This window comes from Mytilus trossulus, chromosome 3, assembly GCF_036588685.1.
Source record: "Mytilus trossulus isolate FHL-02 chromosome 3, PNRI_Mtr1.1.1.hap1, whole genome shotgun sequence".
Taxonomy (NCBI): domain Eukaryota; kingdom Metazoa; phylum Mollusca; class Bivalvia; order Mytilida; family Mytilidae; genus Mytilus; species Mytilus trossulus.
The window spans coordinates 83,073,952-83,146,040 of NC_086375.1; the positions used below are offsets into that span (position 1 = coordinate 83,073,952).

The 72,089-nt window shown below is 32.0% G+C and overlaps 4 protein-coding genes and 1 long non-coding RNA gene across 9 annotated transcripts in view; 2 read left to right on the forward strand and 3 right to left on the reverse strand.

Moving 5' to 3' along the window:
• The first annotated feature begins 13,516 nt into the window (after positions 1–13,516).
• On the forward strand, positions 13,517–24,906 carry LOC134712649 (probable caffeoyl-CoA O-methyltransferase 1). 2 transcript variants are annotated; one of them, XM_063574390.1, is made up of 7 exons: positions 13,517–13,659; positions 18,597–18,723; positions 19,580–19,736; positions 21,878–22,087; positions 22,354–22,454; positions 23,501–23,650; positions 24,641–24,906. In XM_063574390.1, the coding sequence occupies exons 2-7, from the start codon at positions 18,598–18,600 to the stop codon at positions 24,701–24,703; spliced, it is 807 nt and encodes a 268-aa protein (XP_063430460.1). In that variant the 5' UTR covers positions 13,517–13,659; position 18,597; the 3' UTR covers positions 24,704–24,906. The 2 variants fall into 2 exon arrangements, with proteins under 2 accessions (XP_063430460.1, XP_063430461.1); XM_063574391.1 differs by lacking the exon at positions 13,517–13,659 and adding an exon at positions 14,150–14,313.
• Positions 24,907–25,614: 708 nt separating this feature from the next.
• LOC134712648 (O-methyltransferase MdmC-like) lies at positions 25,615–31,413 on the reverse strand. Its single transcript, XM_063574389.1, has 6 exons — positions 31,261–31,413; positions 30,574–30,730; positions 29,925–30,134; positions 27,402–27,502; positions 27,005–27,154; positions 25,615–25,906 (listed from the first exon to the last, which is right to left on the reverse strand). Exons 1-6 carry the CDS (start codon positions 31,381–31,383, stop codon positions 25,838–25,840), a joined length of 810 nt encoding a protein of 269 aa, XP_063430459.1. The 5' UTR covers positions 31,384–31,413; the 3' UTR covers positions 25,615–25,837.
• Positions 31,414–39,875: 8,462 nt separating this feature from the next.
• Positions 39,876–50,949, forward strand: LOC134712650 (O-methyltransferase MdmC-like). 4 transcript variants are annotated; one of them, XM_063574393.1, is made up of 8 exons: positions 40,044–40,059; positions 43,071–43,181; positions 43,566–43,706; positions 44,505–44,661; positions 45,860–46,069; positions 46,689–46,789; positions 48,069–48,218; positions 48,822–50,949. In XM_063574393.1, exons 3-8 carry the CDS (start codon positions 43,581–43,583, stop codon positions 48,879–48,881), a joined length of 804 nt encoding a protein of 267 aa, XP_063430463.1. In that variant the 5' UTR covers positions 40,044–40,059; positions 43,071–43,181; positions 43,566–43,580; the 3' UTR covers positions 48,882–50,949. The 4 variants fall into 4 exon arrangements, with proteins under 4 accessions (XP_063430462.1, XP_063430463.1, XP_063430465.1 ...); XM_063574394.1 differs by lacking the exon at positions 40,044–40,059 and adding an exon at positions 41,847–41,926; XM_063574392.1 differs by lacking the exon at positions 43,071–43,181 and having other exon boundaries at positions 39,876–40,059.
• Positions 50,950–68,659: 17,710 nt separating this feature from the next.
• On the reverse strand, positions 68,660–70,824 carry LOC134709780 (uncharacterized). The gene is made up of 2 exons (XR_010106040.1): positions 70,711–70,824; positions 68,660–69,022 (listed from the first exon to the last, which is right to left on the reverse strand). It is a non-coding gene; the product is annotated as an uncharacterized LOC134709780 (long non-coding RNA).
• A 441-nt stretch (positions 70,825–71,265) lies between these two features.
• Positions 71,266–72,089, reverse strand: part of LOC134711086 (atrial natriuretic peptide receptor 1-like) — a 43,060-nt gene continuing 42,236 nt past the window's right edge. Inside the window, exons 23-24 of the mRNA XM_063571519.1 lie at positions 71,906–71,997; positions 71,266–71,478 (exon numbers count right to left, since the gene is read on the reverse strand). Of these exons, the coding sequence (XP_063427589.1) occupies positions 71,266–71,478; positions 71,906–71,997 (305 nt within the window). The remainder of the gene's footprint in view (positions 71,479–71,905; positions 71,998–72,089) is intronic.

Consider the following 72,089-nt stretch of genomic DNA (forward strand, 5'->3'; position numbering starts at 1 on the left):
TACAATGGCACGCCCATGACAAAATAATGAGATAGTGAAAACCACACTAATCCAATGGTATTCACCCCATCGGTGTGTAAAATATGATGCATTACATAAACGTAATATGGGGACGAAGTCCCCAATTACGGTAGAAAAATCAATTAAAAAAAAAAAAAAAAAAAAATCGGGAAAATTTTCCCGAAATTTTTCATTCTACTAATGAACTCAAAATCGTTAACTTTTTTTTCAGATCTACTTCCTGTTCCGGTTTTCCCCGCATTTGCGCAGATATCTGTCCTGTTTGCATGAGACTTTGAAAAAAAATTAAAATTATATTTATCAGTCTAGTAAAATACAAGATTGGATCTCAATACAAATTCAATTTTAACAATTGTTTGATATGAAAAAACGGTTACCTGATGAAAGCGTTTTTTTTTGTTTACATCGAATATGACGTCATAACGTAAAGAACGTCACAGCTAGAACCAAAATCGGGAACGTTACGTACGGTATTTCGGTTTCTTTCATCAACATGATTGAATTAAAAAAAATAATACATACAGACTTCGTCCCCATTCACAGGTTATGCCTGCCTCATATTAGAGGTTTCTCAACATCTTACGAACGAACGAAAATCGCCCTAACTTGACATAACTTGCCGTAACGAGAAAAGAGGGAGCAGTAATTTATCTTACAATTTTGGATTATCGACTGTGCTCTTCTTCCCTTTGAAATGTCTTTTACATAGAAAATATGCATGCTTGATTTTATAAAACCATTTTGAATCAAATACATATTATATTTATTTGATATTATATAATATACTGAGTGCCAATGAAAACGCAACACTTTTGTTTTTCAAAAAATCATTTTTATTTTATTTATATTAGAACTTTGTATGGTTGGTTGAAAATGACTTTTAAGACAATTGTTGACAACTTTACAGTTGAGTGATTTTTGGAACATAGGCGAAGTAAAGGTTTTTTTTAACGGACTTTAACAGAGTTCACCACTTTTCAACATACGCAACATTTTAACGATTTTGTTATTTAAAGCTGGGCAAATGTCATGAATTTTCCCGCCCTTATTTTTGAGAAACTGCAATAAACATCTGTGTAAATGCCAGGACTTTTTGACAACCAGAGACATGCAGTTTTGGGCATGATTCAATGAAGTCTTTCACAGCATACAATTACGAGAAGACTGAAGTTGTAGCCTCTACAATAACCCAAAATCATCAACAAATTTAACAAAAATGGATCATTTAATGATAAGCGATATCCCGGGGTAAAAAAAGCAAGAAACGCTCAGCCAGACCGATACATTGAATCTTTAACATATCCGATATCGACTCTAATGGCTGTCAACAGGTCACAATAGTTCGATGGTAGTCACGGTAGAACCTTTGGAGCAATTTCAGTAAAGCACCATTTGCGCAGTAAATGTTAAACAGCACCAAAGTCTTTCCATAGTGACACCTAAACGGCTGTATTGCGTAAAAATCGAATTATGTAGACCACAAATCATTCATGATGTACCAAAAACCGTCGGTGGGGGTTACATAGACATTTGGCACACACCTTGACCAAAATCATGCTTTTCGCCGGATTTTGGTCCGATCGAGGAAATTTTGCAATAGCTTTGACATGGTTAAGACAATGAAAACCCCCACCAATATCATACAGTCAGCTTGAGTTTGCTTTGTGGAACAAGTGGAATAACATTCCTCGGAATCTCATTAAACGTCCGGGATGATCAATTTCACGGCGCTGTCGAGATTGTGCTGCACCACGGGGTTTTTAACATTTTGTGTTAGGACTGTGAGTAAATGATTCGACATTTGATGTTTCGTTCACCTATTGTACCCGAAAGATGACAATGAAACATTTTTGTTTGATATCAATCTATTGTTGACATTGTTAATTTTCAAGAACAATTTTTTTGGAAAGATAATCATTTCTAATATTAATTTTATTTTTGAAAAACCAAGTGTTGCGTTTTCATTGGCACTCAGTATATATAATATACAATTTACTGTTCAATCAACACAGTTGAAAGTCTTATTGATCTATAAATTTAAGTGAATGATATTTAATCAAAGGACAGTAATCGTACAAGAAATTTTAATAAACATGATGACAACATCACTATTTAGTATATGTGAAAAAGGTAAATAACGATTCATGTATATGGATCTAAAGGGTTAGATTTTTTTTATCTTAGCTAGAACATGATTAACAGTAAAAAAAAATCGTGGACACGAGGTAAAATAAATCTACTAGGAGTGAACGCCTTTCGATTTAAATTTGAAAAGAAAATACACCAATAAGTTCCGGGATAACTTCTTTGCCCCAACCACTAAAATCAAAATGATCTCTTTTTATTGATATATTGTTATAAATTGGTAGACTTAACAAGAAAAATAAAGGAAAATATTGAAATACATATTTTAACTTATATATTGTGGTTTTTTTTGTTATCATGGCCTTTCTTATTCTATGTGTGTATGTTTCCTCTATATTATAATTATGAGTATGTACATATTTTTTTCTTGTTTATTGTTTCCGTTAAGCTTCTATGAAATACTGGGCATATTTCCTCTGTTATTCATATTTCTCATTTTTCATTTTAGTTAGGGGTGTAATATATAAAAATAGATATTTTGATAACTATGTGACTACCAGTTGTGTTAGGGCTGTAGCACTCATACTTTCAACAAGAACACACAAAACTCTATTTCTAACAACAGTTCGAGTGCACCTTTGAATTGTTTAACTGATTCCCACTAAATATTAGAAATAAAAAACCTATGTTACGACATATCTATTCAAGATACTCTCCGATACGAAATAATGAAACTCATAGTAACTCAAACCGATTGGATCCATAGAAGGGACGTTTGGATATATGAAACATATTAAAGTTGTGTTACATGTATCTCGCTCACTTATCAATCCTTTACCAAACGCTAATTTCGCAATGAAATTAATTGAATGTTTGCCACTGAACGTTAAACACCAAACAATCAATCAACCAATTGCAAACTAGATGTGTTGAATTTTTTAATCAAGGACATTATAAAAAAAACTTTTTTGAATGGATAAGGGAGATAAATCGAAACCATATATACGACATGTCAACAAACGGAACTCAACGTAAGAAAACGAAACAGTCAACAACAGAAAATAAACCTATTAGAGGTTTCTCAACATCTTACGAACGGACGAAACTCTACGAACGTATCGTTATGGAGCAGTAATTTTGTTATAATAGAAATCCATAATAAATGTCTACCGATACTGCAGTGTGTTTAAAAGACAACAGTAAACAACTTAATATCCTGTTTTGCAACTTTGCATTTTATTGTTGTCATTAAACATCCGTGTTCCAATTTATTTTCTGTTGTTGACTGTTTCGTTTTCTTACGTTGAGTTCCGTTTGTTGACATGTCGATTTATTTCCCTTATCCATTCAAAAAGATTTTTTTTAAAAATGTCCTTAATTAAAAAATTCAACACATCTAGTTTGCAATTGGTTGATTGATTGTTTGGTGTTTAACGTTCAGTGGCAAATATTCCATTCATTTCATTGCGAAATTAGCGTTTGGTAAAGGATTGATAAGTGATCGAGATAACACAACTTCAATATGTTTCATATATCCACACGTCCCTTCTATGGATCCAATCGGTTTGAGTTACTATGAGTTTCATTATTTCGTATCGGACAGTATCTTGAATAGATAAGTCGTAACATAGGTTTTTTATTTCTAATATTCATTGGGAATCAGTTAAAGAAATTCAAAGTTGCACTCGATCTATCGTTAGAAATAGAGTTTTACTACACCCCTAACTAAAAAGAAAAATTAGAAATATGAAAAATAGAGGAAATATGCACAGTATGCCATAAAAGCTTAACGGAAACAATATTAACACAAGAAAAAAATATGTATATACTCATAATTATACTATAGAGGAAACATACACACATAGAATAAGAAAGGTCATGATAACAAAAAAATAAAAACAATATATAAGTTAAAATATGTTTTTCAATATTTTCCTTTATTTTTCTTGTTAAGTGTACCAATTTATAACAATATATCAATAAGAAGAGATCATTTGGATTTTAGTGGTTGGGGCAAAGAAGTTATCCCGTAACGTATTGGGATGTTTTCTTTCAAATTTAAATCGAAAGGCGTTCACTCCTATATTTATTTTACCTCGTGTCCACGAAAGAATTTCTACCGTTAATCAGCTTTTAGCTAAGATAAAAAAAAATCTTATCCCTTTCGATCCATATACATGCATCTATATTTACCTTTTTCTCATATACTAAATAGTGATGTTGTCATCATGTTTATTAAAATTTCTTGTACGATTACTGTCTTTAAATTAAATATTCTTCACTTTAATTAATAGATCAATAAGACTTCCAACTGTGTTGATTGAACAGTAAATTGTATATTATATATCATATAATATCAAATAAATATTATGTATTTGATTCAAAATGGTTTTATAAAATCAAGCATGCATATTTTCTATGTAAAAGACATTTCAAAGGAAAGAAGAGCACAGTCGATAATCCAAAATTATAAGATAAATTACGAAATAATGAAACTCATAGTAACTCAAACCGATTGGATCCATAGAAGGGACGTTTGGATATATGAAACATATTAAAGTTGTGTTACATGTATCTCGCTCACTTATCAATCCTTTACCAAACGCTAATTTCGCAATGAAATTAATTGAATGTTTGCCACTGAACGTTAAACACCAAACAATCAATCAACCAATTGCAAACCAGATGTGTTGAATTTTTTAATCAAGGACATTATAAAAAAAACTTTTTTGAATGGATAAGGGAGATAAATCGAAACCATATATACGACATGTCAACAAACGGAACTCAACGTAAGAAAACGAAACAGTCAAAATAAACCTATTAGAGGTTTCTCAACATCTTACGAACGGACGAAACTCTACGAACGTATCGTTATGGAGCAGTAATTTTGTTATAATAGAAATCCATAATAAATGTCTACCGATACTGCAGTGTGTTTAAAAGACAACAGTAAACAACTTAATATCCTGTTTTGCAACTTTGCATTTTATTGTTGTCATTAAACATCCGTGTTCCAATTTATTTTCTGTTGTTGACTGTTTCGTTTTCTTACGTTGAGTTCCGTTTGTTGACATGTCGATTTATTTCCCTTATCCTTTCAAAAAGATTTTTTTTTTAAATGTCCTTAATTAAAAAATTCAACACATCTAGTTTGCAATTGGTTGATTGATTGTTTGGTGTTTAACGTTCAGTGGCAAATATTCCATTCATTTCATTGCGAAATTAGCGTTTGGTAAAGGATTGATAAGTGATCGAGATAACACAACTTTAATATGTTTCATATATCCACACGTCCCTTCTATGGGTCCAATCGGTTTGAGTTACTATGAGTTTCATTATTTCGTATCGGACAGTATCTTGAATAGATAAGTCGTAACATAGGTTTTTTATTTCTAATATTTATTGGGAATCAGTTAAAGAAATTCAAAGTTGCACTCGATCTATCGTTAGAAATAGAGTTTTACTACACCCCTAACTAAAAAGAAAAATTAGAAATATGAAAAATAGAGGAAATATGCACAGTATGCCATAAAAGCTTAACGGAAACAATATTAACACAAGAAAAAAATATGTATATACTCATAATTATACTATAGAGGAAACATACACACATAGAATAAGAAAGGTCATGATAACAAAAAAATAAAAACAATATATAAGTTAAAATATGTTTTTCAATATTTTCCTTTATTTTTCTTGTTAAGTGTACCAATTTATAACAATGTATCAATAAGAAGCGATCATTTGGATTTTAGTGGTTGGGGCAAAAAAGTTATCCCGTAACTTATTGGGATGTTTTCTTTCAAATTTAAATCGAAAGGCGTTCACTCCTATATTTATTTTACCTCGTGTCCACGAAAGAATTTCTACCGTTAATCAGCTTTTAGCTAAGATAAAAAAAAATCTTATCCCTTTCGATCCATATACATGCATCTATATTTACCTTTTTCTCATATACTAAATAGTGATGTTGTCATCATGTTTATTAAAATTTCTTGTACGATTACTGTCTTTAAATTAAATATTCTTCACTTTAATTAATAGATCAATAAGACTTCCAACTGTGTTGATTGAACAGTAAATTGTATATTATATATCATATAATATCAAATAAATATTATGTATTTGATTCAAAATGATTTTATAAAATCAAGCATGCATATTTTCTATGTAAAAGACATTTAAAAGGAAAGAAGAGCACAGTCGATAATCCAAAATTATAAGATAAATTACTGCTCCCTGTTTTCTCGTTACGGCAAGTTACGTCAAGTTAGGGCGATTTTCGTTCGTTCGTAAGATGTTGAGAAACCTCTATTATGAGACGGGAATTACCTGTGAATGGGGACGAAATTTTTAAATCAACAATGTTAAAAAGAAAAACGGAAATACCGTAACGTTTCCGACTTTGGTTCTATTGTTAGGGATTTTAGTTGTGACGTTTTTTAAGTTATGACGTCATATTCAATGTAAACAAAGAAACGCTGGCATTAGGTAACGTTGTTTTAATATGGGGACGAAGTCCCCAATTACGGTAGAAAAATTAAAAAAAAAAAAAATCGGGAAAATTTCCCGAATTTTTCATTCTACTAATGAACTCAAAATCGTTAACCTTTTTTTTTCAGATCTACTTCCTGTTCCGGTTTTCCCCGCATTTGCGCAGATATCTGTCTTGTTTGCATGAGACTTTGACTTTTTTGAGGAAATAAATTTAGACTTGTACAAACCTGGTGCAAATATGGTGGGATTTAGGGTAAATGCCAATAGAATACTTCCATGGATAAAAGCTTTATCCTTACATTATTATGAGGGTTATGGGAAGAACGAGTAATATATGATTGTATGGAATGATGAACAAAAAGATTGGACCAAAAATAAAAGTTGGAAAAAACATTTGTATTGGTGAAGCAACCAAGGTTATCCCCGTATATACAAAAATTAAAAAAAAAAAAATCGGGAAAATTTCCCGAATTTTTCATTCTACTAATGAACTCAAAATCGTTAACTTTTTTTTTCAGATCTACTTCCAGTTCCGGTTTTCCCCGCATTTGCGCAGATATCTGTCTTGTTTGCATGAGACTTTGACTTTTTTTTTATATTCATCAGTCTAGTAAAATATAAGATTGGATCTCAATACAAATTCAATTTTAATAATTGTTTGATATGAAAAAAACGTTACCTGATGAAAGTTTACATCGAATATGACGTCATAACTTAGAGAACGTCACAGCTAATTCCCTAACAACAGAACCAAAATCGGGAACGTTACACACGGTATTTCGGTTTCTTTTATCAACATGTTTGAATTAAAAAAAATAATACATACAGACTTCGTCCCCATTCACAGGTTATGCCTGCCTCATATTAACTAACTTTTTTTTTTAAATGAATTAGTATTAGTTCCTTTCTTAGACTGATAATTATACATTTTATTCAAAGTCTCATGTTAACAAGACCGGAAACGGAAGTAGATTTCTGCGCCGATCCGGAAATTCAAAAACGCGACAAAAAAAAATTGAACGATTTTGAGTTCGTTAGTACAATGAAAAATTCGGGAAATTTTCCCGATTTTTTTAAATTTTTTTTTTATTGAATTTTCTACTGTAATAGGGGACTTTGTCCCCATAATAACAAAATTTTCTCAGGATTGAAATTTAATATCAACAATGTCTGCACTAGATAACCCAAGCTGTGAAGAAGTTATTCCACCTCAGTCTACGGCCGATAATCACAAATATGATCTTTCATGGGCAAGTTTTTCAGCCGAATATCCTAAAGATTGTATCCCATACAAACTTACCACACCCACAGGTCTCAAAGCAAAAGACCTTAAATTTGAGGAAATAAATTTAGACTTGTACAAACCTGGTGCAAATATGGTGGGATTTAGGGTAAATGCCAATAGAATACTTCCATGGATAAAAGCTTTATCCTTACATTATTATGAGGGTTATGGGAAGAATGAGTAATATATGATTGTATGGAATGATGAACAAAAAGATTGGACCAAAAATAAAAGTTGGAAAAAACATTTGTATTGGTGAAGCAACCAAGGTTATCCCCGTATATACAAATTGGCATTTCACATCTATACAGGGGTTGTACAAATTCAAGGAAACAGATATGACCTTTTCTACAACAGAGACTTTCCAGCACTTAAATTGATGGTATCAAAGATAGTTGATTACAACAACTTAACCACACTTTCAATGACCGATACCAAACCAAACAAACAATGTCAAGAACAACAATCAAGAAACAGCCAAGAAAGCTAGTTATTATGTAAATCAAGAAACACAGGTTAAGACAATCAAAGATCAAGATGAAACACCTGTAAAATCTACTGGGGAAAGTATTACTGATATGAACAACAATAAACAAGACTTTTGATGTCAAGTTATTCCAACCAATACGGTAGTTGCATATCTTCAACAAGACTCAGGTGTTGAGAAATTTATGAGCCAGCTAGACACACAATTTACGCATGTTCTTGAAAAGGTTTCTCACAACAAAACGAAAATAGTAGTAAGATGAATAACATAATAACTAGAAAGATTGAAACATCAAATGACAGATTTTCACAACTTGTGTGTCACTCTGAATAGGCAAGTAGAAGAATAAGATGGAGAAATACTAAGCTTAAAGTTACACGAGAGCAGGGCTGACAGTTCTGGACAACCGTTTCAAGAGGTACATGGCAAATGAAATAGAAATGTCACAGAACAGAAAGATTTTGAAGAGAATTTAAAGCTAAATGTTCCACCTGTAATAATTATTGGGATATCAAACATCAAAAATATTGATACAAAAAAACTTTCAACCAAATTTACAGCCGAAAAATTAACTGCATATACGTTGCAAGAAACAGAAACTATCGTTTCAGAGCTCGAGTTGACAACAAAACCAGATGCTTTTTTACTACACTCTGTGACGAATGACATTAAAACACACAGCCCACAAGATTGTGTTGATAAAATGGATGATATAATACAAGTCCTTAAGGGGAAATTTGCTTGTACAAAAATCATCGTTTCATTGTCTACTCCTAGATTAGAAAATAGTACAATAAGCAACAAGGCTTTTCCACTAAGTGCAATTTTAAAGGAACATTTGCAAAATGATGATATAAAAAAGAAGATGTGGTATGATTGCCAATGAGACAACTATCCACAAAAGACCAAAATGACACAGACATAAACAACTATAGGTCACCGTACGGCCTTCAACAATGAGCAAAGCTCATACCGCATAGTCAGCTATAAAAGGCCCCGATAAGACAATGTAAATAAAGTATACCACTGTTCAAAACTCACAAATCCATGGACAAAAAACAAAATCGGGGTAACAAACTAAAACCGAGGGAAACGCATTAAATTTAAGAGGAGAACAACGACACAACACTGAAATGTAACACTCATAGAAACGGACCAAGCATCAGACAAAATCCCTCGAGAATAACAAACATAACATCAAAACCAAATACATAAATTCGGGATAAACAAGTACCGTGACACGTCTTATCGCAATGTGAATTTACACTAAAAAAATAAGAGAAAACAAACGACGCAACGTAAAAATGTAACACACACAGAAACGAACAATAATATAACAATGGCCATCTTCCTGACTTGGTAAAGGACATTTTTTAAAGGAAAAAATGGTGGGTTGAACCTGGTTTTGTGGCATACCATAAAACAATTCAAACGAGAAAACTAACGGCCTAATTCATGTAAAAAAATGAACGAAAATCAAATATGTAACACATAAACAAACGACAACCGCTGAATTTACAGGCTCCAGACTTGGGACAGGCACATACATAAATAATGTGGCGGGGTTAAAATGTGTGCGGGATCCCAACCAGTACAACATAATAGTTATCAAAGGTACCAGGATTATAATTTAGTACGCCAGACGCGCGTTTCGTCTACATAAGTCTCATCAGTGACGCTCATATCAAAATATTCATAAAGCCAAACAAGTACAAAGTCGAAGAGCATTGAGGATCCAAAAGTCCAAAAAGTAGTGCCAAATACGGCTAAGGTAATCTATGCCTGGGATAAGAAAATCCTTAGTTTTTCGAAAATTCAAAGTTTTGTAACAGGAAATTTATTAAAATGACCACATTATTGATATTCATGTCAACACCGAAGTGTTGACTACTGGGCTGGTGATACCCTCGGGGACGAAACGTCCACCAGAAGTGGCATCGACACAGTGGTGTAAATAGTTATCAAAGGTACGAGGATTATAATTTAGTATTATAACATAAGAAAGAACTATAAAAATCAGTTGAAAAGGCTTAACTCATCAGATGGACAAACATATCTACCTACATTTGTGATAACAGCAATTTAGCTTACAAGGGCGGCTCTAAAAAGATATGTTGGAGATGATGGTGTACACTTAACCACACATGGTGTTTCTCTTTTTGAATCGAATTTGAGAGATACCATTGATGAGGTATTGGACCTTCCGAAACGCATAACACTTAGCAAACGCAACAATTCAAATTACATGTATAGAAGTAGAGATGAATACTCAGGTTATAGAGGTATAGGTAAATACTCAGGTTATAGAGGTATAGTTGAATAAAAACCCAAAGCCTAATTTATCTGGTTACATGAACTAAGCCAAAGTGTGGTATACAATATGTAGAACAAACAGGACGGGAGTTTTTTAAACGAACACAGGAACATCTATGCCGCTTCCGAAAACCTAAGAAATTCAAAAGCATAATTTATAAACATTTAGGTAAACACAACCACAATATTGAATTTATTAGATTTTAACCGATCCCCTATGTCTAAATAACAATATACTTGGACAAGGGAACATATCTACTAATTCCTCTATTGATATCATGAATATTATTGATAAAAAAAAACCAACGAAATAATAGCTCTCATGGGAAACGTATCAATCGAAATCAACGAGATTTTAACGTATTACTGGTAAATTATTAAACCAGTGATATCGTAACCATAAACTACTTAAAAGCTTTACTAATTTTTCCATAGATATAAAGATTTGGTTTTGAAGTTTGGTTGTACCTGTAGAAAACTTATTTCAAACGGGATAGCACATCCTCATTTTTACGGAAATGTTGTTAACCGTGCCTGGAAATTTAGAAATGATCCATGTAAACTTGTTGCTCCTTTAAATAAACTTATTCTAAAAGGCTACCTATTCAACACTGTAATAAGATCATTGAATATTGTTTTTATTGGTATAAATATTGATTTTGTTATCAGTAGATTAAAAGCTAACTAAATATTACTAGTATATACATATACATTTTTATGGATCTACAATCTGTCGATACCTGTAACTTGGCATTGCACAAGGTCATGTTTTTCTCTTGCTCTTAATGACGTCTTTACATTAAATCCATTGTAAGTTGGATGTGTACGGATTGATAGTTTAGTCTGTGAGGCATGCTTTTTTTTTAGTTGTTAGTGGCTTTGAACTAGCTGTCAGATAACTGCGGGTACTCCTAGATCTGTTCATTGTGTCTTTTTGTGTCGGGATGTATAAGTACCCGGCCACGTCCACTAGTATGTTTTGTCTATCTGATGAGTTTAGCCTTTTTCAACTTATTTTTATAGTTCGTTTTTATGTTGTACTGTTATACCACTGTCCCAGGTTAGGGGAGGGTTGGGATCCCGCTAACATGTTTAACCCCGCCACATTATTTATGTATGTGCCTGTTCCAAGTCAGGAGCCTGTAATTCAGTGTTTGTCGTTTGTTTATGTGTTACATATTTGTTTTTCGTTCATTTTTTTTTACATAAATAAGGCCGTTAGTTTTCTCGTTTGAATTGGTTTACATTGTCTTATCGCGGATTTTTATAGCTGACTATGCGTAATTGGCTTTGCTCATTGTTGGAGGCCATACGGTGACCTATAGTTGTTAATGTTTGTGTCATTTTGGTCTTTTGTGGATAGTTGTCTATATATTGCAATCATACCACATCTTCTTTTTTATGAATACTCAGGTTACAGAGGTAGAGGTGAATACTCAGGTTATAGAGGTAGAGGTGTATACTCAGGTTAAAGAGGTAGAGGTAAATACTCAGGTTATAGAGGTAGAGGTGTATACTCAGGTTATAGAGGTAGAAGTGTATACTCAGGTTATAGAGGTAGAGGTAAATACTCAGGTTATAGAGGTAGAGGTGTATACTCAGGTTATAGAGGTAGAGGTGTATACTCAGGTTATAGAGGTAGAGGTGTATACTCAGATTATAGAGGTAGAGGTGTATACGCAGGTTATAGAGGTAGAGGTGTATACTCAGGTTATAGAGGTAGAGGTGTATACTCAGGTTACAGAGGTAGAAGTGTATACTCAGGTTATAGAGGTAGAGGTGTATACTCGGGTTATAGAGGAAGAGGTGTATACTCAGGTTATAGAGATGAATACGACATTGTGCAAGATATTAGAAATAGTTATGATAAGAAAGTAGATACTAGAGGTAAACAATTAACAGAATTGTGTATTTCAACTAATAAAGGCAACAGTATTATACCGCTGTTCAAAACTCATAAATTCATAGACTAAAAACAAAATCGGGGTAACAAACTAAAACTGAGGGAATCTTTAATGAGTGTCTTGAATGGAAGAATGTTTGATGACTTGTTTGGTAAATTGACTTGCCATAAGCTAGTCGGGTCTAGCGTAGTTGATTATGTAGTAGTATCAAAATATTATTAATGTCAAATATAATTAGTTTTGAGGTTTCAGATTTTTAACCAACTTTTTCTGATTGTCATTGTAATCTTTCTTTCAATATTATGGCAACTTATATTAAGAATTCGTCAAAATGTTATATTAAATTTGACTGATTTAACAGGAGGATACATTTAGAGTAACTCCTCACCAATAAAATGCTCTATGTCACCCACTTTGCAAGGCTAAAATAGATGATTTTCTAAAGCAAGATTTTAATTCAGAAAAAGCAGCTACCCAATTTGCTGTTTTACTAAAATTAGCTGCTTTAAAAGCTTGTATTTTCGCAGGAACTATGTACACTTACAAACGAATAGATCCTGTTCAACTAGAATATAGGGAAATTTAGTTCCAGTGTCCAGACTCTAAACCGTTTTTTGATGGTTTATCTCACGGGACTTTATATTGAACACTTTTCTTTATCAAACACAAAAAAAACACCTGAATATATGAAATGTATAGTCATAAAGCAGTCTACCGAAATCAGAACAGGCAAATTTCGCAATTCATTTAGAACTCAGGGTCTTTCAACGTATAAAAATTGGCACGCACAAAAGAAATGTATATCTCCTAAAAAAAACGATTTGGCCTTTCCAATGTTCTGCTTTTTTTACCCAAATATAATTTATAGGCAGAGCAATATTTTGAATGGATGATACTACAAATTAAAAAAAATCATTTTACAACATATATATACTGATATAAGCTAGCAAAGATATTGTGGTCTACTTGTGATTGTCTTTTTGTCACAATTCAAAGAGTCATAATTTAGGACGTTCTATCATAACAAGACGCCACACGTACAGTACACGCATACATCGTAACATGTAAGTGTATACATTTAATTTCATTTAAGCGTAATGTTATTTAAGATAGGTTTTTTTAATCTTTTTAATGTTAATCATCTATTTAAGTCAGATACATACAAATAATTATTTCAAAATAGATGGTGCATCCATTCTACTGTAGGGGCCATTCTAAATATCATCATTGTTATTGATATATTTCTTTTGACCCAGTTTTATTTGAAATGCTATATTTAAAGTACTGTCAATACTGTATTATTGACATTTTTGCGATAATTGTTATGTTTGTATTATTCGCTTGCCCCGGGTGTGTTAGTCTGTATCATGTGGTAGGATTATAAAACCAGTGGCGGATCCAGGAATTTTTGGGGGCCCACTGACTGATCTAAGAGGTGCCCACTCCAGTCACGCTTCAGTGATTCCCTATATAAGCAACCAAATTTTTCCCCAAAAAGGGGGGGGGGGTCCAGGCCCCCTGCCCCCCCCCCCCCTAAATCCGCCTCTGAAAACGGCAACTTTCTAGCATTGACTATTAAAATAGCGTAGTTGCAAGTATAACTATAAGACAACGAACTACATTCGACACGATTGATCGGCGAGAAAAATGATCGGATCTTATGTTCAAAACAATAATCGGCGGCAACAATAGAAACACTGGTGTATTACTTTGTACAGGTAGGTAAATAATGTTGCTTTTCCTCTTACTCCCTTACTGATAATAGTGCTTTATACGTTTGCTTGTACATCACTATTAGTTCTACCACGTCACATATACATGTGCTTGTCCACTGTTTGGAACATCGTCCTTTCGCTGGTGGTTGTTTGATGTCAATTTGGTGTTGATGGAACGTCTTTGATTGAAAGTTTTATATAATATTCACAATTTATATTTAACTTCTTCTTAATGTTAACAACAGTCAGATTGCGCTTTCATGATGATTTAAAAATCTCGATCGGCTTGAAACTGAATAGAACCATCTCATAGTACAAACCAAATTAACCAGTTAAGATCCAATGTAATAATGCTCCGACCATTCATAATGGAGAATACTGTTGATTCATAATTGTTTGAAAATAGAAAAATTGTTTCCAAAGTACATTGAAAATAAAAGTGTTTCCTCTATAGAAAATATGAAAAGAAACACCATTCTTTGAGCTTCTTTTTAGTATTTTGTTCCTTTAAAATAAAACAAAGTTGGGTAAAATGATGATTGTCCCGACAGTGGTCCTCGGATCCCTTAAAAAGATGAATGGTCGTTGCCTAACTGATAGACAAATTTAACAAATTACGTTTATTTGTACCCGTACGTGTTGAATGAAAGGTTTAACACTAATATTCATGTTTTATGCTTTTAAATGTATGTTCATAATACCTGTAACGTGTCATACAAGCTTAGAGTATACTACTTCAACCTTCGTAAACGACGATGACATATTATTTTTCACATGCTTATTACTGCATGTTGATTATAAAGGATTGTTCTGTAAGCTAATAAACATCCGAACGAACAAGACGATATGGTTATCCAAGTTAGATATCAAATCAAACGAAATAACAGATAGCAGGTAAAACGTCCTATGTCTTACCAGACTACAATGTGATAACGGTCATTCACGTAGTCCGAAGTCTAATCTGATGACAATATGTGTACAGTTACATGTAGTCATATATCGCGATAAGTCTAACTTGACGAAAATATGTTACAGTTAATAATATGTCAATTTTATGTAAAAAAAGTTGTTTATAATATTGTATTTTGAGCTCCGACGGAATCAATTGGTGAGTTGATGGACACAAATACCCATTTACTGGCAACGCTAATGGGTTTCAAGTAAACTTAACTTTTAAACATCGAAACACCAAAAACATTACAGTTATTTCTTATAATTTAGTTCTAAATACCATTCAAAACCGGTGGAAAACATATGAACTGATAAACAAAACAACGTCAGCCAAGCAGAAGACGCGTTACATCCACAATTAAATTATATGCTAGTAGTGAGTCAAGACCTTTATGAAAATGGAAGAGATAATGATAATGGTTAGTCACCTAAACATAAGTATAACCTGACGATTATATTCTAACGGTTAGTCAAGTCGTCCTCTGTCTAACTCAAAGAGAATAATATGCTAAAGGTTAGTCACGTAAACATAAGTATAAGCTGACGATTATATACTAACGGTTAGTCAAGTCGTCATATGTCTACCTTGAAGAGATTGTGATAATGGTTAGTCACGTACACATAAGTATAACCTGACGATTATATACTAACGATAAGTTTAATACATCGTCCCACATTCTATCATTACAACAATATGATAACTGTAAGTGCCATAATCCGAAGTCTGGCCTGACGACAATACATATGCTAACAGTTAGTCTCATAATCCGAAGTCTGGCCTGACGACAATACATATGCTAACAGTTAGTCTCATAATCCGAAGTCTGGCCTGACGACAATACATATGCTAACAGTTAGTCTCATAATCCGAAGTCTGGCCTGACGACAATACATATGCTAACAGTTAGTCTCATAATCCGAAGTCTGGCCTGACGGCAATACATATGCTAACAGTTAGTCCCATAATCCGAAGTCTGGCCTGACGACAATACATATGCTAACAGTTAGTCTCATAATCCGAAGTCTGGCCTGACGACAATACTTATGCTAACATTTAGTCTCATAGTCCGAAGTCTGGCCTGACAACAAATTACTCATGCTCACAGTTAGTCTCATAGTCTGAAGTCTAACATAATGACATTATGCTATCTATTAGTCAAGTCTAACCTGATAACTTTTTGCTTAAAGTAAGTCATGTCGACCAAAGCCTAAATTGACAACAATATGCTTAAGGTAAGTCACGTCGTTCTTAGTCTACCCTGACAACAATATGCTTACGGTTAGTCAGGTATTCCGAAGTCTAACCTAATAACAATATGCCAACGGTTAGTCTCGTCGTCCGAAGTCTAACCAGGTGACTTTATGCTTACGGTTAGTCACGTGGTCCTTAGTCTAAACTAATGAGAATAGTCTTCCGGTTAGTCACATCGTCCTAAGTCTTACCTTATGACAATATGTTTACGGTTTGTCACTTATTCCTTAGTCTAACCTAATGACAATGCGCTAATGATTAGTCACGTCGTCTTTAGCCGAGCTAATGACAATATGCTTATGGTTAGTCACGTCGTCTTAAGTCTAACCTAATGACAATATGCTTACGGTTAGTCGAATAGTCCAATGTTTAAATTTTGAGCATTTTCAAAACTTTGAACGGACGTCCAACGGATAAAATATCCGTTGAACGTCCGTTAGTCGTCCGTTTTGTACAGTACTCGTCCGTTTCGTTTCCGTTTTGTATCCGTTACGTGTCCGTTATACATCCGTTGGAGGTCTGAAAGATATATTCACCAACGGACTTCTACCGGACGTTTAACGGTAAAACGAATGTTGAACGAATGAGAAACGGACTTCTACCGGATGTATAACGGATAAAACGGATGATGAATGGATCTGTAACGGATAAATGCCAATTGATTATTCGCGTCAGAAATGCCAATTATTGGTATGTCTGATTTCTTAAGGTTCATGAATTCTTATAATCATAATCGACCTTAGAGTATAGGCACGTCTTCACAATCAAGCAGTTCTTTTTCAGGCCAGACACTGCCCTTTGGCGGAATTTTGAAGAACAAACCAAAACTAGTTACACAGAAACATTTTGAATATTTATGCAATTTACATGTATTATTATTGTCGCCTTTGATTTTTCCGTATATCTTGTTCCTCCGTTTTATCTGGTACACTTCCGTTATGTGTCCGTTTTATACGTTACTCGTCCTCGACATCCGTTCTGTCCGGTACATGTCCGTTTCTCGTACGTTGCATATCCGTTGTGTGTCCGTTATGCATCCGTTACACGTCCGTTTTATTCGGTCAGCACATCAACGGACTTCCAAAGGATAACAATTTTGTCAACGGACAACTTTTATTTTCATCCGCTAGGCGTCCGTTCGTGCTATCCGGTAAGGTGTGACCGAGGCTTTAAAGGTGAGTCACGTCGTCATATGCGTAACTTGACAACAATATGCTTACGGTTAGCATGGCTAGTCACGTCATTTTAATTATAAACTGATGCCAATATCATAAATATGATAACGGTTAGCCACTTCGCTCTTAGTATAACCTGACGAAAATGTGATAGTAGTTAGTAACGTCGTCCTATATTTTAACATTAAAATAATATGACAACAGTTAGTCTCATAGTCCGAAGTATAACTCTACGACAATATGTTAAAGTTAGTCACATCGTCTATGGTGCAGGAATAGTGTCACAATGACGTTTTATGCAATCGCATAATTCAAAGGTGAAACGATTTTTAAAAGATATCGACATAAATTGAATGATATAGGGTCATGTTTGACAGTTTTTTATTTTCGAAGAACGGTTTGTTCGTTTGATAACAAAGCATAGTTAGGCTTAATTTTTATAGTTTGTTCGTTCTTATGTTGTAAAGGTATCGTTACACCACTTTCCCAGGTTAGGGGAGGGTTGGGATCCCGCTAACATGTTTATCTCTGCCACATTCTGTATGTTTGTGCCTGTTCCCAAGTCAGGATCCAGTTATTCAGTGGTTGTCGTTTATTGATGTGTTTTATATTTATTTTTCGTTAATTTTTGTACATAAGTTAGGTCGATATTTTTCTCGTTTGTATTGTTTTACATTTGTCGTTTCGGGACAATTTAAAGTAAACCATGCGTATTTGGCTTTGCTCATTGTTGAAGGCCGTATGGTGACCAATATCATAGTTGTTCATTTCTGTGTCAGTTGGTCTCTTGTGGAGAGTTGTCTAATTTGCAATAATACCACATCTTCTTTTTTCATATTATATGTACCTATTGTTTTCTATTAATATCAATTGATAGCGGTATGAACGTTATTTTTTTTATATTCTAGAATGTCGGATAAAATCAGTTATGATCCTGCATTGACAAAACTGTGGGAAGTGAAAAGAGAGGCAGAAAAATTAGGACTCCCGGAAACCATCATTTCGGGTCTACAAGCTGTTGAGGATCTATTTGAGGTACATATTAAAGTTTACGCCATCTTGTTTTGTAAAAAATCAGGATAATTAATAAAATATACAAATTTTAATTCAACTTTTTACACTCAGTATTATAAGTGGGATAGTACAAATCAATTTATTGTTATAAAGGAATTTACAGTTAATTTGACTCAAAACAATGAGTTCCGTTACAGTTTTTCTTTTCTTTTTTTCTTTTCTTTTTAAATTTTCTGAAATGGCATTATTAGTTGTTTTTTATGATAGTAGAGGGCCATTATGTTAATTCTGGTCTATGCGTCCGTTCGTTCGTCCGTCCGTTCGTTCGTCCGTCTGTCCCGCTTCAGGTTTAAGTTTTGGTCATGGTAGTTTTTGATGAAGTCTAATCAACTTGAAACTTAGTACACACGTTCCTTATAATATAATCTTTCTCATTTTAAAGCCAAATTAGACTTTTGACCCAATTTCACAGTCCACTGAACATAGAAAATGAAAGTGCAAGTTTCAGGTAAAGTTTTTGGTCAAGGTAGTTTTTGATGAAGTTGAAGTATAAACAACTTGAAACTTAGTACAAATGTTCCTTATTACAATTATGATATTTCTAAATTTAATGCCAAATTAGATTTTTTACCCAATTGTAACATGGAAAAGGGCATCCGTGTACTTTGGACACATTCTTGTTTTAAATAGATTTCTACCATTTTTTTTCGGAAAAAACGTTTATTCGTATTTAATTATTCTGACAATTTTGCACATTCTGTATCTTGAAAAAAACGCAGTGACTTATAATTTAGGACATTTATAAAAAAAAATAAGATAATATGAACTTTATTATGGCAAAGAAAAGTCAATCTTTTCTATCTTCAATACTTTCCAGGCAAGAGAAGCATACTGTGATGGTAAAACGTCAGAACCAAGTGATGCTATATCAAAACTTATGAAAGAAACGATGGAACATCCATGGCAACAGATGTTTAATGAAGGAAAAACAAAATGGAAGATAAGTACCAGGATGTTGTCGGGAAATCTTGAAGGTGAAAACAAAATAAAAACAAGCAAAAATTTAATCTTAAATTAAAAAAATCACTGGTTTTTCGAAAAGTCCATATATTTTTTTTTGTTGAGCCTTCGACTTAAGTCGAAAAAGCGAAACATAGCGGTCCTACATTCCGTCTGCGTCGTTGTCGTCGTCGTCGGCGGAGGTTGCCTTCAGAAAAATTCACTCTGTGATGAAAGTTTTATTAATTTGATAACTTTCTTAAACTATACTGGATTTCTACAAAACTTGGATAAAAGATTGTTTATAATCATAAGATAGTATTCAGAAGTAAATTTAAAAAAAAAAAAGATAAATCAATTTTTTCCCTATATACTTTTTAATGAACTTAGATTTTCTGCCGGGAAACAACACATTCACTCTGTGGTTTTTAAAATTTTGATAACTTTCTTATCCTTTTTTTTTTTTTTTAATTTCTACCAAACTTGGACAGAAGCCTGTTTATGATCAAAAGCTAGTATCTCGAAGTAAAATTTGGACTTAGTTTTTCTTCCAGTTAACATTATAACCAGTCTGCAGATAAAGTTTTTAAAACATTTATTAGATTCATAAACTATCCTGGATTTTTACCATACTTGGACAGAAGCTTCTAGCAATCAAAAGATAGTATCAAGAGGAATATTTTAATTTGGGTTTTTTTCCTCATTTTTGTTGAACCTGCGATTTACAGCAAAAGAAGGCGAGACACTGGGTTCCGTGGAACCCTTACGAATTTTTTAAATAATACATAGATATGGGAAGATGTGATGTGAGTGCCAATGAGACAACTCTCCAACCAAATAACAATTTAAAAAAAAAAGTAAACCATTATAGGTTTCAACACGATGCCTTGGCTCACACTGAACAAAAAGCTATAAATATTTGTTTTGCAGAGTTCGCGAAATCTTTTTTCCCTGGTGGTCCTTGAAGAAAACCTGCTGGTCCTCACTATTAATTGTATAACTTTTCTTCCGGTTTGCTAATGGGTGTAGTTGAAAAAGAAAATAGATGTTTCAATCACCAAATAAATAATGAAAACAATTTTAAAAAATCGATAAGATTTTCATTATACTTATATTTCAAAACACAGGCACTTGTTCATATCCATGGGAAGACCCACTTTCAACGGAACCCGTATCAACGTATATGTACGAGAAAATATACGTTGATAGTGGGTCTTCCCTGGATTAGTGCCTGTGTTTCAAAATATCTTCTGTCTGACGCACTATGAACCTTGAATATATTTTTGACCGCTGCGTTCGTTCGACAGAAAGGTTTACAATGATATTAGTAGTTGACATATCAGCATGCAGTATGTACACATTGTAAACTGTTAAAAGCTATCAGTGAACTCGGATTTGATGTAAAGATATTGCTTGAGAAAAAGGACTAGAATATCAAATAAGTTCTTAATATTAACAATGAACGATAGAGTAAGCTTTAATAATGTACTTCGGCGAGGTTTGGGAAATTTGTGTCAGATGTTCGGAATCCTTGGTCATTTTCCATACAATGCAAGGTAAAATATTTTGCCACCTAGTTATAGCTCAACAATAGCTGATAAAAGGTAGATTGACAAAATTTAAGCAGATTTTTAATTTCTTTCTTTTGATTTGAGACCCAAATAATACCAATTCAAATATAATTTATGGTAAAAGTCTGAGTCAGTCTGTACCCACCATATATTAGAAATCAAATATCTCCAAAGGAGCTCCATGACCTATCAATAGTTCTAGCTTTTTCTATCCTTAATTTATATACTCTTCCAGCTTATAGTATCAATTTTAGATTCTTGATAAATTTAATTTAACCTATGATCACCTACATGTAAGAATAATTTTAAGATACTTGTCTGCTATTAAACACAGAGCAGTTCAGGTGCTTAAACTAAGTCGAGTGTTAATTGATTTTCTATGACAGCTTTAGTTCAACAATAAAGTCATTTTCCAAAAATAAAAAGGAATAGTGACGTGTGCAACTAGTGATCAGGAACCTTTAAACTAGCTGGAGCCCCTGATTTGACACCCGATTCTAGTTGAATCATTCTTTATTTTAGTATTCTGTAATTTTCTTGTACAGTTTTATTTTCACCTTTGCACTTTCTACCTTATTTGTAACTTTATAAATCATTTCTTTCAGGCTACATTCTCAAATTTTTAGTCAGTGCATCAAAAGCTAAAAGAGTTTTAGAAGTTGGAATGTTTACTGGTTGTGGCGCCCTCGGTATGGCGGAAGTAATGCCAGACGACGGGAGGGTATTGACCTGTGAATTTGATCCATACTTGGTGAAATTAACTAGAACATTGGTGGACAAGTCCCCGCACGGAAAAAAGATAACTATTCTTGAAGGTTTGTGCTTTTTTCTTTATCTTTTTTATTTTGAAGTCATAGTTTCATTGTATTAATTCTACTTGCATCTTTTTTTGTCCTTTTCTTTTAAAAAAAAAGTCTTTAAGTAGATTCATCTATTAAAGATTAAAAAATGAACTGGAATAGCAGGGATTTTCATTTAGAAATAAACGAGTACAATATAACAGATGATTGGTCAACCTACACCGACTCCTCTGAATAATTACACGTGCAAATACTTCAGTTTTCAATGTTCTCATTTTAAGGTCCTGCATTAGACAGTTTAAATGACCTTGGCAAGAAAGGAGAGAAATTTGACTTCATCTTTATAGATGCGGATAAACCGGGTTATTGTGACTATTTTAATGTGAGTATTGACGTTGATTCGTTGCCCTTACATACATGCCGTGGTATTATTGGATAACTTAAAGATTATTTCATCTTTTGAATTTTTTTGGTCACATACTTGACAAACTATAATTTCAACTTAAAACAAGCAACAGAAAATATGTATATTGCAGGGGCGGATCCAGCCATTTAAAAAAGGGGGTACCCAACCCAGTATTAAAAGGAAGGATGCATTCAAATGCATTGATCGTTCAAAAAAGGTGGTTTCAATCCCCAAAACCTCTCCTAGATCCGCCACTGCATTTGAAGGTAATGAATAAAATGAGATTGTTCTGTTAAATACTGATCAGACAGCAACTCAACAATACACACACAAAGATAACATATATTCAGCATAATTCGTTCTCAAATAAATGCGAGAAGCTCCCGCACCCGGAGGAGTCCTTCAACTGGATCTTAAACACATATGTATACTTTTTTTTATAAAATTAAGAATGAAAATGGGAAATGTGTCAAAGAGACAACAACCCGACCATATAAAAAACAACAGCAACATCAACTATTATGTCTAGTTCAGTGATAATGGACGTCATACTTCACTCCGAATCATACACAAGAATCTAAAATTACAAATCATACAAGACTAGCAAAGGCCAGAGGTTTCTGACTTGGGACAGTCGCAAAAAGCGGCGGAGTTAAGTACTTTTTTGTTATTTCAACCATCCCCTATACCTAGGTGTATGTTTATCTCTTAGACCGGACAAGTTGTTAATAACCACATCAAGTAATGAGGAGTTCAGTAGTATGATAGTAAATGAAATAAATAATAAAAATCAAAGACAAAAATTGTGATACACATTTGTAACACAAATAAATAAACTTATTTGAGATATTGACTTGGGACAAGCATTTTGACAAATGCTGAGTTCACACGTAACTGTGAAGCATTTAACTTTCATATTTACATAGCGAGTAATCTCTTGCCTTTTTATTCTATATATGCAATGTTATACATTTTATACATTTTTACATAATGCTTCATTTCCCTGTATGAATATGTTTTAGGTATCGATAAAAGACCTTCTAGCACCAGGTGGTACTATCGCTCTGGACAACGCATTACACTATGGAAAACCGTATTTAAAAGACTGTCCTGACGACGAACCAATCAAAAGGTTTAACGATATGCTAATGACCAGGAATGATGTTTATCATGTATGTATTCATTCATTAATTGTGAAACAGTAAAAGTTGCCATTGAAATATGAATAAATTCATGTATATATTTTAAACGCAGAAAATGGAGTGTTTAACTTAAATAAGAGATTTGGTATGATTACAAATGAAAAGCTATCTATGGAGAATAAATTATCTACAAATAAGAGGCAACAGTAGTTCGTCGATGAACTACTCGCATAAATACAAATCAAACTAATAACTTGAGAAATTAAAATCGACTATGGAAACGGGGAACATGTCAAGAGACAACTAACCGACTAAATGATAGAAAACAGCCCAAGACCACCAATAGGTCTTCAACACATTGAATATTTGCTTCAACTCCGAAACGAGCGATGTGAGTCGACAGGGTGAATTTTTCCTGTTGAGCATGCATATGTACACGTATGAATTAAATTAAAATTGAAATTTGTAAACACATGTTCAGGTTAGTTTTACAAAAAATAATCAAAAGTAAAAATTTCGAGTACTTATAAACACTCATATACATATATACATACAATATTTTACATGAACGTGTTATATTGTTATCTATATATAATCAGGAAATGTTGAGAGTAAAAGAGGGACGAAAGATACCAAAGGGACAGTCAAACTCATAAATCGAAAACAAACAGACAATGCCATGGCTAAAAATGAAAAAGACAAACAGACAAACAATAGATACACATGACACAACATAGAAAACTAAAGAATAAACAACACGAACCCCACCATAAACTAGGGGTGATCAGTAAATGTTTTATAAATGAACACTGATATGTAAAATCAAAGAGTCGAATTTTTGTAACGATAAGTTCTGGATAAATTCTAATGTATTAACGTACCGATTACTTTTTTTGTTAAAAAAAAATATTTTTTGCATAGCCTGGAGATACAAATTCAACCACGTTTGATAAAAATGTAGTAGAGTAAGTGTCTTAGAAGATTGACTTAAATAATTATAATTGATTTTTTTTTATTTAGGTGTTAATGCCAGTAAGAGATGGAATAATGCTTGTAAGGAGAAAGGAAGATATGAACGGATGAAGATTTCTCAAGTCAGATGTGAAGTAATTGATTGAGCCAATACAGTTCCATGATAACTTATACTCGCATTACCTTTTTAAAAATGTTATCACATATACATTTGTTCTAGATTTAATTAATCAGTATGCACATAATGTAGCTGTAAATTTGTGGAGTATTTTATAATTATTCTACAATATTTTGAATATATCTTATCAAATCAGGCTATGAAAGTTTTTATTTTATTGTTTTTGGTTTTTCGAATGGGGATTTGCCGTCATTAGTTTTTCTAAGGTAATTGGGTGTTCTTTTCAAAAAGGTTTGAAGATTCTTTTGATATTTTTTTGTTATAAATATTTTCTGATTCTATATGCCTGGTTTAATGTGTCTGTTTGATGTGATTGAGCTTCTGATTTTGCAAATTATAAAGGACGTTTCGTTTTGAATTTCTCTTTGAGCTCGATATTTTTGTTAATTTACTTTTTAATGTTTCCAAGCATCGTCCATTAGTTTTAGTAGAGCTGATTCGAAAACACACGACAAACTCATGATGTGAGTACTAACCATGACAATCATGGTAACTTTATAATGGTGCGTTTCTGGAGCTTTTCTTAATCAACTTTCAGTTAATTTACGCATTCTCACGTACATGTATCTAAAGGTCTGTTGTATATATCATACGTACGATTTTATTTCACATAAGTGTCACTAGTTGAGGAAAACCTTCGAAACGATCTGAGTTTACTGAGGTATTGTCTTACGTAGCTAGCTCAACTTTTCACTTGTATTACTATGACATTCGCATTAAATTTCATTTTATTGATTACGATGAGTGAACAAAACAAATAGACATAATAGGTGAAAAATGAGAGAAATTGGGATACAGCAGTCAACATTGTGTTAAAATCTTAATCACTACAAAAACAAACAAAGAATTGTAATGATTCTTTTTATTGTAGCAATATCCCATTATCACTTACAGACAGCCATTTAATAAGAGTATAATATAAAACTAAAGTCGTCTTCCAAATGCAAAAACGAGTTGCTTTAAATCATTACACAATATCTGTTTGGAAGATATGTGCCAATGAAAATCACAGTTAATGCTTTCCTAGCTCTTTCTGCTTAATGTATAAGCTAAGTTTTTCAATGTTTTCAAACGGTTCCATTCATGTCCTCTTTTCTCCTGATTAGCATTACACCATCCCTAATAGGCATCAAAACCTACAAAAATGCAGACAGTATCAATATATGTTATCAAAGATTTGTTTATTCGGGGTGGAGACACGTGTAAAAATCATGAAGTAATAAAACAATGCAAATGAAGCAGGTTCAATTTGTTTAAGTCATCTGTAACTCCATGCTGTTTGCATCAATATTTAATAGATCTAGTTCATTGACTATACGTCAGCATCAAGTTTTATATTTTGACAATTTAATCCAAACACTGGGTTGAGGCATATAACCAGCCTCTTTGCTCAGGTTTTAACATGACATATCATTTATATTGTAATTTTATTAAATCTACTGCATATTAAACGTCAACACATAATACGTAGGTATTTTGGAGAGTAAGAATTTGGTTACTGTATATGTTATCTGGCAGTTTCTCCAAAATTTTTAAAAGTATTCACATCCTCCTGATAGTAGATATTTTTATATCACTACTGAGTGAAGCATGGTTTTGAGTTTTTATTGCTGATAAAAAAAAAAAAGAAAAAAAAAGAAGTTTGCCGATTCGTTTTGAAAACGATAAAGTATGAGAAAAAACAAGAGATATATATTAAGATAAATATATAAGAGGTAATTTCCAATAATCATTTTTGAAATATTTGTTTTTCATGACTTCGTCTTTGATTTTATATAAGAAAACACTTGATTTGAATAATTTTTGTAAGTATGTGAGTAAGATTTAAATTAAAATCCTGTTACCTTTGATAACTATTAACATTGCAACGATTTGTCAAGGTCAAATATTTGTTGTTGGGAAATTTTCCCTATCATATGGAAAATGTTGATTTTAAAATAGTGCATTAATTGATTAGATTTTTGAAATGATTTTGTTCATGAAAGATACTGAAATGATAGTATATGTAAGGTGTTTTAGATCAGTTTTAGGTTGAAACGATCTGACATTTTAACCAAACCATCATTTTTGTAATGAATAATGTGTAAAGGTCGACGTCTCGTAAGTTCTAAAGGAGCAGATGTGGTATGCTTGCCAACGAGACAGCCGTTTACAGGGGACAAAATGATGCAGAAATTGACAAATATACGTCACCGTACGACCTTGAACAATGAGTTAGTTATATCGTTACGTACATAATAAATATCCTTTCTTGTCACAATCATGTTGTTAAACTTGGTAACGCCTTCGTTTGGTGGCGAATCTTCCATGTACGGCCTACCTCCAAATAAGGCATTGTCCATAGCAATAGTACCGCCGGGGGCCAGAAGTTCTGCGAAGCATATCTTGAAATATAATCAAATATACATAAATAACATAAATCTAAACTGTGGTATGGAAGTTATATTGTAACAAAAGTAAAGGCGCATAAATGAAAATACGAAGTCAAATATCAAATTTAAAAAGGGTTTATAAAAAAATTCAACTATATGACGATGATTAGATCTTTTTAACTATGTATCAAATATGATGTTAGAGTTTTTTATTTTGCTTTTTAAATTATCTTCTCCCAGTTATGTATGGTACACTTACATTGAAATAATCACAATAGCCCGGTTTATCAGCGTCTATGAAGATGAAATCAAACTTCTGATTTTTCTTAGCCAAACCATTTAGACTCTCTATTGCTGGACCTAAAACGACATATAGTAAGAAAAAACTTAGAAACTGGTCTTGCGTTTTTTTTTTATGCTCAAAAGAACAGTTCCTTGCTGCCATTAGCTAATATTATATAAAGGTTAAAAAAAAATCGTTATTTAAATAAATGCAGATCTTAGGTTATAATTTATTTACAATTTTACACTCAGCGATTGGCGTGTTGACATATGGCCAAGGAAAAAGGGAAAGCAATTAGACCACTTTCAAGTTCATCCGTCACCGGAAAAAAACTCGTCAATTAGGCGCGCCTTTGTGATGTCATTTACTAGATAGAGGGGATCGCCTGTATCCCTGCACTATTAACCTTCATCGAGCATCTAAGTGATCGTCATTGTGCAGGATAAACTAGACTTATTTTTTGTTTTGTAAGTACTTAATCAAAATTCCCTAACGATAGCAGTAATGATTGTCAATTATGAGAATTTAGTTTGCCGAAAAAATGGGTAATATAGTATTATAATTTTCCAACCACTCGCTCAACATTGGAACGGAAGTGACGATGAACTAAACGCATGAATGGTGTTCACTAAAACCAGAGTTTTTGACGGAAATGCATCGAACTCGAAAGTTGTCTGGCCCAAGACCACAATTAATGACCCCGCTTTTCGTTGACCACGAATATAGTTCCCCTTAATTATAGTGTATTTTTTCTTAATTTTTTTTTCTTTGCCTTTTTCATTCATTTATTAGTTTGTATGGGGTGGAAATGAAAGAAGAAAGGTGAATTAACTTTTTTTTGAAGGTATTTTAACTGATTTTAATATGGAAAGAGTGATTAGGTCAAGTGCAAAAAGGTAATATTTACAGTTTTCGGAACATCTATTGACTTGTACATAGGGGTATGGATGTGTATTGGCTAAAGGAGTATGTTCGATAAGGTCCAAAATTGGCCCCATTTTTTAGCGTAAATTTCAAATTCAGATTTATCGACCAATATCACGATAAATTACAGCTAATACATTGACTAGCTAGGATATAGGCCATTTTGTTGAAAATTTTACGTTTCTGTGTTTCATTATGACGTCACAAGTTGTACTCATATTGATTTTTCACGAAAAAATCAATGAAAATGGGTAAATTTCCATAGATTGTTGGACAGGAAACATAGAGCGCATACGTCGACAACAAAGATCTTTTAAAATAATGTTTGTGAAGACATTTCACATGTCTTATTTGAATCTTAAGCTTGTCGACGCCTGCGCTCTATATTTCCTGGTCCTTTATTTGGTTGAAATCTAGCTGATTTTGTCAAATTTCACCAAAATCACTTATTTTGACCTTTTTTGGATGTAAAAATCAACGTGTTAGAATTAAACTTTGACAAAAACAGTTCTGTTTAACTTTCTAACATGTCTTTAGGGCAACTTAAAACATTTATTGTCTTGTAACTATGAACTTTATAATTGGGTCCAAATATGGCCCTTACCGAACTTACTCCTTTGTAAGTTACATCAGAGCAATCTTTCTGAATTTTGGATATGTTTTTGGACTTGTTCTTTACATTACACACACAAAACATTTGACAAAAATATTAAGTGGAATTTTTTTAATGAGACAAAAAGTTATAAAGAACTAATAGAGAAATTAATTGTGGTCTATGGCCGTTTATTGTAACTGTCTTTGTATACGTACTAATCGGGAGGTCAAATTCTTAAAGGAGAGAAGCAGCATGATAATTTTGACAGTCAGAGTATCGATGGCTGCATGTATACACGAAGTCAAAAATACCAGCTTTACATATATTATCAGCACATGTATACATATTAACCAAAACATGACAAGAACAAAAAAAATGTATTACCATACTTTGACTGCTGATTTATAAATGACATTAGAAATTACTCTTTTTTAATGTTTAAACACTTATTAAAACGGTTCTTTATATAAAAATACAAATTCAAGATTAAAGTTAGGGTTCTAAACAGAAAGAACATTAATCGTTAGGTTTTTTTTCAATTCCTTAAACGTAAAAAGCCTTTTTCATTAGAAACATCAAGGACCTATATACGTCCCTGGAAACATGTATAATTTGAAACACCCTCATTCAAATTAAAAATCCTAGCAGAAGGGAATAAGATACAAAAACATGTACCAAATAAACTCATCATAGATACCAGGAATAAATTAAGTATATACGCCAGACGCGCGTCAAAGTGTTCAATGTTCGCACAATTTTACGTTCTCAAATTTATTGATTCTGATTTTACATATAAAATTTCGTAAAAAAGATAAAAGACTGAAATAATTGCTCATGCCTATATTTTTCTATATACGATCATGAGGCAAAACTTAAGGAAACGCAACACAGCACCTGTATTAATGTATCCTGAATACAATGGTCAAAATTAATGCCTTTAATATCTCCATTGAAACAATAGCTAATTGTTTGATGTATACCTGTAAGAATTTCTACTTTCTTTCCATGTGGCGACCTATCCATCAATTTCCTAGCTAGGTCTACTAGGTATGGATCAATTTCACAAGTGACGACCTTCCCGTCATCCGGCATAACTTCCGCCATTCCTAAGGCAGCACATCCAGTGAACATACCAACCTCAAGAACGTTTTTGGATTTAGAAGCACTGACTAAGAATTTTAAAACATATCCTAAAAAAAGAAAAAAAACAAAATGTAAAAAGGTGAATTTGGCATCGTTTCAAGTTTACTAGATTTGGTCAGACATAAACTTTGAATGACAACATTTGTTATAAGCTTGGAAAAAGCAATGTATATGTCTGTACAAATTTTCTCTCAACGTTTTAACCTAATTCAATTCATGTCAACTAACTCTGTTAATGGATTTACATTAAAACCAATTATACAGTGTGGATCAAACAAAAATTGAACAAAACCAATGAAAAGGAACTAATCTACATCTCTCTCTTTTTGCTATTTTTTTTTTATCTGTTTGCGTTTTCTTTTTCTTTTCAATATGTTTAACGATCGCTTCTTAACTGAACTCAATAATTCAATGAAGTATCGCTCTACTATTGAGATATCCAAAGAAGCGTTTTATTTGGTTTTTATTTCTTTGCTCGTATTTTACCTTCCAGATTTCCTGACATCATTCTAGGGGTGATATTCCATGTCGTTTTCCCTTCTTCGTACACGTTCTTCCAGGGATGTTCTAGCGTATCTTTTATCAGTGCTGCTATTGGCTCACTTGCTGTCGACGTCTTACTGTCGCAATAATCTTCTCGAGCCTTTCAATAAAAAAAGGTGAAGAAATCGATTTGAGATATTTATGAACATCAAATACATAAACTGTTTAACAATGAATTATACTATATTCGTTTGGTTTTCTCTCACTGCATTGAAGAGCTTTTAAACCATTTAAAGATATAGCTTCATGTTCTGGCCTCGACTTTAACGGAACGATGTGTCATTCTAGCTTATTCTTTTATATAATACAAAAAGAAAATGAAATTGTATATTCAAAATATTTGTCTCCCTTGAAGGAACTAGTCTTGTTTTTTTACGTCTTCTATCAAAATAGGTTCATAACTTCATTTTCTTCTTCCAATGATTGATAACATTAAACAGGAACATTCTTTTTAAGGGGAAAACACTTATCTTAATTGGTTGCCGAGTCGCAATTTGTCAAATAACAAAAATGTATATTTTTTAAAACTACCCTTATTGTCTTAATTGGAGTAACATGATTCTGATATTTAATCTATAGTAATTATGGACATGTTAAAGTAACATCACTTTAACTTCATATGTTAATTACCGTTGCCAAATCATCAACCGCCTGTAACCCATTGATAATTGCCTCAGGTATTCCCAGAGATTCGGCCTCTGCTTTCACCTCTCTCAGTTTATTTATCGCTGGGTCACGGCTACGTTTACTCATTTTCCTGTAAAATCAAGAGATAAATTAAGTTAAATGAAACATCACAACAACAAAATCCAGAAAAACATAGATAGTGTCTTCTTATATATCCACTTTTCATTTCAAAAAGGATATTTATACATTGCAGATAAATAAAAGATACAATATGTCAATCTTAAAATTTATCTTAACAAACTCATGCACGAATTTAAGAGATATTTAAAAACGTCTTCCATCAACACCACCTTCTTAAAAAAAACACATCAACACCACCTTCTTATAAAAAAAAAAATAGCTGACTCAGCTTTATTTTGTAGTTAGTTTGCAAAAATATGTTACATGTACATGTTCACTATTTGCATAGGAAAACGTTTTTAATTTTCAAGTGAAAATTCCATATCAGAATACCCAATATACCTGTCCTGTATTAACAGTATTATGTAAATGGTTCACTTTAATTTTAACATACCTTTTTTCCCGTACTTTAACAGATCAATAATGCCGCTCTAAATTTTAACCTTGTATATTTATAGTGTGTTTTATGATAATAAATCATATGACATATGACGCATACACTGAATAATAAGTCAATAGATGGAGTGGTAGTAGTTTTTACAATTTTGGAACACTTCAAATATTACACTTTTGAATGTATTTTTTTTTTCTGTAGTAGTGGTAGGCAAGAAAAGGGGAAGGTGTGAAAGACGGATTTATTACATATTAAAATTATTGATGAACACCAACCTTGGAATAAAACTTATTATTCATTTTTTTTTAATATAATAACTTTGCTGTATGAAAGCTTTTATATACCTAAGGTTTGTTATTCTTTTGTAAATAAGAAAAGTGTATTAAAATATGAGACCGTGTTTAAAACAAATAGATCAATTCTATAAAGTATACTTTGACCCGGTCATATTAATAAGAAGATTTTAACTGTAAAAGTAAAACCCGAATACTACTATAGTGGCAAATCAAGAAAAGGGCCGGCATAACTGTAAACTAAAATTTTAATTTTGCATAGCCATTTCCTGCGGTGCAGAATTTAGGTTTAGAATGGAAGAACAGAAGAAAGTTGAGAGTCAGGCCATGGAAGAGAATAGAAGAGTAAGTGACATTGCCAAACTGAGGAGAGAACAACAAAACTTAACAGAGTGCCTTAAGAAAGCTGAGTTTCACGAACAAAAGGCATTAAAAGAGTTCAGAGATGTCGACAGGGAAAGAATACAAACATTGAGGAGAGCAGAGAATCACGGAAATAACTGAAGGAAAAGAGCAAGAAACATATAACAATTTAAACATAATCCATTTGGCTTTGTAAAGAAGATTTTAGGAGATAAAAGATGAAGCCGGTTAGATCGCCCAAAAAAAGAGGTTGAACAATATTTTTGAGAAACCCATAGTGATCCAGACAGAACAAGAGCTCGAGACCAACACAGATTGATAAGTCCAGATGAGCCAGCAATAGAGTTTGATATATGTCTTAACCCAAACTTCATGAAGTCATGTCAACTTCAAAGAAGGCGAGATCAGCATCAGTACCCGGACCAAATTGCGTTACGTATAGAGTTTATGAGAACTGTCCATACCTCGCAAAACAACTATGGAGACTTAGCAAAATTATATGGAGAAGATATTGGTTACTAGATAAGTGGTTAAAATTAGATGGTTGTTTTATTCCAAAGGAAGAAGATATTAAACAACCAAAACAGTTTAGGACCATATCACTTCCCTTGAGTGAAAGGTTTTTCTTGCGAAACGGAATATAACATATATTCTTGAGAACAACTATAGTTCGTAAATTTTACGGACGGCATCACGAGTTGGTTCAACGTTTTGGAATGTTTATTATACAGCTGATATTGGATATGTTCCTTATGTCGTAACTACAACCCCCTTCCATTTTCAAGAATGTGACCTACAGAATTAGACTATTTAACGGCTTTGTAACAACATGAGCAACACGACGGGTGCCAGATGTGGAGCAGGATCTGCTCCCCCTTCTGTAGCACCTGAAATCATCCCTAGTTTTTGGTGGGGTCTGTGTTGTATTTGTACCCCTATTTGTGACATATTTTTCATTCATCATTGTCAATATAATGAAAATTGATGCGACTGTTGTAAAAGTGAGAGGTTTAGCGCTATAAAACCAGGTTCAATCCACCATTTTCTACATTTGAAAATGTCTGTACCAAGTCAGTTATATGACAGTTTTTGCCATGTGATTATGGACTTTCCGAATTTATTTTCCTCTAAGTTCAGTATTTTTGTAAGATGGAGTACCAGGAGTACCACAGTACTTCGAACCTGCAAACGTTTTAACAAAGATTATTCAGGAATTTACAGAGAACAAAGGCGATGTGACTGTTCTGTGGTTTGACCTGATAAACGCTTACCGTAGTATACCACACTATGGATAAATGCAACATATTTGGTAGGTTAGAGAAATGTTTCAGGTCTGTTTTATTTACTTTATATTGAGGTTTCCGTTGCAGACTACACAACAGCGTGCCAAGGACTGGAAGTTGGAATCGTTACAGGATGTACCATTACAGTAGTTTTATTCTCAGCAGCAATGAATATGCTAGTAAAATCAGCAGAGAAGAGCAGATGACTTGTTATGTCAACTGGGGTCAGTCAGCCAGCAATTAGAGTATTCATGGATGACATGACAATAACAGCAATTATATAAAAAAAAAAAGAAGATGTGGTATGATGGCCAATGAGACAACTCTCCACAAGAGACCAAAATAACACAGAAACTAACAACTATAGGTCACCGTACTGTTTTCAACAATGTACATACCGCATAGTCAGCTATAAAAGGCCCCGAAAAAACAATGTAAAACAATTCAAATGAGAAAACTAACGGCCTAATTGAAGTAAAAATTTAACAAAAAAAAAAATATTCAACACTCAAACAAACGACAACCACTGAATTACAGGATCCTCAGCATGGAGTATTACCAAGGATCGCATGGATCTGTTGATGTCAAAAGTACCGCTGACCAAGGTTGAAAGATCAGAGAGGACTTTCAACAGACACTTACACAAATTACTTGGGTTACCAAAGAGTTTTAACAGCATTGGCTTGTTCAGCACCAGTTCAAAACTTCAACTTCCACTGTGTTCTATTACAAAGGAGTTTAACGTCTCAAAAACCAGACAAGTTATGTCGCTGAGAGACAGCAAAGATGACAAGGTGACAGAGGCAAATTTTGATGTCAGAACAGGGGAGAAATGGATGGCAAAGAGCGTTGTTGAAGATTTAGGGAGCCAATTAAGAAATATATACATAATGGGAGTGGAAACATCAGGGAGATTTAGTTTTGGCAACATCCAGCAACCAGTATGACATTTAGCAGATAAAAGACATAGGAGGGGGAAAAGTTAGTCTAGGGAAAGAAGGAGAATGACAAGTAAGAGCCATCAATATGAACAAACAATGCCAATTTATGAAATGGGAAATGTGTTTCTCAGACATTTTTGAGAGCCTTGGGGTCCCTAGGACTAACTGGACCAGTAAGAAGAAGTTTGGTTGTAAAATTGGGAGACAATCAGAGTAAGATGCTGGCTAGGTATGTAGGAAGAGAGAAGAGCAGTGGACGAGTTATCGGGTTCCTGGCTGAGACTGATAAACTCAGTCGGCACACCCCTGGAGATTGTCCTGGACAGTGCCGAAACAGTCGAGGATAGGGGATCCATATGATGATGGAACCAGCTGAGCAGTGGACACACTATAATTAAGTTTTTAAACTTTTAAAATGTAACATGTCTGACAATAACACTTGTATGTATCTTATTTTGTAAAAAATAGGGTTTTTCCCGTTTGCTTTTTGTAGTAATTATTTATAGATGGGAACTAGTTTAACTAGTTCGGATACTGGTTTTGTAAACAGTATGTACTATTTATAAATTTGATGTTATGTGCATAAGGCACGAGGAAAGTTGTGACGGTTTTTACTAGTGGGGTTTAATGGTACTATTTAAAGTTTGGCATTTAAATGTATTAGTATCGAAGGTGCTCGCAGTTACGTCGAATTGAAGTTGGTCACATAGGTTTATATGCTGTTGCTGCTATATTTATTGTACGTACAGGCGTTGTAGGTATTAGCCAAAGAATTAGAAACGATGCGAAAGAGGGACAATGTTATATGTCATGTATTTATATATTGTTTCAATCGAAGAAATGTGTACAATAAAATTAAAAAAAATATTGTATCGCAAGAGAAAATAAGATGTTACTGCGAGCAACTAATCATATATATGTGTTTGTCTTCTTTATATCCTATTGAATTTAGAGATTAAATACTTTAAATTCGGACGAGCAGGGCGAGGGAGAATTTAACTGGTGTGTAAACACACAAATTATAGAAGATTTAGAACATTGTGTTTATTTAGAAGAGGCGGTCATACTCATAAATCGAAACTAAACCGACAACGCCTCGTCTTAAAAAAGAAAAAGACAAGCAGACAAATAGTAGGACACAATACACAACATAGAAAACAAAAGACAAAGCAACACGAACCCCACCAAAACCTGGTATGATCTCAGGTGCTCTGGAAGGTTAAGCAGATCTTGCTCTACATGTGGCACCCGTCATTTTGCTTATGTTATTACAAATCCGGTATATAGTCTAATTCGTTAGGTCACATTCGTGAACAGGGAACGGGATAGTAGTTACGACATAAGGAACATATCCGATATCATCTATGAAACGGTTATTCCATAACGGTCAATCAACTTGTAATGGCGTTCGTAAAATGTACGATCAATAATAACAATCAAAACCAAGGAGTAAACAAAGACTCAAAAAAACCAAAGGACATTTTCCTCAACAGTTATAAATAATAAATAAGAAACAACACGAACTCCACTAAAAACATAGAGTGAAATCAAGTGTTCCAGAAGGGTAAGCATTTCCTGTACCGTATATGGCACCTGTCGTGTTATTTCTTTGTTCAGTTCGGTAATGATGGAAGATTATTATGACTGAGGAAGAATATCAGATATGATTTCTGACACACTTTTGTCATATTGGCCAATTGGCTCACGATGGCGACCGTAAAATTTCTTGAGTGAGGATCTTAATTTGATTGATTCATAGCCCTGTCTCAGCAATTTTTGAGAAAGCAGCATTCCTCGGTCAACAAAACCAACTTACTTTCAGCTAGCTCTTGAGTAACGTATCAATTGAGATACATATACTTCAAATGCTGGTGCCACTTGGATGTTGCTACACAGAAATGGAAAGTTGACTATAGGAAAATTTAAATCATCGCGTTTGTCACTAATTTTGGTATTCAAAATACCATCAGTAGTCATTTCAAGAAAAAGGTCTTAATATGAAGCAGATTTATCTGTTTTGGTAATATCTTTGATTTCAAGTTCACTTGGATATATTAAATGTAAGTGATCACTGAATCTATTATTATTAAAAGACAGTACATCATCAATATACCGAAAGGTGAAATTTAAAGACTGTGCTAATTTCTTTCCCCATTTCTGTACAAGCCCTTGGATAAATACTGCTTCATAGGAATACAAAAACAAAACTACAAGAAGAGGAGCGCAATTAGAACCCATTGCGATTCCAATAGTTTGTTGGAAGACCAAACCTTCTAATTCATTAAATATGTTGTCATTTACAAGTCCAGCATGATAGTGATACCCTCTTCTATGTAGTTTTTCCTTGACTCTGTATGATTTTTTACAAGTAAGCTGAATTTCTGCCAAAAACTAGATATTTAAAACGTCTAGTCCCCTTTTTGTTAAAGAAAAATAAGCTGACGAGTTCTTTCAGTCGAGCTTTAATTTTAGTAAGTGGAATACGGGTTTAAAGTGTTGAAAAATCAAAGATTTTTATGTTGGTACGATGTTTTAATGATTGAGATTGTAAATTCACCAATAACTCTTTTAAATTTTCAGTATCCACATCTGATTAACGACATTTCTTGAATAAGTCGTTTCGGATATTTCTTAATTTCTTTTTTGACTGCAGTGAGAATGGCAGTAAGAACTTTAGAAATGGGTTTAGTGGAACACTTGGAAGAACCTGTAATATACCTTTCCGTATAAGTATTGTTGTGAAGCTTAGGAATCCAATATAAGGATGGAAGATCCTGGTCTTCATCCTTGGATTAACACCAAAGGAGGCGAGAACCGATTTGTGGTTTTCCAGGATCTCCTTCTTCGAAAGCGTACTTAGTGTATATATAGGATTCCATGTGTGTTATTTATCCCGAGTTCCTTATTGAGGCAGGCAATGTAGGGTTTCTTTCACACAAGAACATAATTGTATGAGGCTTTGTCAGCTGAACGACAACATATTTGTCGTGGAGGCAAGACAACTCCTCTATGAACTGAGGGTCTTTAAAGATGAAAGGAGCTTTGGTGCTCATTGACCCTTTAAGCTTACTTACTCTTATCTGAATCAATGACCTTACTGATTTTACTCGTCGAAAGAGTGTAAATCTCAACCTTTTCTCTGTTTGCCCACTCTTTTGTATAACCCTCAAAAGAATCCATTAGTTGTTTTAAGTTCTGCTGCCAATTGATTGGCTGTGGCTCTGTGTATTTTGGACCTATGGACAAAAGTTGTATCAACTTGTAGATATTGACTACAATAAGGTCTCCAGAAATTACAGGGCCAGAAGGATTATACACGAAATGGGAATGTGAACAGGCACACTCAGGTGGTTTAATTTAGTTGTCATCAATATTAACTCTTTTTTGTGATTGAAAATTTTATATGCAACAGGGTTGGTGTAGGAATACGACATTATAGGAGAAGAGTGATCCTTAAAGAAAGAAGGAATGTTGCTTTTTACTCTTTTATGGTGAAGAATATTACTTATATGTATAGCATCAATACCCTTGTTTGTAAACTTCAATTTGAAGAATGAACGTTTTTGCAGTTCCTCCGAATGTTCAAAAACGGGTCTAAATAATCTATGGTTAGCAATATCCATCACCGTGGCAACTATTTTATACTTCGTAGATCGACTATCTGTTGTGTGGCATTCTTCCCATGCTTTCAATAGAGAGTTCAGTTTAGAAAGCGGAAGTGAGTACAATTTAGAGCGAATGTGATGAATTCCAAGAGGTTTTTTGTTCGGCAAGGCCATCGATAGAAACATCATGAATATCAAGTGGATTAAGGCGACGATGTCCATGGCTCCTCGACCAACGAAGAGTTGAATAAAACGATGCTAATGTTTTTTTTAAAGAAAATGAACAGTTCAAATTTTTATTTCGTAAATTTTCTTATGATTTTAGCCAGATTTAGTATTTACCAAAGAAGACATTTCTTATTGTCGAGTCATCAAGTTTAATTCAATTTAGTAGACTATTTTAAAACGGTGTTAGTAATTTGCATTGTCCTTTAAATCAGAGAAAAGAACATTTCTTTTAAGAAAAAACAACATTTAATACCAGACAATCCTGTTATTACTGTAAAAGATAATCATGCAGAATTGTTGTATTAATTTTAAACAGAACTATAGTCAACTTGTCACGGCTGATAATCTACACACGCAGAACATTTGGTTCTGTAATGAAAACCGTGAGGGGATTTTCCGGTTGTGCTTGAGTGGAGCAATTGTCACCGCTTCAAAGGGTATAGACATTTCTAAATCTCAATTTTCTTATTCGACTGATCAAAATATTGAAAATCGGAGAATGCTATGCTGTGGTGAATACTTTAACGAAGAGATACATGTATCTTTTACTGTTGTACATAAAATTTAACTCCTACAAAATCAGTTGCCGCACGAGATGTTGCCTAAAAAAGTGACATTCAAATTTTGAAAGGGTCCTAATTACAGACCTACAAGTTCAAATTTACTTTTTATTCGGTCAATGGGTATGAATGTCGATTTGGGCGGCGTGTACGCTGTCCGATGTTGATCGACATCCTTTTAAATCTAAAAACCTCATATCTTTATTATGTCATGCGTGAGGGTATCGGTTCTGATTGAGGACATTTCGTATTGTCGAGTCATCAAGTTTAATTCAATTTAGTAGACTATTTTAAAACGGTGTTAGTAATTTGCATTGTCTTTTAAATCAGAGAAAAGAACATTTCTTTTAAGAAAAAACAACAGTTAATACAAGACAATCCTGTTATTACTGTAAAAGATAATCATGCAGAATTGTTGTAACTGTCTGTTTGTGACATCTAGTACTGTCTGGTGAATTGTCATCGTACATACTAGTATTTAAATAACATCTTATCAAGAGAAAAACAGAAGTTGGGAGTTTGAATCCCAAACGAAGCAGGTTCACTTGACTCTTAACTGACCAGGATTGTAAGTTTTTCTATCGAAGGTCGGTTTTTGTTCTCCCCGGACACTCCTGCTATCTCTATCGAAATACACTGACCGCCACGATAAAGCACTTTAAGGCGTTCAACAAAAACCAATCAAATCATATTGGATTGTTAACGGGTAAAGTCGTAAAACATCATTATACTACGTATTCTATATAGATTGGATCAATCACTTGTTTGAGCTTCGTTAGGCTTCGTTTAGCTATTTACTCAGATTCTTAAAAACAAAACAAAATTATCAGAAAAAAGTACGACAACATTGATAAAAATATCCATGTTTTACCTGTATATAAAGTTATAAATAGCGTACAGGAAATCTTCATTGATACACACATGGCACACGTGACATATATATCGTAAACACAAGGTATGTACATAAATGAATCTTGAAAATTAAAATCCTATTAGATTTACATTAGTACTGTAGAGTATAATTTGAACATTGAGCGCTTTAAACACATTAAATTTATATCGTGACCTGTCCTCGTTTTGTATCCTGATAAGTCTTTTTTGAGACAAAATCAGCGTCTGATGAAAATTTCAAAATTGTCATCCTGATATTAATATAATGAGTTTATTTACAACCACTGAGTCGATGACAGTGCTGGTGGAGTTTTTATTCTACGATAATATCACCACCCCAGTAGCGAACACTTCTGTGGCGACGTATTTTGATATGATCATAATTATAAATTAACTGTCACAAAACATTGATTTATGAAACACTTAGAGCTTTCTACCTTAGGAATAGATTACCTTAGCTGATTTTGGCAAATGTTTTTAAATTTTTGTCCTGATTGCTCTAGTTTTCAACTTCTTACTTTATTTGCCTTTTAAACTTTTGTGCATTTTACAAAATTTCAATCCTGGTATCTATGACTATGATGAGTTTATCTATTATCTGCTATGCAGCAGTGGTAAAACAGGTCTGGTCTGATAAGAATAAAATTTACTGGCAGGGCTACTTAAGTTTTCTAACGTTAACATCGAGAGCAGCTCCTAATACTGTTCTATGTTAACTTTTGTACAAGCTAGTATAGGACTGCATCCATCTGCAATAGGTTGATTAGACAATAAAAAATTCGGATCCTGAAACCCAATTTGTGACAACAATAATTCAAACGAACGTTCACATTTCACTTAATATTACAGGAAACCTGGATCACTAAAACATGGAAAAGGGGGAGTTGTACGATAGAAAAACAACTTGATATGTAGAAAACAATAAAACAATCAATATTTGCAATCAAATTGGAGATAGAATTTTACATCATTGTATCTATAATTCATTTTATAATTATTTTACTGTCCGCTAGAATGGACATAACATAATAATAATGCCAGAACAAGCCTTAATTTCTTGTTGTCAGTTATTCTTGATAATGCACACACAGAAGGATACGAAATGGTGACATTTGTATAGATTATATAATGTTCATATACGACTTCCTCACTCTTAATTGACCGTCATGATCATCATGGAATACTAGTACCCGTTTCACCGATGATAGCGGATATGTTTCTAATATCGTAACTACAATCCTGTCCCCTTTTCCCGAATGTTACCTACCGACATAGAATTAATATTACCGGATGTGTTCTAATATGAGAAAAACGACTGGAACCATATGTCGAGCAGGACTTTACCGAAGTCACCCCAAGTTTCCAGTGGGATTTGTAGTACTCAGTCTTTTGTTTTTAGTTATGTTGTATTTGTGTACTATTATTTCTCTGTTGGTTTTTTTCTTTTTTTTAACCAAGGCGCTGTCAGTTTATGAGTTTGAATGTCAATCTGGTATATAACGTCTTTCTGCCTTGTATCCAAGTACTGTAACAAAAACCGAGCGGTCGGGCCTAAGTATTAAACTATTGATGTGTATCCCTTATTGTGTTGCTTTACGAATGTTTTAGTAAGAATGTATAAAGATATGTTATATAAAAGTTATAAATGGTCACCCTTCTTTGGTAGGCTGGTACTCTGGTTTCGTGGTATTTTAGTTTTCTGTCTTCGCCGTTGTAAGGTTGGTTACTCTGATAAATCGAAGACTTGGATAAAAAGGGGTATATTGGGAAATACGTTTTTGACCTGTGAAAGTGTCTCTGTGTTTTGTTTGTAACACTCTCTGTATTTATTTTTGTAGGAATAACAGACACGTTAAAGAAATCAAATTATATCAACTTTAAGATGCATTTAATATCAGCAATACAGATAAATATTGAATAACTTAACAAAAGTATATCCTTATAGTAAAATATATTAGTTATGATTAGTGTGATATTTTCGGAGTGATTTTGGAGTTATGTCTCTTTGAAAAGAAACATCTAACTTCACGTTTATTTTGCCTCAACTTAAAATCTGAAAGCTTCATTCAGATTTTCGTATCTTTTATTTGTAGCAACTGGTTGTGTATTATGATTATAACTTTATAACTATTAAAAACCGAAAACTCCGTTAGAAAAATATTCAATAGGGAAACCGTATATCTTCTTTATTTTATTTCGGTGATATTGGAGACGAGTTTCATCATGTCTTGGAATGTTTGGATAAGACTTCATAAGTTTGATTGAATTGAGTCTCGTCCCTTTAGGCATATTTCCGTAAATAGAATATATGTTTAAAATAGCATTAACTGCTACTTTTACTGACAGTACTATTTTAACTAGTTTAAGATGTTTCATGCTCTTCAACTTTGTACTTGTTTCCCAAATTGGCTTTATAAATATTTTGATATGAGCGTCACTGATGAGTTTTATGTAGACGAACGCGCGTCTGGCGTGCTAAATTATAATCCTGGTACCTTTGATAACTATTAAGTGTTGCATGTGTACATACTCTGCTGTCATACTAATTTCCTCGGTAAGGGGTTAATTTGGCGCTCCTTGTATTGCTTTCCAAAGTACTGGGTCTGTAATGGCTTTCCCTTTTAAAATGTATCGTATTTTTTTCATGACGTGAACTATTATAGTTTCTTATATATCTAATGCGGTATATCTTTTGTTGAGCTTTGATGATTGAACAATGCCCATTTATCCTCACCCGTTGGTCTCTGGTACTTCATTTAGCCTTTTTTACTTGTTTTATTAGAGCGTCAATAATGAGTCTTTTATAGACGAAACGCGCGTCTGCCGAAAAAATCCTGGTAACTTATTAAATGAGTCCATTTAGATTGGTATATTTACTGGTGGTTTTTATTCTGCAGGTACTTTAGTAATTTGCGATATTCTTTCAACAGCATGTCAGTTATCTTTACTGCCTTGTGTGATTCTAAACATTGTTTTGGTTTGAATTCCTAATTTTTTCAGTCGCATATATGTAGTTTTTTGTGCGATTGTCTGTTTGTTTGTTTTTGACTTTTATTGTTGTCATGTCGTTTTCAGTTTTTACTCGACTTTTGCGTTACAATATCATCTGGTATCTTCTGCCTCTTCTCTGCCATAACTGCAATACTAATAGGAGTACTAATCATTTTGACGATCATACTCATTAAGGTATGTACAAATGTACATAAGAAAGTATGAAAAAAGTATCAAACTCAAAATTCAGAAAGTATGGAAAGGGGGTTCAAAACTATCTTGCAAATATATGCCCATCTTTAACGTACTAAGTCGTTATCTTTGTAGCAAGCGGAGTCCTTCAACTGAATATGTTAATGATTTTGACGTAACATTGCAGTGTTTAAAGTACAATTTTCTTTTAAAACATATATCACGACTTAAATATTTCAAAGAAGGGCTTATACAATTAAAAGTAAAAACAACTTACTGTTCTGATTCATAATAACAATATTATCAGATATGTCAATTAGCATTTACGAGGATTTTTTTAAAAGTTCCTGATAAAAAAAAGTTTTTTTTATATTTACTGAATTTTAGGAATTTTAAAGAACAATGTCAGGTTCACACCACCACGACCCAGCTGTGAGAAAACTGAGGGAAGTCATTACATTAGCGAAATCCATGAATGTTCCGGAGACCGTTATTTCTGGTTTAGAAAATGTTGATGAGCTTATGAAGGTAACGAGCATACTGTCGGAAGTATTTAATCGGAATAATTTTCTACAAGACAATATTTGTATATTTTTTTTTTTTTTTTTTTTAGAAAATATCATTTAAACCACGGACCTTAACTTGACTGCTGAATAAAACTTGGCTAAACGTTATGAATGTACCTTATTATGTCGCAACATTATATACTTATTTTAAGCCCGATTTTTATTCGTTTTAAAATAAAGCATACAATGATGACATGAAAACTAAAATTAGATTGATACTTTCTTTTATATATAGAAACAATAAGATGAATTTATTCTTCTGGCATGTTAAACAAACCCAAAGGACAAGGATGTGAAAAAATACATGTCACCATATATACGGACATCAATAAGCAAAACAAATACGGTGTAGAGAGTTCAGTAAGATCCTCGATAGTCAATGTGTGAAATCATTCAAAAGAGATAACCAATTTCCTCATTGATGCTTCAATAAACCTTTTACGACAGACATCAAACATGACCATCACTTGATTACATCTGATGAATCTGAACAGGCACATAACGAATGAGGAGGGGTTAAAGATGTTTTTGCTCGCACATGATTCCCCTATATGGGCCAGCATTGAAACAACACCGCATTAGAACAAATTGGAGCCTTTTGAAATTTGAACTGCTTGAATGATTAATCAGGTACCAAACACACAAATAAATAACGCAAATTCATGAATAATGTCTTTTCTCAAACCCGATATCGTAGTACCAGTTGGAATTGTCAGAAATAATCCTTTAATTTCAGTAATGGTTTTCTATTATCATGTAGAAAAGAGATGATTACTGTGATCAGAAAACATCAGGACCTAGTGAAGCTATGGTAGCTCTTATCAAAGACACTCTTGAGCATCCATGGAAGCGACTTTTTAATGAAAAGAAAACCAAATGGGACATCAACCCAGTAATGCTGTCAGGAAATCTTGAAGGTTAAGAAATAATCACATGTATACATATTTATTTTTATATATAAACCTATCGCTTTGCCATTGATACGTCAGTGTTAAAATGTCTTGCTTAGCTTTTGTTAACAAATAATTATATGACTGGTTTGAAATTGACTTGATACAAATAAAGAGGAAGATACTTGTGTTATAGATATGTATGGTAGAAGTCTAAAGAAACGACCAATCAGTATATTTGATGGGTATTGGATCATGTGGAATAAGACATACTACACATATTAGGAACAATTATACGATTTTATATAACAGTTATCTATTCGTTTGCCTTTTTGTTTAATTGTACTGCATGTGAACATAGATAAGAGTTTACATTTCAAACAATTACCTCTCAGTCAACGAAATCAGTACTGGTTTTGAAGGAAAATATAATTGCATTTGGGGTCTAAAAGTAGTCAATTTTGGAATATTCAACCCCTCTGTGTTTATTCCATATTATTGCACGAACGTTTCTCAGTGGGGTATTAACACAAGCTGTTGAGACATCAACATGTTTACTGAGGCAATTTCTAACGCGTCAGCTAAGCTTTACGACCTATGCAGCTTCCATTAGTAGGATGATGCCTTTCCTTGCCTGCTAACTTCGAAGGTATTTCAATCTCCAAATACTTGTCCATTTTACGAGTTTCAAATTGGTCCACCAATGCTAGAACTATAGTTTTGTTCATGAAAAATAATCCCACAAATTTGACAGACAACTTTAAAAATTTGTAGGCAAAAAAAAGGTTTATACAAATAGTAGCTACACTTGAAATTGTATAAACTGGTAGAAAAAGAGTCATTATAAAGTGCGAGTAATTTTTGACAATATACTTATCATTTTTGGTTCACCATGTAGTGAATTTTTGTATGAATGATTTAATAATATGGCTTTTACTATAGTTTAAATGTAATTCATGTTTTAATGATATAACTCATACTATAGTTTAAATGTAATTCATGTTTTAATGATATAACTCATACTATAGTTTAAATGTAATTCATGTTTTAATGATATAACTCATACTATAGTTTAAATGTAATTCATGTTTTAATGATATAACTCATACTATAGTTTAAATGTAATTCATGTTTTAATGATATAACTCATACTATAGTTTAAATGTAATTCATGTTTTAATGATATAACTCATACTATAGTTTAACTGTACTTCGTGTTTTCTAGGTTATGTATTGAAGTTTTTAGTGAACGCTTCTAAAGCTAAGAAGGTATTAGAAGTAGGTTTATTTACTGGATGTAGTGCTTTAGGTATGGCAGAAGTCATGCCAAACGATGGAAAGGTTGTTACATGTGAATTTGATCCATATCTAGCCAACCTTGCAAGGACCTTTATGGATCGATCATCCCATGGTAAAAAAGTAGAAATTATTATAGGTAATAAACCATATCTTCTAATCATATAATATTTACGTCTAAGCAAGTGACAACTCTAAGACAGATTGTTCATTGGATCAACAGTAAAGTTGAAACACGACTTACAACACATATTTTTAAAATACACAATTACAAAAATTTTAAATCAGAAAAGTTACGGAAGCAAACTTTGTTCTTCGCTCGCCAGCATTCGGAACATGTTATTGAGTTGTCAAAATATCCCAATACCAGAAGTTCAAATCCCGGCAAAAAATAATCAAACATTTTTTCTCACAATCTTCAAACAGTATCAAGTCAAATGTCATTTTCAAAAAAAAAAAGTCCAAGTACTCGATTTCAGGCTGATGATTAATTTCACTCGATAAAATGTTGTTCTTTTTTAGACTCGATATATCGCAATTTGAAGTCAACAAAAATAAAACTATGCGGTAGCAACGTCATTACCTTCCCTGAAACTGTATCGTATGCCCTAGTATTTGCGCTCAATACTGTCGATCTTCATTAATTATAAGATCAAAAAAGCAAAGGATAATGGTTTAAGATCGCTCATATGTCTTGGGTATTAATGTTAAACAAAAATATATAAATGAAACATTTTCTCAAACCTAGCTTTTTTTAGGCTCAGCACTAGACACAATTAAAGACCTTGCAAAAAGAGGAGAAAAGTTTGATTTCATTTTCATAGATGCTGATAGACCTGGAAAATCTGAATACTTTCATGTAAGTTTACTAAGATGAAATTCAGTAGGATTGCATCTATAAGTAGCATCTTAAAAAGTAAATATAAAAAATACTGAACAATTTACAACGAATAATTCATTAGGAAAAAATAAGATCACAACAATGTCGAACTCTGAGGAAATTCAAAACGGAGAGTCCTTAATCAAATTAATGGCAAAATCAAAAGCTCAAACATATCAAACGAATGGAAAACAACTGCCCAGTACTGACTTGGTATTTCCTTATGTCGAAAGTTGTGGGTAAAACCTAGTTTTATAACTAGCTTAACCTCTCACTTGTATCACAGTCGATTGACATTCTATTATATTGGCAACAATGTGTTATGAAACAAATAGACTTTAATGCTTTTTTGTTCAAATAATCATACTTTAATTTACAGTGATTGGTTTAAATTGAGATACCTTTGTGCTTTATAATACATCTTATTAGTATTGTAAATTACCTTAATTATGATGTGGTAACTTAAACAATTAGACTATTCTAGCAGAGCATAAACATACAGATATAGATTAACATCCAATATGCATCAATGATAATTTTATTTGTTTATAGTAATATAGGTACGAAAACAATTGTGTACTCATAATTTCCTGAATGATTATTTATTTTTTTGTTATTTAAATTTGAGGTGAAACCGATTTCTTCTGATATTGTTTCACTTGCATTGACAAAACCTTACAATGAATTAAGCTTAAAATATTAAACATATATCACAGTATTCGCACAAAAATATTAACAATTTTGCACATTTTGAATAAGATATAAACATTTAAGCACTGCACATTTTAAACGTTTTTGTAGACTTTTGCATCGAATGACGTCTCTTATCGAAAGTGTTAGTAAAAGAACAATGTTTATCTCTCATATCCCAACGAATCTTAGTCCGGCTAAGAATGGTATATTTTTTGGGGGATTGATAATACAATTATGCAAAAATCTGTCAAAAATTGTAATCTTTATACAAAACAAAAAGATGTGGTACGTTTCTCATTGAGATTATTTGTACGGCTTTCAACAATGTACAAAACCCATAACGCTTAGTAAGCTACAAAGTAAACTGAAATGTCATTTGTGGCCACATGTTCGATTACAAACACACCTATTACTGAAATACACTTTTAAATCTTTATAACTATGAATTTTAAAGATGATCGTTTACGTTTTTTAGTATAAATTGTCCCTAGCTCTTTTAATCTTAATGTGAAAAAGTGATTATCATATAATTAATGTAAATACTTTAACAATATATTCCATGAAGATAGCCCTGGAGAAATTGTTGGCACCCGGAGGTACTATTGCCCTAGATAATGCGTTATCCGGTGGTAGATCGTATATGACAGATACGTCAGACGACGATGGAATAAAGGATGTGAATGAGACAATAGCGACAAGAGAGGATATCTACCATGTAAGTGACTTATACATATGTGATCGTGAAGGTCAATATAGAATACTTCGACGATAGAACAGGGTTTATTTGTTTTTGAATCCATCTTCGTACTTCCTAAATACTCATCAAGCTAAATTATTTTAAAAATATAAATATATCATAAATCGAATATATTGTAGTTAGCTTTAAATTAAAAAAATATGAGGACAAATTTTTAAATTTAGTTTCGATTTTCTTTACCATATTTACCTTACAATTGATTTTTTAAGAAATCTGTAAAAAGTCTCTGAGGAAAATACAAAACGGAAAAACCCTGATTAAAATGGCAATATCAAAAGCTCAAATATGAACCGAATCATCTGTCATATACCTGACTTGGTATAGGCATTTTCTGATGTAGAAAATGGTGAATTGAACCTGGTTTTATAGATAGATAAACCTTTCACTTGTATGACAGTCACATCAAATTCCATTATATTGACAACGATGCGTAAACAAAACAAACAGACATAATAGGTAATGAAAGTCTATGTATAATACAAAGTCACAAATCGACACCGTGTGCTGCTATATTTTACTTTGTCTTAAACATAAGTTATATCATGTATTGTATTGTTTAAGGTTCTACTTCCTGTTAGAGATGGGATCATGCTGGTTAGAAGAAAAACTGACATGGATTAGAAATGAGATACAATCATATATAATATGCTGTCTGTAGATATAAATACTGACATGGATAAGATATGAGATACAATCATGTTTAATATGCCGTTTGTGGATATAAATACCGACATGGATAAGATATAAGATACAATTATGTTTAATATGCCGTCTGTGGGTATAAATATTAACAAGGATAAGATATGAGATACAATTATGTTTAATATGCCGTTTGTGGATATAAATACTGACATGGATAAGATATGAGATACAATTATGTTTAATATGCCGTCTGTGGGTATAAATACTGACATGGATTAGAAATGAAATACAATACTATTTGATATGCCGTCTGTAGATATAAATACTGACATGAATAAGATATGAGATACAATCATGTTTAATATGCTGTCTGTAGATATAAATACTGACATGGATAAGATATGAGATACAATCATGTTTAATATGCTGTCTGTAGATATAAATACTGACATGGATAAGATATGAGATACAATTATGTTTAATATGCCGTCTGTAGATATAAATACTGACATGGATAAGATATGAGATACAATCATGTTTAATATGCTGTCTGTAGATATAAATACTGACATGGATAAGATATGAGATACAATCATGTTTAATATGCCGTCTGTAGATATAAATACTGACATGAATAAGATATGAGATACAATCATATTTAATATGCCGTCTGTAGATATAAATACTGACATGGATAAGATATGAGATACAATCATGTTTAATATGCTGTCTGTAGATATAAATACTGACATGGATTAGATATGAGATACAATTATGTTTAATATGCTGTCTGTAGATATAAATACTGACATGGATAAGATATGAGATACAATTATGTTTAATATGCTGTCTGTAGATATAAATACTGACATGGATAAGATATGAGATACAATCATGTTTAATATGCTGTCTGTAGATATAAATACTGACATGGATTAGAAATGAGATACAATCATGTTTAATATGCTGTCTGTAGATATAAATACTGACATGGATTAGATATGAGATACAATCATGTTTAATATGCTGTCTGTAGATATAAATACTGACATGGATAAGATATGAGATACAATCATATTTAATATGCCGTCTGTAGATATAAATACTGACATGGATAAGATATAAGATACAACTTTGTTTAATATGCCGTCTGTGGATATGAATACTGACATAGATAAGATATGAGATACAGTTATGTTTATATGCTGTCTGTAGATATAAATACTGACATGAATAAGATATGAGATACAATTATGTTCAATATGCCGTCTGTAGATATAAAAACTGACATGGATTAGAAATGAGATACAATTATGTTTAATATGCCGTCTGTAGATATAAATACTGACACGGATAAGATATGAGATACAATTATGTTTAATATGCTGTCTGTAGATATAAATACTGACATGGATAAGATATGAGATACAATTATGTTTAATATGCTAACTGTAGATATACAAACTGACATGGATTAGAAATAAGATACAATCATGTTTAATATGCCGTCTATATATATAAAAAGTTATCAAATTGCTCTTGCAAATTTTATTTGATATATATATATTTTTGTTATATAAAAAAAATGCTTAGGGCAGTTCTCTGATTTACCATGTGATCCTAGAACCTAGGACGATATATATATATTTACAATGTGCAATATCAATAGAAATACAGACTATACCACACAACCACATTTATCACGATATTCATCCACTCGATGGCGTTTTTAAAATATATGATTTATCCATCGAGAGTGGATAAATATTGTAGACACATTGTTAAATTGGTAACAACCCGTTTGTGCAATGATTTGATATGGAATATGTGGAATGAAATTGGTTATGGTGACTGGTTAAGTCGATGTGTCTTGTTGACTAAATTTTGCCTTCTAGATGTCTTTTGGATTTATTTGTTATTGACGTGTAGCTTACATTTCTTTATGTATAGTGGTGTGACTATCATTGTAAGAATATAGTAATATGAGCATTGTTTTAGGAATATGAATTGCTTTAACTGATAAAAATAAATGAGTAGTGTTTAGATACATGTAAGATTTCAAATAGGAATAATTTGCAAAGAAGAGTTTGTAATTCTAGTACGAATAATACGTTATTTTGATTAGCTAACATCGATCTCGCATCCTCTGAAATCAACCTTCATTTCAAATAGAAATGAAACATTCATGATGCCACGAGATTCCAGAACAAAGTGCATAGATAAATCATAGAAAAACTTGATAGAACTGATAAAAATTACACCAAAACAAGTTTATCAAAATTAGCATTCAATTCTTAAGGTAGTACGGGTGTCTTTCGCCATCTTGGATTGTAAATAATAGAGGATCTAAGGTCAAGATTGTCAATCAAATTAGCATTATTAAATGAAAAATGCAGCTAACGGATGTTAAATTTCACTTAAAAGAATACATTTGATATCTTTTAACTTATAAGTATAAATAATTTTACTAGCAAAGATTATTTTTGTTTTATTTTTATTTGTTTGAAGTGCCTTTTTAAGGGCAGGTAACTATGACGTAGTGCATTTCTGAAGGAATCTACATGAAATTTTGCTATATTGAATTTTATCCGTAATACACGTACGATGACCCTATCGTTCTTTTTTACTTTAATTTTCTACGTTGTGTCTTGTGTACCTTTTTTGTCTGTTTGTCTTCTTTTAAACCATGATGTTGTCAGTTTATTTCTGATCTATGAGTTTGAATGCCCCTCTGTTATTTTTCGCCCCTTTGATACTTTTCAAGCATTTTCTAAAAGCTATCTCGTATTTTGTTTTACAAGTCTGCCATTTAGTTAAGCTTTTATTCACATACTGATATTTTTCCTGTATAATATATCCAAAATGTGTCATTTGTCAAAAACTGTTGCTTGAGAAATTGCTCGGAACTTATCATTTTTATTATTATGTTTAAACATATCTATATATATATTATGTTATGGCATCACATGAACATTTTTTTTTCATTTCAACTTTATACTCCCATACCACGTTTACTTAGGAAATCAAAATGTCGACAAAAAAAAAGAGCCCAGTAGGTTTTTATTGCACATCCATTATACCAAAGGGGCATTACCTGTCATTTGTTTGTTCTCCTTTTTGACTAAAATTTTCATAGTTGATGTATAACATGCTAAAACGTACAGTAAACAAACTATTTTTCGCGAGCGATTTATTTTCGTCGCGAACCTGTAAAACTTAGAGCATTACTTATTTATTTACATCTAGAAAATGTGAAAATCGCGATATAAAGCGACGTAAAATAGACTAAGAAGCTTTATTCGAGCGTCACTGATGAGTCTTCTGTAGAAGTGTAAAATGTAAGTCCTGGTATCTATGATGAATTTATATCATTTGTATGACTTTTTTGTATCATCGTTTCGTTTTTTATTTAAATCTACACATCATCTTAGTAACCTTCAAGTTGACCTTTGAAGACTATCGACGATCATATACTTGCAAGTGAATAATTCATCGTCGACATTTTTAGCTTATTTTGACAAAAGTGAATCATACTGGTTGCTTAAAGCGAATTGTTATTTCACTCTTATTAATGATTTTACAAGCAAAATCATATTTTTTTTAACATCTCGTACATGTAGCAAATGTCCCTTTAATATTTAAACATAAACATCTTGATCATGACAGTTAAGAGCACAGCACATTTTAACAGTCTGTTTTTGAACTACAGAGCAATGTCCAGTAAGATGCACTAGAGGCTCTAAAGAGCATGTGTCGCTCAGCTTGGTATATGTGCATATTAAACAAAGGACACATGGATTCATGACAAAGTTGTGTTTTGGTGACGGTGATGTGTTTTTGATCTTAATTTACCTAATATTCTTGCTGCTTACAATTATCTATAATGAACATAGTCCAGTAGTTACAGTAGAAAATATTTTGTAAAAAAATACAAAATTTATGAAAATTCAGCAGTAGCAACCAACAACGATTCATATAAAAATTTCAGAGCAGGTAGATGTTGATCTGATAAACAAATTTACTACGCCAGATTTGCTCTAAATGCTTTGGTTTAAGAGATACATATATAAGCCAACATTTACATTTTACCTCTATTTTCTATATTTAGCCATACCGGCCATCTTGGTTAGTTGGCTCGGTCACCGGACACATTTTTCATACAAAATACCTTTATTATGATTGTGGCCATGTTTATGTAGTTTAATTTGGCCCATTAGTTTCAGAGGAGAAGATTTTGGTAAAAGTTAACGACGACGGACGCCAACTGATGAGCAAAGCTCACTTGTCCTTCTGGCCAGGTGAGCTAAAAATGAATGTCGATTTTCTATTGTCAAATTGGCAACATTCAAATTACATCATCAAATTATTATGTTTTATTTTTACTTTATTAATTATATTTTTTTTTTAATTCTTCTTCTAATCATTATTATTATTATTATTATTATTATTATTATTATTATTATTATTATTATTATTATTATTATTATTATTATTATGATTATTATGATTATTACTTTTTATTATTGCATAGCAATATAATATTTCCCACAGAAAGTAAACAAAAGTTAGCGTACAATAAATTACAATGTTGCACTAGTGCAATGAATCTTCAAAATTAATGACATCATCAACGACTAAATTTTAGTTTAAACCAAATTTTACATTTAAATATTATATTGCTTTACAATAAAAGGGTTATTGCATGAATATTGGGGAATATTGTTCCTCGTAGAACATATATTGCACTCGCAAGCTCGTGCAATATAAAATTCTACTCGGGACAATATTCCCCAATATTCATGCAATAACCCTATATTATTTTACTATTTTTACTATTATTATTATTATTATTATTATAATATTATTATTATTATTATTATTATTATTATTATTATTATTATTATTATTATTATTATTATTATTATTATTATTATTATTATTATTATTATTATTATTATCGTTTTTATTATAATTATACCAAATTTGCAGTCAAAAACCTGCGTGTGTGGCTTTTTGAATGTTGGAATAAGTTCAATTTAGACTTGGCATGTATGGAACAACATATATATATAGGAATGTTTAACCGATCATATTATATTGATTCTTATGAAGGCATTCCTTTTAACATACAAGGAATTATTAAATCGCTATGTCACTAAATGCACAGCTGACACATAATGTCAAATTAAAATGGGATTCATCTAGAGTTAAATATGTTTTGTTTTAAAGAGATACCTATCGGACAGTATTTATAACATGTTTAAGAATAATCATAGTCGAATTTAATTTTAAGAATTGTTTATAGTATCTTTCCAGATTTTGTGAGGTAGAAATTCCGGTTAGTAACTAATCAATTGGTCTTTTAAAGACTAATGACTTACAAGCTACTTTGCGTTAAGATTGTAATAAGATAACGTCAGAATGACATATTGCTAGGTAAAAGATAATAAACAAGAAAAACTTAAAAATTCACAAGTATTTGATTATTTTGATCTTTCTTATTCAATCATACCAATTCTATGTTGTGATTATCTTAGTCAAGAGTTTTAAAGAAAAGTGTACGTAAATATCATGGACGATGATAATCAAAATTTCGCTTTTAAATTTTAAATAGCAACTTAACAGTTTCAATTTCTATCAAATGTCTTTCTGTCTTATCGGAATGTATTAAAGTAGCAGTAAAAATAAACAAGAATTATACGTCAAATTATAAAGCGGGATATAAACTATAAATGTACAACAGAAACAAACAACATCGATACTAAACCCAAAGGCAAAAAATAGGCATTGAAACGGTCCATAAAAAACAACACGAGACATATGACTTAGCGACATGACTCAAGAGGGTGATCATCATTTAACAACGACAAAGGATGATGTTAGATAAACATACAATACCCTGACCAAAAAGAAAACAACAGAAAGCAAAAAATTCAAACTCTGACCAAAAGAAATCAATGAAAAAAACATGACCAAAAAGAACAAATAGAAAAACAAACAAAATCTGGACCAAAATGTAAAACAATAGTTAGAAAAACAAACAAAACCCTGGCCAAAAGAGGGACACAATGGATATTTAACAAACAATACTCTGAACAAAAGCGTAAACAATTGATAGAAAAACATACAACACCCTGACCAAATTGAAAACTATGGAAAGAACTAAACTTTAAAAAAAAAAAAAAAAAAAAAAAACACAATTGAAAGAAAAAAAGTAAATCATGAACAAAAAGAAAAACAGTCAATCAAAACAATAAGTTGGAAAACAAAAATAAGGAAAAAGATAAAATAAAAACAGTCCATCAATACATCAAAACAATGAGTCTAAAAACAATCCATCAAAACAATGAGTCGAAAAACAATCCATCAAAACAATGAAGCGAAAAACAATCAAATTCCAACCAAAAGGAAAATGACTGAAAAAAAGCAAAATTAATACACCATAACGAAAGCTTAAGTAAATAGAACTTCCTACAATCCAAGACTGACCTCAGTCAGTATCATTCCGCTATAGAAGAACTTAAAATTAAGATTAAATATAATTTAGATGTATTTTGATAATTTTAACAAGTGGTATTAAATGCAATCTAGATTAAATAAAATATCCGCGGAAGATCACATATTCAACCACAAATATATTCTTTATTTTAAAATCACGCAACAGATCTGATGACGATTTAAAAATCATCTTGCTGCATCTTGGAGAATAGAAAACTTATAATTATAATGTGTAGCTCTTTTTGTTGAAGAATCAAACACATTTTATGATAAATAATCCTGAGCAGTCGCATTAGTGGAGATGTAGTTCCAGAAACACGCCGTGTGGTGGTGGTGTATCCTATACAGGGCATAATGAATACAATCCTCTGAAATAAGATGATTGACGGTTTCCAAATATTTCTATTTATATCTATATTACTGGAATTAATTATAATGCCCTTGAATGATTACGTTGTATATTCCACTCCATGAAGCAAGTACATATATACGGATATTTACAATATGCTTGATTACGTAAAATTTAAATTGCTTTGTTTTAATTAACTGAAATTTAAGTAGGCTGATTGAGAACAATATCATTTCCGTGTATTTGATAAATTCTACTGAATGTGAAAAAAATCATCGGCAATTGCTATAAAAGATCAACTATAATCGTATGTAAGCATTTACGAAATATAACTTCAATACGAGACATGGATGTTACAAATGTTTACGTATTTCTTTTAACTTTCTTCAATGTAATATTAGAAGTATCTTGTCAATGTAAGTATATGATATATTTGATTCTTCTTTTTTTTAATAACAAATTATCGGATAACTTTCAAAAAGGTAATCTCACTTTGAATTTAAATGTTTTATTTATCATTTTTGTTTGCAAAATATATATAAAAAAAAACGTTAAAGCAATAATTACCAGTATTTTTGTTTCTGATTTTAACAACAGCAATATTTTTCCTTTTAGCTGCACAAGAGGAATGTCCTGCAACCTATCATCAATGTACAGGTGGCACTTGGTGTTGTCCGGAAGGTCTTTATTGCACTGGAACATCTCTATGTATATCAATTAAGTAAGTAAATTGTAATTAATCACCTCAAAAGTCGTTAATTTTCATTATCGATCCTTCCTGCACTTCGTCTATATGTCCAATATGCAAGATTTCTTGTTTTAGTTTGTTTGGCTTTCTCTTTATGTGTATTTTTTGTGGGGAGTCCTGTCTTTTTAACGTTTATCCCAAGCCTCCTTTTCAAAATTGAAAATATAAATAGGGAATGTGTCTAAAACACAAACCACGACCACTGGTCAAAACATAGCAGAAGGCCAACAATGGTTCTTAATATATTATCTATATTTTATTATTGTAGTATGTCATGGGTAAAACATGTAATGTACTTTATTTTTTGTACTTCAGTGGTATGATAGTTTTGGTGATATTGGCATCTGTAGGACTTGGAATTTTGCTTGCAGTTGTTTGTGTTGTTTATTCAAAATGCACAGGTTAGTTTAAATTGTTTATCGTTAAATCTATTTTCAAAATATTTTATTTAAACCATGCAAGATCTGCGAGAGTTATTTATAAGGGAAGTTATTATAATATCTTTATTTTGTATAAATATCTTTTTTTTTCTGACTGCAGTGTACGAGTGAAAAACGTCGCCAGTTATTGTAATGACTTTATAACGTAATGATATATTTGTTACTCTCTGTATTACAATGAGTTATGTAATACAGCTGACATTAATATATACGTTTAATTATAATGGTAAACGGTAAAACAAAAACCAGAACCTTAATAATCAAAATCATATTGTCACAAGCTGTTATGTATGCACTACTACGTGCAATGTCTCCATCAACATCCTGTTATAAAACAAAAAGGTTTATCTTAGCATTACTGAACATACAGCTACATTGTATACGAGCTCTCTTCTAGTTAAGTTTAAAAACCATAACATACACATAATAGCACTATATACAGAGGGTACTTCTTGGCTAAGAAATAGATCGGATAAAACGGCTTGCAAAATATTATAATTTTCAATGTCGAGGTACAATTAGGGAGGAATGTATTATAGTGACGACATTTTATAAAGGATTTGTCACACTTTTGTTATCTGAAAGTAGTGTTTTAAGCTATCAAAACGCGATCATTATTAAATGAATAACAATGCTTCTATGCCTCAGATAATTAAATTAAAATGTCCTCTAAAAATTAATAGGAACATATTTTAAAAGAAATTCCGAATTTTTTACTTCTAATATCTTGTTATTTTAATATCTATCAAACACCTTCAGTTGTTTATAAGTTGTCACTACAAAATATTTTTTTTAAGAATATTGCATTTAGCTTTTCATAACTAACAAAACGTAACGTTAAACAATTCAAAATATAACAACAATAGTTCCATTTCAATAACAAGATTTCTTTCCCTCGACTCCCTTATATATGTAGTTATTATCAACAATGTACAGTACTATGTCTTCCAAACTGTATACAATAAGAATATAGAACAAAACATTATAGAAATATTTATCTGTTTGTTATATATTCGTAACACACACCATGTTTATTGTAGATATAAAACACAAGAAAATACAAGTAAGACCAGCGAAACAACATGCTACCATTACCGAAAAAAGTGGAACTCATCATTCGCCACCATATTACGTTGTTTGACGTGTATATTCCTTCTTTTATTTCAAATTTTGCATAATCACAGAGAATGCGAGATGAATAGATATACACCGTAAAGAAGTATAGATTCCATGTACAATTAACATTTGTTCTTGGGTTACTAGCGATTAAATCATCGGGTGTACCAACGTTTAAAGTATCAGCTGTAAAAAAATAAGCAGTTAATTTACATGGATTTAACATACCTTCCCTATATCGGCGGTGTCACAGTTAATGTGCATGGATGGAACATACTTTATAAGTATCAGCGGTACGACAGTTGATCTATATGTATGAAATATACCTTCCAAGTATCAGTGGTATGACAGTTGATTTAAATAGATGGAACATACCTCCTAAGTATCAGCGGTGTGAAAGTTGATTACATGGATAGTACCTACCTTCCCAGAATCAGTAGTACAGTTTAAGTAAAAGAAAATGACGATAGCACCAGAATCGATGTCTGCGATGCAAAGGTTTTAGATGAACTAAGTGTGTTGTACCTTAAATTTGATAGAGCAATCAGGTGTTAAGTTCATCTACATCACTACAATTATTGTTTTAGGTATGATATTAGATGTGTAATAAAAAGTAAAACAAAACTAGCATTTGTTTTTCATTAGACCTAAAATGTGTTTGCTTTTAAACAACTTAACTGATGTCAAATTGATGTTTATGTTGAATTTCGTCTGAGGTTGATATACGTTGTGTGTATCTGCTCTTGACGTGTGATACATAGAGAATATAATATGGCAAAGTCGTTTCCTCCCGAGAAAATAATATCATCACAATGCCTTTAGACCCAAGGGATGCTATTGGCCGAGTGTGATACGGCATTAGGATTTTACCATGTTTATACGCTTTATCAAATAATTAGATTGGAGAGTATATTAGAACTGCTCACTGATCTAAAGCACCTTGGGTACCTTCAGATTGGGTTAACTTTCTATTTGCGTCCTGTAGTCCACAGAAATATTTTGTTTATTGTATTTTTCTTTAGTTGTGTTTTGTTTTCATTTTTCATTCAGTTCTTTTTCTTCTTCTTTAGTTATGTTATACTATATATTTATATACAATACTAGGTCAATGTCAATGGAAATTTTTGTTTGTTTGAGGCTAAGAAACTGGGGAAGGGCATTTTACCAATTGAAATTGACATACTATTGTTTTTCCACTGCAACTTAAGTGGATTTCTAATATTTTGGCCACGAGCATCACTAAAGAGACATGTATTGTCGAAATGCGCATCTGGTGCAAGAAAATTGGTACCGTTAATTTTATTAAGTGAATACATGGAAAGTTTTTTAAATTGAAACACAAATATTAGATTTATTTTCATTCCTTGATAATTGTAGAAAAAATATTCTATGATGAAATTGACATTGCACAGAATATAGATGTTACTATATTTAGAAAATATACACAACTAGTTGCAATATAAATCATTCGGAATAAAACCTATCAATAAAAAAAATTAGTTACAACATATTCGAACACATTTGCCCGAATCTCTGAAGATGTCGTCTAACAAAATACTTGATTTTATTAAACTATTGAACAGATTATGACAAAACTTTACATTAAAAAAACAGCATTTTAAATAACAAACAAATCACTCAATTTATTCCACAAAAAAGTCTTATTTATGTGTAATACCACCAAATCATAGAAGGTCACATCCGGTTGCATACAAAAAGGGTCGAATAAAATTATTACCTAGAATTTAACTGGTGTAGTTAATTTATTTTACACATTACAGAAAAAAAAACATTGTGTCATAATCATACTTATTGGGTATTTCAAGGCCTCATTCTTATTTTATTTGGTGTTTACATAAAAAAAAATGGAAACTTGAGTGTACATGGTTACTAAAACGTGTCAGAGCGGGAAAAGAATTAGTGAGTATGTGTTTGGTTAACTTCCAGTGATGGTTATTATCTTATATGCAATGAGATGATATGTGAAATGTTTTCTAGTGCTGGACAGGATAAAAATTTGCCCGCGCAAATATGTCTTTATTTGGAATGAAAATAAATTCTGCACATTTCTTTTGAAAAGTACAAATTTAAAAAAGACTAATATGGGATAATAATGATGGTATTTTACTTCTTCTTATTGTATTTTTGTTGTTGGACGATTAAGTTCCCGTCCACCTTTACTCTTCTTTTTTTTAATATAGATGTATTTCGATTTGTATCCATCTTATGAGTTTAAAAGTCTTTGTAAACTGATATTTATAGTTAGTTCGTATGCTGTATTGTTTCATCACTGTCAAAGACAAGGGCAGGATTATGCGCTGACAAACATGTTAAATACCGTCAAATTTGTTATTTGACTGTACCAAGTCAGGAGCCTGTAGTACAGTGGTTGCTGTTGGTTCATGTCTGTTATTTGTTTTTTCGTTAAGTGTTAGGCCGTTAGTTTTCTCAATTGAATCGTTTCATATTTTTCATGTCGGGGCCTTTTATGGTCCACCATATAGTACGAGTTTTTTCTCATTCTTGAAAGCCGTACGGTTGCCTATAATTACATCCAATTCATATGCGTTTTGGTAAATGGTAGTCTCATACAATCAAACCACATCTCCTTAATTTTTTTTATATAAAACAACATTTTTTTTAAAAATGGTATCATTACGGCATATCAAATAAATCATAAAATATTAAGAACAAGCAAAGTATAATCAATTAAAAACCAATTGTTCAGTGACCATTTGAAAGTCTTCCACTTAATTTTTATCAATTATTGACGAAGAGCTACTTTGGGTTCACTTGAAGTTACTTTTGGCGTCAGACAATAGGTTTCTTCATACTGATTCCAAATTAAATCGTTTCTATCTACGTATGGCAGTAATACGGGAGATATGGGGTACTTCCGGTTACGTGAAATTCACTTTAAGTCTAAAATGATGGGTTTAAGTATGCTTATTTATAAATTATTTATATGTACCTATCCATGAAACTAGTGCAAAGATAGCTAATGCCGGTTTACTCAAGGTCACTTCCGGTTGATATTTTTCAAGGTCACATGTCAACCAACAGTTTTAAAAAGATCCTATGGCCATATCTTGTACCAGGTTAGAGTAATAATCGAATATGAGGAAGGTGCAACCTTACATGCAAGCTTACCAAGACTATGTGCTACATATTGATTGATTGTTGGTTTGCTTAATATCCAGTGGCAAATATTTCATGCATGTTCAGGATGAATGTCCTACATCATATATATATTGCTTTTGTCTGAAACATTTCCGGTCCAATAACTCTTATTATATGTCATTGGATGGTTTCAGAGCAAATATATCATATCTTAATCACAATAAGACAAACAGTACAATCACAAAAACTCCAAGGAAAATTCAAAACGGAAAGTCCTTAATCAAATGGCAAAATCAAAAGCTCAAACACATCAAACAAATGTATAACAACTGTAATATTCCTGACTTGGTACAGATACTTTTTTTAATGTAGAAAATGGTGGATTGACCCTGGTTTTATAACATTTTGCACTAGTTCTTTTATATGTATCTATCAAAGTGACAAATGAGATCAAGAGACAAAGAACAAGGAAAAATAAAAAAAGGAGCATATGACCTTGATCTTTGACCTTGACCTAATTTTCTACTATTTAGACGAAGGAATTTAAATCAAAAGATCCTCGATATCTATCACCTATGGTTTATCAGATATAAATGCATATCACTGATTTCAAATGCATTAGGAGAAATAACTCTCATATGGAGTCTTCGTATTGCTTCAGTCAAAATTGAAGATAAAAACCTGAGGATTTTGTAATTTTTTGTAAAAAAAAATCGCTTTTTTTCACCGTTACGGAAAATATCTCACACAAAGTGTTCTGGGAGATAATTTTTACAGTTAAAAGACTTCGACTAATCAAAACCAGTCTCATAACTGTTCGATATTATATGCAAAAAATCTAAGAATAGTGGAAAGAAATAATAATATAGTATCAAAGAATGTTTGCAGTAAGTAAGGTATTATTATTGTTTTAGAGAGATCATTATCGGACAGTAGTTATAGCATTTTTGAAAATAATCATCGTTGAATCTAATTTAACGTATTAGGCATAGTGTCATTATAAATTTTGTGAGCAAGACAATTAATTAAAGTCAAAAATTTGTAAGGGTACCGCAGAACCCAGTGTCTCGCCTTCTTTTGCTGTAAATTGCAGGCTCAACAAAAATGAGAGAAAAAATCAATAAAAATATTCTGCTTGATACTATCTTTTGATTGTAAGAAGCTTCTGTCCAAGTTTTGAAAAAATCCAGGATAGCTTATGAATCTAATAAATGTTTTAAAAACTTTAACTGTATGGATTTAATGTTAACTGGAAAAAAAAAATAAGTCCATTTATAAGTAAAATACAGATACACAGGTACAAAATATTCACAAAATTTCCTTCTAGATACTAGTTTTTGATCATAAACAAGCTTCTGTCCAAGCTTGGTACAAATTAAAAATAGTATAAGAGAGTATATAAAAAAAAATTAACCACAGAGTGAATGTGTTATTTCCTGGTAGAAAATCTAAGTCCATTTAAAGTAAAATACGGAAAAAATGGAATTTTAATTTGACAAAATTTACTTCTGGATACTATCTTATGATCATAAACAAGCTTCTCTCCAAGTTTGGTAGAAATCCAGTATGGTTTAAGAAAGTTATTAAAATTTCAAAAACTTTAACCACAGAGTGAATATTTGTGGACGCCGCCGACGATGACGGAATGTAGGATCGCTTAGCCTCGCTTTTTCGACTAAAGTCGAAGGCTCGACAAAAAAGGATCACGTGGTCTTTAAAGGTTTAATGGAATGTAAACAAACAAAATACACCAAAATTTTACAACAAAGAAATTATTAAACAATACCTTTAATGACCAAAAAGAAAAAAAATGTTAAAAATCTGCCACAGAGACAATGATTCGGGAAAAAAAAACTCTGAGCAAAAGGGAATGACGAAAAGAAAACAGTCCACTAAGTCTATACACATAAGTTTTTAAAAAAAAACACATACAATTAGTTCATGATCTCAGATGCTGCTTCAAATGTATCACTAAAAGATATTCGTATGTCATTAATTTAAGATTAATATGATACTTACAACTGAAGGTAAATGTTATCAAACAAAGCTTAATTCTAATATTTTGTTATACTTTTCATTTATTTTTGTCTTTTGTTAAACGTTGCTTTCATAATCAATTCATTGTAAGCTTTATTTTAAATATGTACTTCTTATAATATCAACAAGTGCAATGAAATAAACTCATCATAGATACCAGGATTAAATTATATAAATATCTCAAACTTAATATGTGTCATGGTTTTCATTTTCAACAAGTTCATAATTCAAGCAACTGATCTGATGACAATTTTCTATTCATATTGCTTCATCTCGGAAACTGTACGAATTATAATACAAACTCCTTGTGTTGAGGTAGCTAGCATACTTTCATTAAAACATTGTCTGTATAATTCCCATGAGTGTACTTATAGTTCCAGTTACATGCCGCGTGGTAGTGACGTATTCTTTTCACGAAATCATGAATGAAATCCTCTGAATAAAAATTATTGACGGTTTCCAAATGATTCTATTTATACATACATTACTGGAATTAATCGTAATGCCCTTGAATGGTTACGTTGTATTTTCCACTTCATCAAGCAAGTTTATACATACGGATATAACAATATGCTTGATTACGCAAAATTTAAATTGCTTTGTTTAAATTAGCAGAAATTTAAGACGAATGATTGGGAACAATATCATTTCCGTGTATGTATTAAATTCACATGAATCTGCAAAAATCATCGGCAATAGGTATAAAAGATAAAATATAATCATATGTATGCATTTACGAAAAATAACTCAAATAACAGACATGGATGTAACATATGTTTACGTATTTCTCTTAACTTTCTTCAATTTAATATTAGAAGTATCTTGTCAAGGTAAGTACTAATCTATATACTATGTTTAATTCTGTTTTTCTCAGATGCAGTTACTATTAAAAATATCAGATTTGGCCTGAATTTTTTTTTAAATTTTGCTGTCAACAATAAGTTATATGGATCATTGATTTATTTTGTCTCTCCCATAATAATCGAGTCGACAAACAGTGTAGAGAAGGAAATATAAAGATTGATAAGTAGTTGAAAACCTATATTTTTATATACGAGATTTTTCTTCTTTTTTTTTTTTAAATGTTATTAGAAATTGTCGAATGAACCTTTAGATTAAAATATTGAAAACAACACGTTATTAATTTCTTGCGTCCGAAGCGCTTTTCTGGATTTACCTTCATCAGGAACGCTCAAAGCCAAACATTTGAAATCCAAAGATGTATAAGTACCGAAACCGTTGAAGAGCTGTATGTCAAAAATACCTAAAATAAATAGCCAAATTCATCTAAAGCCAAAGGTATACTTACTGTCGGTTTAATTGCTTTTAGTTGGTAATTATTTTTTATTATTTTATAATTCTTAATTAATATCTAGAATTTCTCAGATAGTCGACTTTAAGCCATAGTTGAGTATAAATTGTCTTTTTTCGATTTTAAAATAATCAACAATATTTTTCATTTTAGCTGCACAAGAGGAATGTCCAGCAACCTACCATCAATGTACAAGTGGCACTTGGTGTTGCCCAGAAGGTCTTTATTGCACTGGAACAGCACTATGTATCTCAATTAAGTAAGTTAATTGTAATTAATTATCTCAAAAGTCGTTGATGATCTTAATCGAGCATGTGAGGTCTTCTTGTCTCTGTTGAGTGTGTAATGTAATAGACTTTAAGATATCATGTAAAGATAACATGCTAAATTCTAATGTAAAAAAGCCAACAGATAATAAATATTTATATTTACTTTATTTGGCACTTATTGTTCGTGTGTTTTAGCTATATGCATTAAGTGTGGATGTTCAAACATTTGAACTTGTTTTTTAGTGTTTTTCGTATGGGCACCTTCAATTGTCAAATTGCATGACGCATGTTGTTTGTTTGGTGCAGTATTGGCGATTATCCCACGGCCATTCATGGGTCTTATGTTATCTATAGGTTATAATTGAAGTATGTAATGGGTAAAGCATTTAATGAACTTTATTTTTGTATTTCAGTGGTATGATAGTATTGGTGATATTGGCATCTGTAGGACTTGGAATTTTACTGGCCGTTGTTTGTGTAGTTTATTCTAAATGTACAGGTAAGTCTGAATTGTTTATCGTTAAGGTTAGTTTCTTCAAATTTTGTAAAATAAAATATTGTGTTTGTTTTATGGGCAAACAAATTCTTGGTTTGATTGAGATATTTATGCAGGCAGTCATAACGTATAAACCGTTCTTGACTTGCTGTTTACGAGTAAGATTTGTTGCCAGTCATTATAATTCCGTACAAAAATACCCGTTACTACCTATTAGGGTGCGATATGTAGCACAGCTGATTGTAATATCTACGCTTATTTCGAGTGATAATTGTCCAAAAACAACAAAACCTAAACAATCAAAATCTTACTGTCACAATCAATCTATTAAATATGTATGCACTTCTATGTGCAATTTCACCATCATCATCCATTTTTATAATTGGTCGAAACGTATTATGACAAGACTTTTTTAATGAATTTTGTAACATGACAGTAGTTTTATCAAGCTATCAAAACACGAACGATGTAGTGGAAATAACAGTGTTTTTAATGAATCATGTTGTCAGGGAATTCATCTTTCAAAAGACATTACAAATGCGTTTACTTGTCAAATATTGTTGTTTTGATTTTTACCTATCGCCTTCAATTTTAAATTATTCGACATTATAAAATGTAGTGTTAAGTGTAAATGATTTTTTTTACAACTGAAAAAACACTATCAAAAAGTAAAAAGATAGAAAGTTTGATTTCATTGCAATAACAAGATTGCTTTCCTTCCCTTAGGTTTATAATAACTTTACTTCAATTAAGTGCAGCAATATGTATACAAAATTTTATAAATGGAATATTTGCCTTTCATTCATACATTACTTATATACAATATATTCATTGTAGAGATAAAACACAAAACAATACAAGTGAGACCGGCGAAACAACATGCTACTATTCCCGTAAAAAGTGGAACTCATCATTCGCCACCATATTACGTTGTTTAACGTGTATATTCATTCTTTTATTCAAAAATATGTATAATCATAGAGAATATGAGATGAATAGATATACACCGTAAAGAAGTGTAGAATGACGTACATTTAACATTGTTACTTGCGTTACTAGCGATTCAGTCTTCGGGTATACCTTCACTTCTAGTATCAACGTTCTTCCAGTTGAATGGAGCTAACATTATTTCCGTATTGGAGATGTGACAGTTGATTTACATGAATCGAACCTACCTTCCCTGTATCAACGGAATGACAGTGATTTATATGGATAGAACATACTTTCTCAGTATCAGCGGTGTGATAGTTGATTTATATAGATAGACCATACCTTCCAAGTATCAGCAGAAAAGTTGATTAACATAGTTGGAACCTATCTTCTCAGAATCAGCAGACGTACAGAAAGAAAAAGACGGTTACTACTGAATTGATGTCTTTGATGCTAAGGTTAAAATAAACTAAATGTGTGTTTCCTTAAATTTGACGTGGCAAGCCATTGTAAAGTTCACCAATATCACTGCAATGATTGTTGGTATATTAGCCATGTAATGTAATAAAAAAATAATAAAATGAGTGCTTTTCTTTCATAAGGCCTACATGTGTTTTTATCAACTACATGTACTTGGCTAATGTCGTGATAATTATATGATGAACGAAAGCACAGTTAAATTACAGTCATTTTTATTTGCTTTTGATATGGTGCCCTTATGCCTTCAAGATGTAATGTGAGTGTAAGGCTTCGGATAATAATTAACGTCTATAAGATTACTCTAAATTTGATTTATTATAATCTCCAGTGAAGGGGGATTGATATAGTGACTTTTTGTTTGCTTTATTATTCCTTTATTAGCAGTGGACAAGGGGTACATAAATAATATTCGCATGGGTCTGAAAATATGTAAAAAAAAAAAAAAAGTAGGGAGAGAATATCAAAGATATGCGATCAGCAGCTTATACCAAGAAACAATAAGAAATTGCATGAAACAAAAAATGACGAGCTCGTGACTAAAGAATGACACAGCTTACAGTGTATTTCGTGTGTTAACGAATTAATGTGGCTACATATGGTTTTTATTATTAATGGGAGGTGACCCACGTCAAGGAGCAAAAGGCGACCAATGAAACTTAAATTACACATGTCAATAACCTTGTACGCTTAATATTCTATGCACGATACGTCTCTTATTTATAATAATACATATTTCAGAACATGTTGATATAGACAGGGTTTTACCCCCGTAGAGTTTTTATTTCATATATATGAATATTATATTTTGTCCAGATATTTCTTTCAAGTTTACAGGCTCAAGAATGATTTATATATTACTGAATAGGTGACCCTGTACCAATAATCTTGATGGCATAAATGTAAAATTGTGTTCTATTTATACTATGTTGTCTTCTTTGAAACCAATCGTACGTGTAGTTTTAGAAAAGCTAGTAGTAGAAATAAAAAGTAATAATGGTTTAATCCATTTGTAAAGGTAGTATTGCATTAAATCACTAGGAAAAGTGTCGAATAATGAATCTTGTATTGGTTGCTTTACGTTCGGAGAGAGATATATAAATAAATGCAACATTAGTATACAGGTATTCGGGGGAAACACATTAACCATAAGAGGAAAACAAAGGAACAACAGGAACACTGAAGTACAGCAAAAACAAACGCCAACACACATAGATACGAACTATTTGATAACAACTGCAATATTCCTGACTCGGTACAGGACCTTTTTAGAAATAAATGTTGGCTTTAATTATTTATAAATAAGCATTTTCAATTCACAGAGAAAATGCATATGTAAAGTGAAAATATTATTGAGCATCTGGTGACACATAATTCTTACACAATAAAAACAGAATCGGAACCAAATGGCGAACACGGTCTAACTCAGACTATATTTGAATGTCTTTGCAATCTCTTTGTCTGAATGCAGATTTTAGGTATTTCTAATAAATTCTTTAAATTAAGCTTATTGTTTTGTAAATTTTGGCATATGGGTTAAGGTCTACAATGCTCTTAACTTCGTACTTTATTTGGCCTTTTTAGATATTCGTATTTGAACGTCACTGGCAAGTCTTTTGAATTTTTCGGTCTTTACAGTGAATGACATATCATATCAGTAGGAAATTATAGGTAGAGTAAGTCCTTTTTAGGATTGACCATGAATTATCTCTCATATTATAAGTATGTAGGGAAGGCAGTTTTCAAGGTCTACAAAAAATTATCTGTCATGGCAGTTAGTAGAGCAAGCCATATTCAGGATCTAATATTAATCATCTGTATTATCAACAGATCTGTATTTATCAGCAAGCAAAGGTTTTAAGCATTCAAGTATAAGTGTTATCATTAATGTTCATACTTACTATTGTATCATTGAAACGAAAACATTACAGCATGTTTATTTGTCACAACAGCAAAAAAAAACAATAACACTTTTAAATGTTTTAATAGAATATAAAATATTCTACAATCACAATTTCTATTTGCAATACAAAATACCAATCGATACAGTATTCTTCGCAGGTTTTTTGATAAAATAAACATTCAAACCGCCTAAAAATGTACGATACTAAACATTTACAAATTTACAGACGGAAAAAAACTCACATTTTTAAGATGGAACATTTAGATAATGATGACGAAAGTATTGAAATTGTGCTTATCTTCAATGAGAGATTTTTTCGCAGTTTGCAGGTTTCAGGTTCACTGTCGTTATACCTCATATCATCTTAGTGCCTTTTAATACCGTCTGTACAGGTCACTCTTGGTTCTAAAACGGGTTTAGGCAACCTGCAATTGAAGCTTTTAAAAATCTATAATACTGTATTAGCTCTAGTGCTTTTTTTTAAATCTTCAAATGACAATTATAAATTGAAGTTTTGTGATCATGCAAAGTCTTTTTCATTAAAATATAGTTTAACAAAGTCTATGTATTCTAATGAAAAGAAAATTCACATTTGAGGAAAAATGATATTTTTTTTTAGGGCTGGGCCATTAATGAGCTATCATATCAATAGGTAGATCAAGCCTTATGCAGTCTTTACCTTGAATGACATATCATATCAGTAGGAAATGATAGGCAGAGCAAGTCCTTTACAGGTTTGACAATGAATTATCTTTTAGGGGACGACCATTTGATATTCTGGGGGGGGGGGGGGGGGGGGCCAGGAGCATTTGTTTTTGATCGGTTATTTATTTTTGTAAACTGAGAGGACAGATTATTCATTTTCTGCACTATTGAAGCAAGATTTTTCATTTTCATTAAAGCAAGGGACTGATTATTCATTTTCACAACTATATTTATGATAGTCGAAAACATACATTTTTTTAAATATTTGTTAATTATGAATAATACATGTATAGTCAAGTCATTATGTACCATTTAATCAGAAAAGATCAGTATCCCCTGCAGAAATTTTAAGATTCAAGATTTATTTCATAACCTCAGACACATACTTGCATGACTTGTGTACAAGAGGACAATATATATACAAATAAACTAAGATAATACATGGCGAGACAGGACTAACGAAACACAAATACATAGTAATAAGTATATTATAAAAGACAATTGGTATAATTAGATTAATTAGATTAAGTATTTTAAAATTTTCTTCACGAAATGAATCATTTATATTCCCAAGCAATATACATGTATTGCATACAACATACATACATAGTATTAAAGTTAATTTAGTTTGGTTTTATTTAGCCTTTTTCAAAAGCAAGCATTGTTAAACATATTCATATAAACATATAAAAAAATTTTGAAGGGTTTTGATACCGCTGAAGGCCCAAGAAGCTATAGACCTGCTAAGTTATTTATTTTCAATACATTGCAAGTCAGGTTATTTATTTTCAAACTACCACAGAACAAACCATTTATTTTTGTGATTATCAAGGCTGAGTTATTTATTTTCAAAATCCTCCTGCCACCCCCCCCCCCCCCCCCCCCCCCAGAATATCAAATGGTCGTCCCCTTATATTAGTAGAGAAAGTAATTTTCAAGGTCTACACAAAATTATCTGTCATAACAGTTAGTAGAGCAAGCCCTATTCAGGATCTAATATTAATCATCTGTAATATCAGTAGGTAGAGCAAACCCTATTCGGGCTCTTCAATGAATCCTCTTTGATATCAAGAGGTAAAGCTAACCCTATTCAGGCTCTACCTTAATTGATCTGTCATATAGGTATGCAAAGCAAGCAAAGGTTTTAACAATCATATAGCTCATTCTTAACAGATCATCTAATTATAAATACCAGACGACAGCCGAAAGATGTAATTTGAACTCAAAATTGAACCATTACGTTAAATAACACCACAGTTATGAGGGAAGTAAAATCATTTTTTAAATAACTTCAGGATACACAATTATTGGTTAAGTAATCGATAACCTAGCGTTAATTCGAAATTTGACAATAATATGTTTACTGCTATGAGATTATAATTCTGTGAAAAATATCGTTTATCCATACCATTAACGATATTACTTGAGTCTTGTGATAAATCCGATTTACTGGTATCTGACATTATTATATCTATCATGTAACCTTTTATCCAATACGTTGTCATTACGCCTTTTCCCTGTAAAAGTTAACATTTTTTAACTCTAAAGGAGAAGAGATATTTCTATTATTAACAGATTCTTTTTATATTAAAATGTTCATTGATTAAAGTTTATTACAATGTATACTCAATTTATTTTTTCTGTCCGTTTCCTTTATACTTTATGTTCTGTAAAACTTAAAGTATGAGAAACTAAAAGTAAAAACAAATTTTCAATCAATTGGAAAAGCAGATTATTTTTTAGCAGCTTGGATTTTAAGTCAACTGAATTTCACCTGGCATACACACATAATAGTTATCAAAGGTACCAGGATTAACATTAAGTACGCCAGACGCGCGTTTCGTCTACATAAGACTCATCAGTAACGCTTATATCGAAATATTAAAAAGCCAAACAAATACAAAGTACATAAGACAATGCATTTTAAAACTGTATGTTTCTTAAATAACTTCAGGATACACAATTATTGGTTAAGTAATCGATAACCTAGCGTTAATTCGAAATTTGACAATAATATGTTTACTGCTATGAGATTATAATTCTGTGAAAAATATCGTTTATCCATACCATTAACGATATTACTTGAGTCTTGTGATAAATCCGATTTACTGGTATCTGACATTATTATATCTATCATGTAACCTTTTATCCAATACGTTGTCATTACGCCTTTTCCCTGTAAAAGTTAACATTTTTTAACTCTAAAGGAGAAGAGATATTTCTATTATTAACAGATTCTTTTTATATTAAAATGTTCATTGATTAAAGTTTATTACAATGTATACTCAATTTATTTTTTCTGTCCGTTTCCTTTATACTTTATGTTCTGTAAAACTTAAAGTATGAGAAACTAAAAGTAAAAACAAATTTTCAATCAATTGGAAAAGCAGATTATTTTTTAGCAGCTTGGATTTTAAGTCAACTGAATTTCACCTGGCATACACACATAATAGTTATCAAAGGTACCAGGATTAACATTAAGTACGCCAGACGCGCGTTTCGTCTACATAAGACTCATCAGTAACGCTTATATCGAAATATTAAAAAGCCAAACAAATACAAAGTACATAAGACAATGCATTTTAAAACTGTATGTTTCTTACTTTTATCTGCATTGATCCCCTACATTTAACGTCAAATTCAGAAAAATTGTCAAGCAACACCTTTGTGGTTTCACTGATATGTATCTTCATTGCTAAAATAAAATTCAATTAATTACAATCGTTTCATTTAGTACCGAAAAATAATTGTAAATGTTGCACTGAATATATATTTAACCATTCAAAG

Excerpts from the sequence above, each read along its gene's own strand:
- LOC134712649 (XM_063574390.1), top strand. The coding sequence starts at position 18,598 with ATGTCGGATAAAATCAGTTATGATCCTGCATTGACAAAACTGTGGGAA. Across the intron at positions 22,088-22,353 it reads AAAGATAACTATTCTTGAAG|GTCCTGCATTAGACAGTTTA; the intron begins GTTTGTGCTTTT and ends TCTCATTTTAAG. Across the intron at positions 23,651-24,640 it reads CCAGGAATGATGTTTATCAT|GTGTTAATGCCAGTAAGAGA; the intron begins GTATGTATTCAT and ends TTTTTTATTTAG.
- LOC134712648 (XM_063574389.1), bottom strand. The coding sequence starts at position 31,383 with ATGAGTAAACGTAGCCGTGACCCAGCGATAAATAAACTGAGAGAGGTG. Across the intron at positions 30,731-31,260 it reads CGGTTGATGATTTGGCAACG|GCTCGAGAAGATTATTGCGA; the intron begins GTAATTAACATA and ends TTTTATTGAAAG. Across the intron at positions 27,155-27,401 it reads GCTATTGTGATTATTTCAAT|ATATGCTTCGCAGAACTTCT; the intron begins GTAAGTGTACCA and ends TTATATTTCAAG.
- LOC134712650 (XM_063574392.1), top strand. The coding sequence starts at position 43,581 with ATGTCAGGTTCACACCACCACGACCCAGCTGTGAGAAAACTGAGGGAA. Across the intron at positions 46,070-46,688 it reads AAAAGTAGAAATTATTATAG|GCTCAGCACTAGACACAATT; the intron begins GTAATAAACCAT and ends AGCTTTTTTTAG. Across the intron at positions 46,790-48,068 it reads GAAAATCTGAATACTTTCAT|ATAGCCCTGGAGAAATTGTT; the intron begins GTAAGTTTACTA and ends TATTCCATGAAG.